This window comes from Nuphar pumila, chromosome 9 (genome assembly GCF_984573655.1).
Source record: "Nuphar pumila chromosome 9, dmNupPumi1.hap1.1, whole genome shotgun sequence".
NCBI lineage: Eukaryota > Viridiplantae > Streptophyta > Magnoliopsida > Nymphaeales > Nymphaeaceae > Nuphar > Nuphar pumila.
The window spans coordinates 16,636,754-16,708,842 of record NC_143257.1 but is presented as its reverse complement, the minus strand read 5'-3'; the positions used below and the strand labels follow the sequence as shown (position 1 = coordinate 16,708,842).

General features: G+C 36.0%; 1 protein-coding gene across 2 annotated transcripts; it reads right to left on the bottom strand.

The window, feature by feature from the left end:
* Nucleotides 1-18,105: 18,105 nt before the first annotated feature.
* On the bottom strand, nucleotides 18,106-46,984 carry LOC149828466 (E3 ubiquitin-protein ligase At4g11680-like). Of its 2 annotated transcripts, none has more exons than XM_090017602.1 (6): nucleotides 46,915-46,984; nucleotides 43,258-44,128; nucleotides 19,943-20,068; nucleotides 19,558-19,858; nucleotides 18,569-18,811; nucleotides 18,106-18,484 (listed from the first exon to the last, which is right to left on the bottom strand). In XM_090017602.1, exons 2-5 carry the CDS (start codon nucleotides 43,905-43,907, stop codon nucleotides 18,569-18,571), a joined length of 1,320 nt encoding a protein of 439 aa, XP_089873728.1. In that variant the 5' UTR covers nucleotides 43,908-44,128; nucleotides 46,915-46,984; the 3' UTR covers nucleotides 18,106-18,484. The 2 variants fall into 2 exon arrangements, with proteins under 2 accessions (XP_089873728.1, XP_089873727.1); XM_090017601.1 differs by having other exon boundaries at nucleotides 18,573-18,811.
* Nucleotides 46,985-72,089: the final 25,105 nt, after the last annotated feature.

Here is a 72,089-nt window from a genome sequence, read left to right as displayed (position 1 = left end):
GACAGAGGGAGCATAGAGGAGGGGGCTGAACCCCTCCTCTGTCGTAGCAGGAGGCAGGGAGGAGGGAATCGGCCCCTCCCCTGCCGTGGTAGGAGGAACAGAGAGAAGGGGGGCGAGCCGCTCCTCTACCAGAAGAACCACGAAAAGGCAGGGGCTCCGCCCCTGCCGAGAAATCCACAAAAGGTAGGGGGCAGAAGCCCCTGCCGAAAAGGTGGGCCGACACAGGGAGCTCCGCTCCCTGCCGACGAAACAAGAGGGACAGGGGGAGTGGAGCCCCCTGTCGACTCGACAAGTGATAGGGGGCGGAGCCCCCTGCCGATGTATGGCGACGACAGGGGGCTTTGCTCCCCTGTCAGTCGACCCAACGAGAGAGACAGGGGGGAGTCCCCCTGCCGACGACAGGGGACTCAGCCCCTTGTCGGCCGATCTTGAGAAAGGTAGGGGGTAACCCCCTGCCGATGAGAGGCGACGGCAGGGGGCTCCGCCCCCCTATCAGTCGATCTCTCACGGAGAAGAAGAAGAAGAAGAGGCGGCGGAAGGAAGGGAAAAGAGGGGAAGCGTACCTGAAGAGTCTCCGGAGCGGAAGGCAGTGGTCGTGGGTCGCTGGCACCTTCGCAACAAAGAGGGAAGGAGATGGCCGACACCTGAGGTTTTCGGCTCCCTGCAGCATGCGGGATGAGGGCGGTTGCTGCAGGGACGAACGAGGGGGAAAGAGTCGGTCGGGGGAGAGAGACCGAGAGAGGAAGAAGGAGGGCGGGGGTTATCTTTGAAACCCTTGCCTCCCTGTGTTAAAAACACGGGAGGCGGTGCCTCCATTCGGGTCCAGGTCTGGATCTGACCCGAATCCAAACTTAAATTTTTTTTTCCAATTTATTACATCCTACCCTCCTTAAAAGAATTTCGTCCGCGAAATTTCTATTGCATTCATTGGTCAAAATACAAGTCAGGGCATTTTTCCCTAATATTTGACCATTCGTAAGCCGAATCTTCGTTCGAGTTCCTTACCATCCTTGAAGTAAACAAGGGATACCAAGGATCAAAATCTCAGGAAACTCGAAAAAGAAGTCAAAAACATTTGTACCATTCATGCGTAACATGAGTAGTTTACAAAAACCCAGCAATGTTGGTATATAAGCGAAACACGTCGAGCCACTTAGCTTAACAACTCTAAAAGACACCCATAAAGCAAGAAGAAAAGTATACTCACAGCGCGATACGGATGCTCAATGGTCAAGAATCCTTACTTCCCTTAGCTCTGATACCAAGTTGTAACGCCCCAAATTTCAAACTTGCGAACCTTTTCAGAAAAACAGGCAAGAGACTAGAAATATCTCTTTCCTTCAGAGTTTGATTATGAAATCAGCGAAAGATTCTTCTTTTAATAAATCATAAGGCAAGTTGACAACTTTGGGCACGTTAGCTAAAAGAACCAAAACTCGCAAGATTCGGATATCCCAAGGAAAATCCGATACAAACCCATAGCGTCCAGGACGCGAGCTAAGAGCAGGAAGAAGTCTTGAAGCCATCTTGCAATCGTGCCATCTCCCGTAGAGTACCTAATCATCACTTGTACCCATAGAATGGGTTAGTTTCGCAAAAAACTAGTAGGTGCACAAGAGAGACTAACAAGAAACTGAATTAAGTACATTTAATTCAGTAGGCTACGCAGTTTAAAGCAGATATGCAGTTAAACAGGTAAGCAATGCAAGCAGGTGAATAGTGCAAACGCGTAAGTAGTACAAGCGAATAAGTAGTGCAAGCGAGTAAGCAGTGCAAATGCGTAAGTAGTGCAAACAGTAAGCAGTTCAAGCAAGTAAGCAGTTCAAAGCAAGTAAGCAGTGCAACTGACAAACGCAGTATACGATTCAATTGATCATAGGTTGTGAACCACCATGCAACTAGCTTGTTCTCGTTCCTAGAATGAGGTCACAACATCTAATCACCATCAGGACATCGTTTGTCGCTCACTACTTCTAACAAACGCGTTGTCCTGAACAACCTTAATCTATTCTCATCTCTCAAAACCTTACGCGGTCAACTGCCACCTGTTATGACTCACTAAGGCGTCATACTTTCTCAGAAAAGCTCACCCTTCCGTAGAAGGTCCAAAACATAAACACTAAGTCAAATCGCTAATGAATAGACTCTCACATCTGAGTCCTGCATGTAATCATGCTAAAATAGAAAGCCGAAACTATGAATTCATAGTTGGCTATCACAAACAATCTCAGAAGATCGTCACAGCTCACCATAACTTTTTATGGTAAGCGAAAACACAAGATCCACGTCGGATAGTTCGGTCCGAGAGATATATGACCGGACAAGGAATTACCGCCCTAGAGGGTATACCTGATCTTGGACCCTACACTTCCTCACAGAAGTTCACCGTCTTTGCAGCTACCCGTTAGTGGACAGTGTACATCCTCACAGAGATATCCCACTCTAGCTGGGTCACCTGATCTGGAAAATGTATAACCTCACAGCGAAACCTTTGGGAAATCGGTCCCCAACAAATGCCATATCCAATGAAAATCATTGTGATACAAGCATCAACACAAATGACCGCTCTCAGGGTCGATATCCACTAATACAAACAACAAGATCAACGTCGGATCACTTGGTCTGGGAAATGTATAACCTCACAAGGAATTCTGCCCTAGATGGTATACTTGGTTTTGGACCATACACTTCCTCACAGGAGTTCAACACCTTTGCGGCTACCCGCTCGTGGACAGTGTACATCCTCACAGAGAATCTACCACTCTAGCCGGGTACCTGATCTTGATCATACACGCCCTCGCAGATAATCCTTTAGAGATCAGGTCCTCGACAAATGCCCTACTTAGTGATACATGTGTCATTAACTGACTGCTCTGAACCATTGACCGCCTCGGGGTCAGTAGCCACAATATGGGCACAAGCATGCATATCAGCAATATGCATCGTATCACTTCACATAGAAGCACATAATCCTATGCATTGTATTGTTGCCACAAGAAATATTGTAATCCTCAAATAAGCCCTCAAAGCATGCGTAAACGACACGTGAGAACGCGCAGATGTGGCAATCTAGTTGATTCTATGGGCGAAGAGTAACTAACTCTACCCGTCAGCCAAACAAAACAACTGAATAAGACAAACACTCATAACAATGCTGATAAAACATATAATTACCATAAATGGTTCAGTCCATCAACAAGAAATTAAACTAATCGTAAGGCATAAACCATTACATCACAAGCCATTCATAAGCAATCATACGGCAACAGTTATATCACAATATGTAAGTAGCTTATAAGACAAGCGGTCACATCAATCCTAGTTGCCACCAGTTCGTAGATTATGAGTTGTATGCAATCACATCAATCATAAGAGATGCAAGCCAACAAGTGCTACGCTACAATAAGCACCAAACAGTTCGACCAAGGGATAAAGCAAGTCACATGCTAATATGTAGCAACTGGCATAATGTTATTATTATAAGCATTTAACTAGTATGATAAGCTTCTTATTACTCCGCAAAGAACTGTGTAACCAGTTTAACCAACTAGAGTAACGCCTTGACAAGCGTGCACAGCTCAACGAGAAGCATACTGAACTACCGAGCAAGCAAGTGATTCAGTAGTGTAAGCGAATCCGTAGTGCAAGCGAATCAATAGTGCAAGCGAATCTCACGACCAAACGACCAGTGTGAACAGACCTAAACTTTCAATAATTACAAACCTACGGGTACGCGCAGGCAAAACGTAGAACCAACTGAGACTAGTTTGGGCGTCTGTTATTTTATGTATTTTCAATAACCCGAATAGCTAGTTGAGTTCGCTCTAAAGAGACGGTTTTAGCCGAGAGAGGATTCCCCAAAGGAGGTTGTGCCATGGACGCAACCAACTTCTGCAGAAGTGTTGAGCTAACTAATGTAGCCCCTTTCCCCTAACTCCAATGACTGGGGAGGCCGGATCGTTGCTCGTAGGGTGGTTGTTAACAACTTGTCCATTGGAGTTTGTACCGCTTTGTCCTCTCCCTTGACAGACGCATAGGAGCGAATAGGTACGTTAGGGGTTTCTTAACTAACGACCCATTCTATGTTGTGGTCTTTAAACTACTCGAGCATCTTGCCTGTGAAGGCGAATGTGAGGCCATTTATGTGATTACAACATTTGCATTTAGCGTTGTTCGAGGTCGCACGACCGTCTTATCCGATCATCGCAGTACTAGACGTGTCGTGCACGACTACAAGTACTCTAGGATGAAGGGGGTATAGCTCATCAATAGATGCCTCAACAGGAGTGTTTCACAAAGATGTAAAGTTTATCAACTTTACTCTATCTTTTGAAACAGCAGTACCTTGTGCCAACATTATGCATGTGATTATCTCGAATCACATCCTCTATCGGAGTATCTACATGTCTCGCATGACTCGATACCAACCTCGATAGATGGGATACGGGTTTCTCAACAGAACACCCGCTAAGAAGTTCGCTCGAACCCCCAATTCGGGATCACTCGAGATAAGCCAAGAAGGCGAGCAGAACTAGCCAGTCACATCCTTCCAAATGCTTCGATTTGGAGCAGTCTTTGATGCTTTTGCGCAGCTCCCTAAAATCTCAAGTCGACTCTGCAGGACTGCGCACACGCAGAGCGAAGATCCTTACAAGGTATCCCTCTCCTTAGACGAGGATGTGTCGCTCGCTCCCGACTGAACTCTTGTCGCAAGAGAGAGAGTGGTAAATGCCTCTTGCATCCTCCACGAGGATGCCTTTAAGGCATACGCAAAGAGCAAGAACTTGCACGTCATCTGCAATAGCAAGGCAATACCAACACATATACAAAAGCAAGAGCCTAGGCGCAAAGCGCGACGGCAAAGTAAGGGCGGTAAGCAAAAGTGCAACGCAAACCCTCGGCACAACGCGCAATGGTAAGTAAAGACCGTAAATAGGAGTGCAACGCCAAACCTTTGCGCGATGCGCAACGGCAAAGTAAAGGACAAGGATCGCAAAACCGCGTCCTCGAGTCAAATGTCTACTCGTATAAATATATATATATATATATATATATATATATATATATATATATATATATATATATATATATATATTTATTTATTTATTTAATGGTCTCTTTTTTTGTTAATTGAACTTAATTCAATTGTCCAAGTCTTCTGTGCAATCTTCCCCTACCTTTGAGAGTTGCAAGCTTGCTGTCGTCCACGGATGTACGCGATTGGTGGCTCGGGTCGCGGAGCGCGAGCAGGGTCCGTCGCACGAGCTGCAAAAGTAACAATCTTAGCAAGCTAATACCAAAAATAGAAGATCAGGGGCACTGTCGTCGTCCTGACGTAAGGAAAGCAGAGCCAGAGGCATCGTGCACATGTGCACCTGCTATAAGCACAAGAAACAAGGGCAGGGGCTACGAACCCCTGCTGACTTGCTGTCGGCGAACTCCGAGGAGGCAGGGGGTTGCACCCCTGCCCTCAAAAAGCGAGGGCAGACAGGGTTGCGCCCCTGCCTGACAAAGAAGAAGAGAGGCAGGGTCAAATCCCCTACCTGTCAACAACGAACGGAGGTCCGTCTGATGCCAGAGAAAAGCGAGGCGAGGGGGCTTGCCTTGGCCTGCCGAAAAACAACGAAGGCAGGAGCGATGCTCCTGCCTAACAAGAAAAGAGGCACAGGGAGGGCTCGGCCCCTTCCTTGCCGTAACAACGAGCTGGGAGGGGGCTCGACTCCCTCCCTTGTCAAAACAAAGAGCAGGGAGGGGGCTCAGCCCCTCCCCTACCGTAACACGAAGCAGGGAGGGGACTCAGCCCCTCCCCTGCCGATCAAAAGGGCAGGGAGGGGGCTCAGCCCCTCCCTTGCCTAATAGGGAGCAGGGAGGGGAGCTCAGCCCCTCCCCTGCAAACCCCTCCTCTGTTGTAACAGGAGGCAGGGAGGAGGGGCTCGGCCCCTCCCCTGCTGTGACAGAGGGAGCAGAGAGAAGGGGGCTGAACCCCTCCTCTGTCGTAGCAGGAGGCAAGGGGGAGGGGCTCGTCCCCTCCCCTGCCATGGCAGGGGAACAGAGAGGTGGGGGGAGAGCCCCTCCTCTGCTGGAAGAACCACAAAAAGGCAGGGGCTCCGCCCCTGCCGAAAAGGTGGGCCGACACAGGGAGCTCTGCTCCCTGCCGGCGAAACAAGAGAAACAGGGGGAGCGAAGCCCCCTGTCGACACGACAAGTGACAGGGGGCGGAGCCCCCTGCTGACGTATGGCGACAACAGGGGGCTTTGCCCCCCTGTCAGTCGACCCAACGAGAGAGACAGGGGGGAGTCCCCCTGCCGACGACAGGGGACTCAGCCCCCTGTCGGCCGATCTTGAGAAAGGTAGGGGGGTAACCCCCCTGCCGATGAGAGGCGACGGCAGGGGGCTCCGCCCTCCTGTCAGTCGATCTCTCACGAAGAAGAAGAAGAGGAGGCGGAAGGAAGGGAAAAGAGGGGAAGTGTACCTGAAGAGTCGTCGGAGCGGAAGGCAGTGGTCGTGGGTCGCCGGCACCTTCGCAGCAAAGTGGGAAGGAGATGGCCGGCACCTGAGGTTTTCGGCTCCCTGCAGCACGCCGGATGAGGGCGGTTGCCGACGGCGAGTCACCGGCGTCGATGGTCGCAGGGACGAACGAGGGGGAAAGAGTCGGTCGGGGGAGAGAGACCGAGAGAGGAAGAAGGAGGGCGGGGGTTATCTTTGAAACCCCTGCCTCCCAGTCAAAAACACGGGAGGCGATGCCTCCATTCGGGTTCGGATCCGACCCGAATCCAAACTTAATTTTTTTTTTCCAATTTATTACATATATATATATATAGAGAGAGAGAGAGGGGAAATGAAAACCTAACCACTAAAAAAAATGTCAAACCTACCCAATGTAATTGTTTTTGTGTTTTTTTCATAATTTTGACTGTACAAATGTGTTCTGATTGCCTTAAAAATTTATGAAAATTGTAAACCTATCCATGCTTACGAGTCAAATGCTCCAAGAACTATTTCCTATAAAAACAAGCATATAGATCACCTCTATACGGTCAATTTTTTTAAAAAATACCAAAAATTTAATAAAAACTTGTGGTGGGTAAGTTCCACGTACTTTTTACTGGGTATGTTTTCATTCCTCTCTCTCTCTCTCTCTCTCTCTCTCTCTCTCTCTCTCTCTCTCTATATATATATATATATATATATATATATATATATATTCACTAGAATATAAGATATAATGTGAACCATAATTTTCATAATTTTTTGTTTTTTTGTTTTGAATATAACTGTCCATATGTAATCGACATCCTTGGTTTTATAAAACCTACCCTTAAATCATTCAATTTTGATCCATAAACTAGGTTTGTAAGGCTTTAAAATGAATGGCTCATAGTCTTCATAAATATTAAAGCATTCAAAAATCATAAATTTTTTTATAAAAAAATACACGATCCAACGGATGATCCACATGATTGGATTTGCAAAATAAAAAATCATATTTTTAATTCTTATATTTTAGTATATATATAGAGAGAGAGAGAGAGACCCTATAACTATAATATTATAATATGAGAACTGAGAAACATGAGAACCAGTTAAACGGCGAAGCAGGTTATATGTTCCCCCCCGAACAAGGCAGTTAGCTACATCTCATGATCGGGGGTCCCAAAGACCACCATGTATGTAAGCATGTGCGTCTCGTATCTCCATGTTTGTCAGCATTAATTAGCGTTGGAGTTTGATAAGATTGCAAAGACTTAAGTACCCTCTCCTCCATTAGTGCAAAAAAAAATGACGGTTCTTGAAAAGGAGTGGTTGTAAAGACTTAAGTGCCCCGAAGATGATTATTTAAGACCCAGTCTCTGCACTGCAGGATTGTCCGAAAAAGAAATCTCCCCTGGAGGAGGCCATGAACATCAACCCTCTCACTCTCTCTCTCCCTTCTATTTTTGCTTTTATGCACATCCATTAGAAGATCATACATTGCTCCATCAAGCACCGACTGACCTATACATTATCTCTTGTGAAGCCTGATTCAGAGTTTTTACCCTTACAGGAGGAGGGTTTGGGGGCTCCTCCCAGCGTGGGTATCATCATTCAACTAAATGAGTTGTAGATCCTGATTCAGAGTTTTTACCCTTACAAGAGAGGGGTAAAACCTCATCTCACTCTCTCTCCCTTCTCTATCTACTTCTGTGCACATCCAACAAACGATCCAACATTTCTCCATCAAACACCGACTGACCTGCACACTAACTGTAGCATCGTTCAACTTGATGAGTTGTGGAACCTGATTTAGAGTTTTTGCCCTTACAGGAGGGGGGTTTGGGGGCTCCTCCCAACGTGGGTAGCATCATTCAACTTGAAGAGTTGTGGAGTCTGATTCAAAGTTTTTATCCATTCATATTTTAAGGCATTAGATCTCATTTTTTAACATCCACGCATGTGCAGTTTGCTTTCATCATGTTCAGTTGCTTTCTAGATTATACTTTGAATTCTTATGCATTTTAGATCTATCAATTTGTATGTACCCAGAGCTCATTTTAACTTGAATTTTTTACTGCAACTTCATGCATATGTCTTCATGCTCTCCACCAAAAATCAGATCATTCTGAGATTGTTTGACCCACTTTAAAAATCGAGATTCAAAACCTATTATTTTGCACCGTCAGGATTTTAGCAGAATCAGGACCAACTTGCGGAAGTGATTTCTCCCTAACCAGAGATGATCTTTCCGATCCGTAAAAAGGGTTGTTTTCTAAATTGAATCTAGTTTGTTCACACCAAATTTCAGCGATTTCTATGGTGTTTTTGTACCCGTTTCGGGTCAAAAACCATAACCCTGTCACCCTGTGTCATTTTAATGGCTCAAATTTTGATCCATTTTGTTTGAATTTTATTTTCCTAATGAAAGATCATTTTTCAAATCTGTAAAACGGGTTCTCTTCGTTTATGTGTCTAGTTCATCCCTGTAAATTTTCAAAATTTTTCATGGTTAATTACTATTTTATTTTGATTAAATACCAGAACCTTGTATCCAGATTTTATAAATGTTCTGATTTTGGCCCCCATATCATAACTGTTGTAGCACTTCTTCAACAAATCGTTATTTGATTGGCAATATTATTCAGCAAATTATTGTTATGATTTTTTTGAGTCTCTAATGAGTCTCTACTATGATTTGTAGTATTTTTGGGTCTCCAACGAGCCTCACAATGATTTATAGTGTTGTTCGATCTTTTAACAAAGATTTATAGTGCTTTGGGGTCTCCAACGAGCCCCACAATGATTTGTAGTGTTTTTTGGTCTTTTAATTATGATTTATAGTGTTTTCGGATCTCTAACGAGACCCACAGCGATTTATAGTGTTGTTGGACCTCGCTATAGCGATTTGTAATGTTTCTCGCTAAACACTACAGCGATTTGTGATACAAATCGCTATCCGAATTAGGACCAACTTGTCAGGGTCATATCTCCCTAACCAAAGATCGGATTTCAAATCCGTAAAAAATGGTGTCTTTGTTATGAATTCTAGTTTATTCCTGTAAATTTTCAGATTTCTATGGTCATTTGATACCCCATTTAGATCTAAAACCAGACCCCTATCAGTCTGTCTTATTTGAGTGACATAGGTTTTTATTTCATTTTGTAAGTCATATCTCCCCAACGGAAGATCATTTTTCAAATCCGTAAAAAGGGTTTTATTCCTCTATGTGTCTAGTTTATATTTGGAAAGTTTTATAACTTTTTATGCTCATTTGATATTTCGAACCTGTTAAAAACCGAGACATGTTATAAAATGTTATAAAACTTAAAAAGTTTGAAACTTCCTCTATGTGTCTCGATTTTTAACATGTTTGAAATATCAAATGAGCATAAAAAGTTATAAAACTTTCCAAATATAAACTAGACACATAGAGGAAGAAAACCCTTTTTACGGATTTGGAAAATGATCTTTCGTTGGGGAGATATGACTCTTACAAAATGAAATAAAAACCTGTCACTCAAATAAGACAGACTGATAGGGGTCTGGTTTTAGATCCAAATGGGGTATCAAATGACCATAGAAATCGCTTAAAATTTACAGGAATAAACTAGACTTCATAATGAAGACACCACTTTTTACGGATTTGAAATCCGATCTCTGGTTAGGGAGATATGACCCGGACAAGTTGGTCCTGATTTGGATAGCGATTTGTATCACAAATCGCTGTAGTGTTTAGCGAGAAACACTACTAATCGCTAAACACTACAGCGATTTGTGATACAAATCGCTATCCGAATTAGGACCAACTTATCAGGGTCATATCTCCCTAACCAGAGATCGGATTTCAAATCCGTAAAAAGTGGTGTCTTCGTTATGAAGTTTAGTTTATTCCTGTAAATTTTTAGCGATTTCTATGGTCATTTGATACCCCATTTGGATATAAAACCAGACCCCTATCAGTCTGCCTTATTTGAGTGACATAGGTTTTTATTTCATTTTGTAAGAGTCATATCTCCCCAACGGAAGATCATTTTCCAAATCCGTAAAAAGGGTTTTCTTCCTCTATGTGTCTAGTTTAAATATAGAAAGTTTTATAACTTTTTATGCTCATTTGATATTTCAAACCTGTTAAAAATCGAAACACATAGAGGAAGTTTCAAACTTTTTAAGTTTTATAACATTTTATAACATATCTCGGTTTTTAATAGGTTTGAAATATCAAATAAGCATAAAAAGTTATAAAACTTTCTAGATTTAAACTAGACACATATAGGAAGAAAACCCTTTTTACGGATTGGGAAAGTGATCTTCCGTTGGAGATATATGACTCTTACAAAATGAAATAAAAACCTATGTCACTCAAATAAGACAGACTGATAGGGGTCTGGTTTTATATCCAAATGGGGTATCAAATGATCATAGAAATCACTAAAAATTTATAGGAATAAACTAGACTTCATAACGAAGACACCACTTTTTACGGATTTCAAATCCGATATATGGTTAGGGAGATATGGCTCTGACAAGATGGTCCTGATTCGGATAGCGATTTGTATCACAAATCGCTGTAGTGTTTAGCGATTTGTAGTGTTTCTCGCTAAACACTACAGCGATTTGTGATACAAATCGCTATCCGAATCACGACCAACTTGTCAGGATCATATCTCCCTAACCAGAGATCGGATTTCAAATCCGTAAAAAGTGGTGTCTTCGTTATGAAGTCTTGTTTATTTCTGTAAATTTTCAGCGATTTCTATGGTCATTTGATACCCCATTTGGATCTAAAACCAGACCCCTATCAGTCTGTCTTATTTGAGTGACATAGGTTTTTATTTCATTTTATAAGAGTCATATCTCCCCAACGGAAGATCATTTTTCAAATCCGTAAAAAGGGTTTTCTTCCTCTATGTGTCTAGTTTATATCTGGAAAGTTTTATAACTTTTTATGCTCATTTGATATTTCAAACCTATTAAAAACCGAGACATGTTATAAAATGTTATAAAACTTAAAAAGTTTGAAACTTCCTCTATGTGTCTCGATTTTTAACAGGTTTGAAATATCAAATGAGCATAAAAAGTTATAAAACTTTCGATATTTAAACTAGACACATAGAGGAAGAAAACTTTTTTTACGGATTTGGAAAATGATCTTCCGTTGGGGAGATATGACTCTTACAAAATGAAATAAAAACCTATGTCACTCAAATAAGGCAGACTGATAGGGGTCTGGTTTTATATCCAAATGGGGTATCAAATGACCATCGAAATCGCTAAAAATTTACAGGAATAAACTAAACTTCATAACGAAGACACCACTTTTTACGGATTTGAAATCCGATCTCTGGTTAGGGAGGTATGACCCTGGCAAGTTGCTCCTGATTCGGATAGCGATTTGTATCACAAATCGTTCCTCTATGTGTCTCGATTTTTAACAGGTTTGAAATATCAAATGAGCATAAAAAGTTATAAAACTTTCTAGATATAAACTAGACATATAGAGGAAGAAAACCCTTTTTACGGATTTGAAAAATGATCTTCCGTTGGGGAGATATGACTCTTACAAAATAAAATAAAAACCTATGTCACTCAAATAAGGCAGACTGATAGAGGTCTGGTTTTATATCCAAATGGGGTATCAAATGACCATAGAAATCGCTGAAAAATTATAGGAATAAACTAGACTTCATAAGGAAGACACCATTTTTTACGGATTTGAAATCCGATCTCTGGTTAGGGAGATATGGCCCTGACAAGATGGTCCTGATTCAGATAGCGATTTGTATCACAAATCGCTGTAGTGTTTAGCGATTTGTAGTGTTTCTCGCTAAACACTACAGCGATTTGTGATACAAATCGCTATCCGAATTAGGACCAACTTATCAGGGTCATATCTCCCTAACCGGAGATCGGATTTCAAATCCGTAAAAAGTGGTGTCTTCGTTACGAAATCTAGTTTATTCCTGTAAATTTTCAGCAATTTCTATAGTCATTTGATACCCCATTTGGATCTAAAACCAGACCCCTATCAGGCTGTCTTATTTGAGTGACAGGTTTTTATTTCATTTTGTAAGAGTCATATCTCTCCAACGGAAGATCATTTTCTAAATCCGTAAAAAGGGTTTTCTTCCTCTATGTGTCTAGTTTATATCTGGAAAGTTTTATAACTTTTTATGCTTATTTGATATTTCAAACCTGTTAAAAATCGAGACACATAGAGGAAGTTTCAAACTTTTTAAGTTTTATAACATTTTATAACATGTCTCGGTTTTTAACAGGTTCGAAATATCAAATGAGCATAAAAAGTTAAAAAACTTTCCAGATATAAACTAGACACATAGAGGAAGAAAACCCTTTTTACGGATTTGGAAAATGATCTTCCGTTGGGGAGATATGACTCTTACAAAATGAAATAAAAACCTATGTCACTCAAATAAGGCAGACTGATAGGGGTCTGGTTTTATATCCAAATGGGGTATCAAATGACCATAGAAATCGCTGAAAATTTACAGGAATAAACTAGACTTCATAACGAAGACACCACTTTTTACAGATTTGAAATCCGATCTCTGGTTAGGGAGATATGGCCCTGACAAGTTGGTCCTGATTCGGATAGCGATTTGTATCACAAATCGCTATAGTGTTTAGCGATTTGTAGTGTTTCTCGCTAAACACTACAGCGATTTGTGATATAAATCGCTATCTGAATCAGGACCAACTTGTCAGGCTTATATCTCCCTAACCAGATATCGGATTTCAAATCCGTAAAAAGTGGTGTCTTTGTTATGAAGTCTAGTTTATTCTTGTAAATTTTCAGTGATTTCTATGGTCATTTGATACCCCATTTGGATCTAAAACCAGACCCCTATCAGTCTGCCTTATTTGAGTGACATAGGTTTTTATTTCATTTTGTAAGAGTCATATCTACCCAACGGAAGATCATTTTCCAAATCCGTAAAAAGGGTTTTCTTCCTCTATGTGTCTAGTTTATATCTGGAAGGTTTTATAACTTTTTATGCTCATTTGATATTTCAAACCTGTTAAAAATCGAGACACATAAAAGAAGTTTCAAACTTTTTAAGTTTTATAACATTTTATAACATGTCTCGGTTTTTAACAGGTTCGAAATATCAAATGAGCATCAAAAGTTATAAAACTTTCCAGATATAAACTAGACACATAGACAAAGAAAACCCTTTTTACGGATTTGAAAAATGATCTTTCGTTGGGGAGATATGACTCTTACAAAATGAAATAAAAACCTTTGTCACTCAAATAAGGCAGACTGATAGGGTCTGGTTTTAGATCCAAATGGGGTATCAAATGATCATAGAAATCGCTGAAACTTTATAAGAATAAATTAGACTTCATAATAAAGATACCACTTTTTACGGATTTGAAATCCGATCTCTGGTTAGGGAGATATGACCCTGACAAGTTGGTCCTAATTCGGATAGCGATTTGTATCACAAATCGCTGTAGTGTTTAGCGAGAAACACTACAAATCGCTATAGCGAGGTCTAACAACACTATAAATCGCTGTGGGTCTCGTTAGAGATCCAAAAACACTATAAATCATAGTTAAAAGACCAAAAAACACTACAAATCGTTGTGGGGCTCGTTGGAGACCCCAAAGCACTATAAATCATAGTTAAAAGATCGAACAACACTATAAATCATTGTGAGGCTTGTTGGAGACCCAAAAATACTACAAATCATAGTAGAGACTCAAAAAAATCATAACAATAATTTGCTGAAGAATATTGCCAATCAAATAACGATTTGTTGAAGAAGTGTTACAACAGTCATGATATGGGGGCCAAAATCAGAACATTTATAAAATCTGGATAAAAGGTTCTGGTATTTAATCAAAATAAAATAGTAATTGACCATGAAAAATTCTGAAAATTTACAAGGATGAACTAGACACATAAACGAAGAGAACCCATTTTACAGAATTGAAAAATGATCTTGCATTAGGAAAATAAAATTCAAACAAAATGGATCAAAATCTGAGCCGTTAAAATGACACAGGGTGATAGGGTTATGGTTTTTTACCCGAAACTGGTACGAAAACACCATAGAAATCGCTTAAATTTGGTATGAACAAACTAGATTCAATTTAGAAAATAACCTATTTTACGGATCGGAAAGATCATCTTTGGTTAGGGAGAAATCACTTCCGCAAGTTGGTCCTGATTCTGCTAAAATCCTGACGGTGCAAAATAACAGGTTTTGAATCTCGATTTTTAAAGTGGGTCAAACAAACTTAGAATGATCTGATTTTTGGTGGCGAGCATGAAGACATATGCATGAAGTTGCAGTAAAAAATTCAAGTTAAAATGAGCTCTGGTTACATACAAATCGATAGATCTAAAATGCACAAGAATTCAAAGTATAATCTAGAAAGCAACTGAACATGATGAAAGCAAACTGCACATGCGTGGATGTTCAAAAATGAGATCTAATGCCTTAAAATATGAATGGATAAAAACTTTGAATCAGACTCCACAACTCTTCAAGTTGAATGATGCTACCTACGCTGGGAGGAGCCCCCAAACCCCCCTCCTGTAAGGGCAAAAACTCTAAATCAGGATCTACAACTCATTTAGTTGAATGATGCTACCCACGCTGGGATGAACCCCCGGACCCCCCTCCTGTAAGGGCAAAAACTCTAAATCAGGCACATAAGTAGAGAGAGAAGGGAGAGAGTGTGAGAGGGTTGGTGTTCATGACCTTCTTCAGGAGGAACCCTTTACCTCCCTTGATTTCTTCTCTAGAGAGAGAGAGGGTTTTACAGTGTTTTACGAAGAAGGAAGAAGAAGAAGATGACGATGTAGCAATGTAGGATCGTCTGTTGGATGTGCACAGAAGTAGAGAGAGAAGAGAGAGAGAGAGAGGGTTGATGTTCATGGCCTTCTCCAGGAAAAACTTTTGTTTCCCTTGATTTCTTCTCTAGAGAGAAAGAGGGTTTTACAGTGTTTTACGGAGAAAGAAGAAGAAGACATGTTTGTCCTTTTTTTGAACAGAAAAAGAAGAAGACTTTGAAGAGTCAACATCATCCTCGACTTTCTGGATGGAGGACATGTTTGTCCTTTTTTTGAACTGTTTGTTTTTTCTTTTTTGAATGAAAGGCATTTTTGTCATTTTCTCAAACCATCACTTTATGAGAAGAATAGCAAAAAAGGGTACTTAAGTCTTTGCAACAACACCAGAGTCCGATGCAAAGTTATGTCAACATACACGAGAATACGAGCCCCATGTGCTTGTATACGTGGTGCTCATTCAAAGCCCCGAACACAGACGTGGGATTCAGTGAATCATCGGGGGCGAACATACACAACCCTCTCGTTAACGGTGAAGACCAGTTCTTCTAGTATTTCAAAAAATGAGAATTAATGTTTGAGACAGGAATGTCTTATGACATTAATTTTTTTACTTCACCCTCTCTCTCTCTCTCTCTCTCTCTCTCTCTCTCTCTCTCTCTCTCTTACGAAATGCAGTCCTATATGTTCGATAAAGCAGATCCGTGGGTGGGCATTCAAACCGACCGCAGATCTCTCTCTCGCTCCTCCCTCGGGCGCCGTAGGCAGCCCTCTCTCTTTCGCTGCTCCCTCCCTCCCTCAGGCGCCGTAGGCATTCCTCTCTCTCGCTCCTCGCTCCCTCAGGCGACGGCGACGACTGAAGCTCTCTCTTGCTCAGGCGAAGACGGTGCAGTCTCACAGGCGACGATTCAGGTCAGTTTTCTCTTCTCTTTCTCTCTTTTTACGTCTCTCCGCTCGATTTCTCCTTTTGAAATGGGTGTTTAACGAGTTTATAGCGTTGGTGTGTTGGTTTTATTAAAATAAGGAGATGATAGCATGATCCAAATTTGGACAAGGCATTTGGAGGAAATCTCCATCCAAGGCAGATGGGCGGTGTTTAAATTTTTAAACTCTAAGACACTAACCATGAGAAGCAAAGTTTGCTAATGAGAATGAAGTAACACCACCATACAGAAATAACAAAATCCTAACAAAGAAATCAGATCAAGCAAAAAACAATTCAATACATAACATAAGAATAGATTAAAACAAAATTAAAAAGACCAATCTTGATAAAAAAAATGAGAACAAGGGGAAAGCAAATGTCCACCAAGAAATGCTAATCAGATCATCATGAACCCAAAAACAGCAGAAGAGCAACACACCGACATCTAAAAATGAGAAAAAAGGGGAAGCAAATGTCCACCAAGAAATGCCTTCACTTTTTCTAGCTTCTACCAGCCGTAGTTCCCAACACCATCATCTCCTTATTTTTATCTGGCCAGCGGTAATAAAACCAACACACCGACGCAAGAATCTGGTTAAACACCCATTTTCAGTTGGCTAAATTCGGCAGAGGGACATAAAGAGAGAGGGAGAGAGAGAGAGGAGAAAACTGATCTTAATGGTCGCCTGAGAGACTGCACCGTCGTCGCCTGAGCGAGAGAGGGCTTCAGTCGTCGCCCCTTTCCTGAGGGAGGGAGGTGCAAAAGAAAGAGGGCTGCCTACGGCGCCTGAGGGAGGAGCGAGAGAAGGCTGCCTACGGCGCCTGAAGAGAGATCTGCATTTCGTAAGAGAGAGAAAGAGAGAGGTTGAAGTAAAAAAATTAATGTCAGAATGGTCAGACATTAATTCTGATATTTTGAAATTAAAGAGCCTGTGTCTGACATTAATTTTGATTTTTTGAAATATGAAAGCCAGTTCTGACTGTTTCTCGTATCCTCGTCTTATAAGGATTATATATAAATATGTGCGAAATGGATTTTTGGAGGGTTTTTTTATTTTATTTTAAAATTCTGACCATAAAGATGTGATCTATGTAGTACTTGATTTTATAAGGATCAGTCCTTGAAGCATTTGATTTCAACACGACTAAGTTTTTATAAAGTTCAAAAAATCAACGGTTCAAAATCTCTGTAAATTTGAGGCTTCAAACTTCGTTTTTTCATAGAAAACACACCGTCTAAGTATGGATTCTTAGTAAATCGATCATGCTCAACACATTTATAGGGCTGAAATCCTATAAAAAATTCTGAAGAAGCTGAAAAAACCATTTATCATGCTGTTTAGCACTATATATATATATATAGAGAGAGAGAGAGGGAGGAAGTGATAGCTGCTTAATCCATAACTGCCTAGACTGTCACCACGAAAAAGCATTTTAAAATGCAAAAAGAATGTATTCGCAGCGCTTCAAAACAACTGCTAAAAGCACCTGCGTAGACACCCATCACTTTTCAATTGTTTTTTAGCAACGAGAGGCCGATTTTTGAGTTTTTTGCAAACAAAAAAATACTGACTGTCCACTAGTGCAATAAACGCTCAGCGTGAGTGGATTTAGAGCATGTATGGATTAAGCAAGCACACACACACACACACACACACATATATATATATATATATATATATATATATATATATATAATCAATTCATGTAAACTTAAAGGCTTCTTTCATTTATTTTTTTAAAGGCAAGCTTGGGGTTAGGCGGACCCCAACCAGTTAATGATAACACTGGGTGTAGAACTTTGCAACGTCCAAACACAAGATGACGTGCACTAGCTGGTCGACAAGCGAAACCTTTGCGGTGCCATAATAGGTCAAGCCGTATGAAGTTGACAATCACGATATATTTAAAAATGTTGAGAGAGAAGGCTCAATTCAGCTAAACCAGACAATCAAGAAATATTTTTACAAGGCAAAATAGCCCCTCGGTTTATTGCTTTTACCACCAAAAGGCTATAACATGCTCATGCACGTGTTCCCACAACGTGGTCATGAAAATGACAGGCCATCACAAGCTCCACAAAGAGGCGGAAGGATAAGGAAAGGTCAGAGGGCCCAGCCACGTATCAGGTTCACAAGGGAGCATGGTTTTAATAGTGCAAGCGTGCCCCCGCCTACAAATCAACTGCCATTCTCTGATCGACCACCTTCACGGCAGAAGAAGCATCAAGAACGCCCTCGGTCATGGAGTCTCAGCAATGCTCTGAAAAATTTCAGATATTTTTCTATTAATATGGTCCTCGATGACAGTATTTGATTTCACTGACTCATCAGACCCAACTGAGACCTACACCATTGTGAATCCAGGCGCCCCAGCAACCTCAGCTCCCACCCTATGCTCCCCATGACGCGAACCAGAACTTGGTTCAGGTCCAGACCTGGAATTCTCACCAACTTCATGTTTGCAGAGTGGACACAGTGCATTGATCTTCAGCCACTTGTCGATGCAGTCAGTATGAAAGAAATGTGCACATGGTAGCACCCGCAGTTCGTCATTGTCGACGTATCTCCCCAAGCAAATACAGCAGACCTATCCAAGACAACAACGATTGGAATCAACTATAAACGGACCAAGACCACTTTCACCAGAAAGGATAGGTCACAGAGAGAGAGAGAAAGACTGAACATGTCATTGAGAAGTCACAAGGACCATGATTAGGGCAAGCTGAATAAACCACTGCATCCAGCATGTGCTCCATTTTGATTTATTCATGGTTTAACATGACTTGAACAGTCACATAGCCGACCTAGCAAGATCAACTCAATGCAGCTGGTTGGGACAACCATTCTTGGCTGTGATGTACCTTAGACATTATTAAGTGTAAAGCCCTACTTTAACTCCCCTATATGTCATAATGTTCCCCAATTTATGTGGGAAAAGGTAATGATCTGACTGACTCCTAGAGGTCAGTCATGCACCAACAGATCCAATCAACCCAACCAGGTTCACAAATCACCAAAGAAAACAAGGGACTGAGACCACTAGTAGAGTCATTATGGATGTGAGTCGGTCTTAGCACATGGAGGCGAACATAAATGACTTGGAGTGAAAAAGGACTTTGAGAGACCACTGGAGATAAACAAAGGCCATAAAAAACATCTGGTCTGCAATCTCGTATCTTTTTCTCTGGAGATGCATGAAACAGACTTCCTATTTCTGAATATTATTGTCAACAAAACTCTTTTTAAGTATGGTTTGTTAAATTATAATTTCTAAGGTCAGGTCCAGTTGAAAAAGTGCACTAATCTCGGAAGAATTGAAAAAAATGGACTTACGGCATCCTCTGCAGACACTAATCTCTCCCTTTCCGTACCAGCTCCTATAATACCACCATCGGCTACACTATCAGTGTTGGTTTCATTCTCATCCTTGTTTCTTTCACGACCTCTACTTGCCTTGAATTTGTACTTTGGAAGAGCACTAATAGCTTCTGGAGTAGCTCCTCTGTTATGGGACTGATCCTCCCGGAAACCAAAAATAGTGATTATACAAGGAAAGCAGCAACAGATGGTTGTGCAGAGAATAAATGGCATAGCATATCCAATGCAGCTGAAGGTCAAAAATACTATACATAACCTGAGAACATGAATCACAACAGAATCAACCAACGTATTAGTGTGTGAGAGAGAGAGAGAGTAGCCACAAAAAATGCATCCATACCTGTACAAGTTTGGGGCTTCAGAAGAAGAGGAATGGCCACCAAAGATCAACACATTGCCAACAACAAACCAAATAGCAAAGAAGCAATCCAATGCCATTTTAAAGTAGTTCACGAGAACAGAAACCCTGTCAATGCATCAGACTTCCCATAAATACTTGAAGAAATAGAGATAATGGCCAATGATGAACACATTACAAATAAGCAGAAAACTATTAAGAGAATCTGGCATTGTGGAAAGCAGTACCCATTGTTCCAGACACAACTAAAAAAAGAAAGATACTAAACTCCATGGTTCTCTTTCCATATAAAAGCAGAAGGGGTAATCAGGGTATTAATTTCCCTACATAGGCAGGTAAAGAAATGAACCTAATCAGGGTATTAATTTCTTATAAAGGGGGGGGGGGGGGGCACGGTTAGGGTTGACCCGGGTCGGATCCGGATCCGACCCGGGTCTGAATTTTTTTTCCTCGTAAAAATGTGGATTTTACATTGGCTCGGCTCGGATCTATCACGAACAACCCATGTTTGTGCTCGTCGCATGAGCAATTCGAACAGCAAAACAAGCCGAGCTTTTGCTCCGCTCGATCTCGAACTCACATGATCATGAGTGCTGATCAGCTCCTGAGATTATATGAGTTTGAGGTGAAATCACAAGTAACTTTCAATTCGTAGGAGTGCATGAGTTTATCTTAACAAGATCATGAATCACGAGTCCTGTGATGGTGAAGAAACAATTTTGTAAGACCCAAACTCTCAAAACCATTTTGTTTGTTTGTTATTAAAATAATTATTAAGTTTTCTAAATCAAAACAATTTCTTTTCAAATATTCATAATGATATTTAGTTTTTTGCTCATCATAGCGTTTTTTATTTAAAAGGAAGAAATGTAAAAAAAAGTAATTGAAGTTACAATTTTTCTTATAAAATGTGTGATGTAATTTATGAAGAAAATCATAATAAAATATTGACCATTAATTGATGAAAATTCTGTAAACTTTTTTCATCTTTGTCATGTGATTTCTGTGATTTATCTATATTTGACAATTACATGATTGTGTTAATGCTTAAATCATAGTCAATTTGTAGCTATATTAAACTTTTCTGCATTTTTTTCTGCTATAAGGCTTTTCATTAAGAGATGTATGGCAGTCGTGACTCCCGACTCGTGAATGCATCTAAATGGTCTTTTTCTCTTGTGCTTGGTGTAACGTAGCAAATCCTAAGATTTTGTCCTTTTGTTCAATATGCTGACCTTTCTTTTAAGTGCCAAATTAGATCAGCATGCAGTGGCCAAATTTACGATGTTGCATCCCTTGCCCTTATTAATGCAAAAGGTTTGTCATATTTTTATTATTGCTAAAACACAATTTTGAGTACTACTACAATATTTTTTAGAAGAAAGGTCAAACAAGCTTTGGAAGTGTATTATTGTGAATGCATCCAAATGTATAACTTATTGTTATTGACCTTGCACTCAATATTATTAATCTTGATTGTGTGCATAATTGATTTTAATATAATAATTTTTTGTTTTCGAGACAAAAATAACGGATAAAGAAAAAGAACTTGCGTCAGCCTCATCCCCACATGAGTTTTGTTGCTAGTGTTGTTGATAGTGGTAGTAAGAGTGTCAATTCAAGTTCGTTAGATGCAACATGTGATAATGGGAGGCACTATGGGTACACGTGGATAAGCTTGCAAAAACTGGAAGAGGTGATGGAAACAAGAGATTTCGATGCACACTTTATGAAAGAGATTTCGTTGGGTCTTATACAAAAGTTAAGGCTCATTTGTTGAAGATACTAGGACATGGTATTTCAGGATGCAAAAGAGTTGAGGCAATGCGAAGTCAATACAAGAAAATATAAGATGAATATAAGAAAATGAAGACAATGAGTGATTCTTGTGCAAATAGTGTACCCTTTTTAAGCCACCAAAAATATGTTAAAAAAATGAAAAGTAGATGTAGGAGGTAGAGAAAGAGAAATGATGCACGCATCATTCAATACATATGGAAGAGAGGAGATGGATAGAAAAGTAAGGAGGTATTTTTATTTTAGTTCACTTTCATTTAATGCAGCTAGAAATCCTTATTGAAAGGATTTAGTTACTTCACTGGTAAATTGTAACTTGAGTGGATATGTACCTCAAAGCTTAGAAAAACTACGACCGACAATTCTTGCAGAAAAGAAGGCAAATGTTGAGAGATTGCTAGAGATTAAAAAATATTCATGAAAACAAAATGGAGTTTCTATTGTTTCTGATGAGTGGATAGATATTCAAAGACGTCCACTGATTAATTTTATTACTTCTTCGCTTAATAGTCCAGTATTCTTTAGAGCAGTTAATGCATCTGGGCAATATAAAAATGTTGAGTATTTGAAGGGGTTGTTTACAGAAGTAATAAAAAAAATGGGTGATAAAAAAGTAGTGACAATCATCACAGATAACACACCAGTTTGTAAATGTGCAACATTGAGTTTAGAGAGTGAGTATCCTCATATGTTTTGGAATCCCTAAGTAGCACACAGCTTGAATCTAGCCCTCAAGAGTATCTGCAACCTCAAAAAAAAAAAAAATCACCATCATATGCCCTATGTTCATGGATTGAGGAATTAGAAAAAAATGTCAAAAGCATTAAGAATTTTGTTGTCAACCACCATCTTCTTAATGTTATATTTAATAGGCATTCTGACTTAAAATTGTTGAAGATTGCCGAAACACATTTTGCGTCTATCATTGTGATGGTGAAAAGGATTAAGTGAAAAATGTTTTGGTTAACATGGTGACAGATGAGAATTGGACATTCTATCGTGCTGATGATGTTGTCAAAGCTCAAGAAATTAAGAAATTCATTATTGATGATGAGTTTTCAGATAGAATCGTATACTTCCTTCAGTTTACGCAACCTATTTGGAAAATGTTGAGAGAAGTTGATAAGGATGAGCTCATGTTTCACAGTTTATGAGATGTGAGATAATATGATTGAAAAATACAAGTTGTAGTTTTCAAGCATGAGGAAAAAAATCTTGCATTGAATGATTCATAATTTTTAATCATATTCATTCAATTTTATTCAGAAGATAGAATAAGAGCAACACTCTTTTGCATTGCATGGCACATTCTCTCAATCCAAAATATTATGAAAAAAAATAGCAGAAAGGTGGTGTTGGTCGTGTCCATCCAAATTTAGACCAATAGCTATCAAGGCATAGAAATATGTGTATGGCAAGGCTATCGAGAATCATATATTCTAAATCAAGTCACACAAGAGTTTGAAAATTTTTTATCTTCGAGGTTATATGGACAGGCATTAATAACGATAGAGGAGAATATAGATCCTATCACATGGTAGTCAACATATGGATCAGAAAGACCCCTTCTCCAACGTCTAGCATTGAGATTGTTATCCCAGTCGGCTAGTTTATCCTATTGTGAAAGAAATTAAAAGGCATATTCTTGAATCCACATGAAGATAAACAAACTTACCAGCAAGCAGGATTTAGTATATGTTCATTTGAATCTTCGACTACTTTCGTGAACCAATGATGAATATAGGTACTAATTACTCTCTTAGTTATTTAACTATTTCTTAGTTTCTTCATTTAAATATACTTGTATTTAACATTTTCAAATTCGGTTTGTAATGCAGACAAGGATCATCCAAATTTTGGAATGTAAACCCAGAAGAGTGTGACTTAGAGGAAAAATATGATTTCAACATTACAAACATGGACTTATCTAAGTTTAGTCCTCCTTATGATGCATTTGATGATGAAGCAAAAAATTATTAGGATTTATTACCTCATCGTGATATACATTGTGTAGGATATACTTCTGGTATATAATTATGCATTGTTTGGTTCTTTTATTAGTATATTGTATAATTCACTTATTTTCTGCTTTACTTATTTGATTGTTTCTATAATATATTTAAGTTGATTTAATTGTGGTGTTAGTTTTAAACTTTTTATGACGAAGAATAGAATTGTAGATTGTTAATGATGATGAATTGATTTGATGATATTATGATAATTGTTTTTTATTTCATTAGTGTTACTGTTAACTGTTAAAACTTATATGCATAATTATATATATACCCTCCCCCACCCCCGCAAGTTTTTTTTAAAGTGCCGCATCGCCGCACCTGCACCTATGTGACATAGGTGTAGGTCATGCGTGAAATGGCTTGGCTACCAAAAAATAAGGTAAGATCTTCTGTTTCCAACATAGTGGTGATGCAAGATTTGGCAATAAGGACCTAATGTTTGGATCAAATGTAATCCATGTGCATTTTTTAGCACAACAAGCTTGTTTTTAGCCTTTTTTTACTACCAGATCTGATATTATTATATATGTTGCCACAGAGATTTAGATAGAGATTGGATTGGGATAAATTGCATGTATTTCATATTCATGTCCTATGTCACATGAATACGACTCAGGATACAGGGATCCAACCATTGTTATGAAGTTTTCCAATATGATTAGTTAAAAGTATGGGAGTAAATATAAAATACCCATTCAACACAACTCATATCTGACATGATCCAGCACAGAGTTACCGGAACCGTCTATGGACTAGGGGAAGCGCACTTCCCTGAGACCCGCTTCGGAAGCGCGAAACGCGGTGCTTACGAAACGCGTGGGGAAGCGCATGTGCAATTTAGGAAGCGCATCCCCCTTTAAAGGGGTACGTATTTCCCTTTAAAGGGGGACGCATTTCGCTTTATAGGGGATATGTGTACCCCTTTAAAGGGGTAAAGGGGTACGAGTATCTCTTTAAAGGAGTATGTGTATCCCTTTAAAGCGAAACGTGTTTTCCTTTAAAGAGAGATGCATACCGCTTTAAAGGGGGACACGTTCCGCTTTAAAGGGGGATGCGTACTCCTGGGAGACGCGTTTCGGACGCGTAACACGTGAAAGACAAGTTTTCCCTTTTTAAAAAAATAATTAACACGTGAAAAACAAAAAATTTAAAGGAAACGTTTTCTTAATAAGGGCAAAATGGACACTGTACAAAACTCGTGAAAACACAAAACCGAAAGGGGCTTAGGGATTTGTTTTTCGCCTACCATCTGTGACTCCTCCCTCTCTCTCTCTCTCTCATTTTTGGCCACTGACTTCCGAGTTCCAGCGACCTCCAGAAATTCCGACGACCTCCTCCACCGACGTCCGGTGATGAATCTATTCAGGTACGCTCTCTCTATCTTGATTCTCTCCATCTCTTCTCTCACGCTCTCTCGCACGACTGCAACCCCTTCACAAGCCAAGCATGGCGACTCTCGTTCAGAGTTTTTTTTTTCTTTCATTTTTGTTAAGGCAAGCTGGGGTTAGGCAGACCCTAACCATCTCTTAAGCCCCACGAGGCAGAGGGATTCCAGCTTTCAGCTTGGCACACGACCCGCTTACCACATGGGATACCACCTCGGTGGTAAGCCCCCAGAGTTTATGCGGATATATGTGTGTCTGTGTGTGCAGGTTCCATTACCTGCAGCACAGTGTAACTTTGTTGTTAATAGCATGCTTGGGCGTGCAATGTTAGGAGTGTTATTGGGTTTAAAAGGTCTGCTGTATTTAAGTTTCAAACGATAACTTGTGTTATTCTATCTGTGTCGCATTGTGGCGTTCTTACATGCATGCAGTTTCTGTCATCAGCTGGGGCGTCACCCACGCCTGAGTTTTGGCCGGCCCCGCTTACCCTGTTCAGCATCATCCAGTACCTCCTCAAACCCCCGCGAAGCTTGGCTCCCAGGCTGAGTTTTACCTCTTTGAAATTGTACCTGAACCGTGTCATTCCCGGTACAGAATCCTGCCATTTTCTGAACTGAAATCATTAAAATTTTCTGTCAACTGAAATTGCTTATACAAATAGTATGTATATATATATACCATTGTTGCCTTGGGTATTTCCTCAGTGTATTCCGTATGCATATATCTGTACATTATATATATATATATATATATATATATATATATATATGCGTATATAGTCTTAGAAAGGTTTAGCATAGTTGGTGTTTTATTTTTTTTCGATAAACAACAAAATAGTTTTCAAAATTTATTTTCTCGTTAGGTTTAATCGCTTCCGCATCGTACACTTATACTTGGCATGTACGTGCATTTGCGAGACCGACCTCCCATAGTCGGGTCGTGTCTCCATCACACAATCTCAAAAATACTTGAATATGAGTCACCCAGGCTCGGCTCATTTACTCTATCAGAAGAGTGGGGCAACTAGTATGTTGCAGCTAGTTGTTTAAAATTTTAAATAAATATCGTTATTGCTAGAAACAGTCGGCCAATATGAATTTTGTCTTTCTTCGTTGTCATGTTGTCTTTCTTTAACATTTTTTCATAAATGCAAACTTTTGAAAGAAAGAACTTTTTTTTTCTTTTTTAATTTTGTCGGTTTTATCACAGTATATTATAGAATCATAGATCTTTCACCTCCTTAAATGACGCTTATTTTTTTGTTTTAGTAATTGGTAAATTATGAGAGTAATGATTTGTGTTCTTCACTCTTCATCCTTTGTTGTTAATAATAGCTTTTTTAAAGTGTTTTAGATTGATTTTTATACTTTTATGATGCACTTTTATGATGCAGGTATATTTGTCTGTTCTTTGCTTCACTAATGACCATCACAAACTATGACCATGAAAATTATGATAACGATGATGATTATTTTTGCAATATGGAGCATAAATCGTCTAGTGGTGTTGGGAATGACAATGTAAGAAAGGGCAAGGGGTCTTCTAATTGTTCATTTCAGTTTGAGGACAGAAAAGAAAATTGTTTTGATGAGTAAGATGAAGAAGAATATGACTTAGATGACTACTATTCTAAAGATGACCCAAATGACGAACCACCTAACATGCATAAAACAACAGTGCTATGGCACAATTTTTTGAAACAAAAGAAGAGTGGGCAAGGAAAGAAAGGTGGAACTCAGGTTTTTATGTGCAGACAACAAAGTGTTGGGATTGCCTTTTGTCCTGTAATTGCAAAAAATACAGAATTGGCAAGAAAAATCAGGAGGCAAGTTCGACGAGTAGAGGTTTCATCAAGTTCTTTTGAATTGAGGAGATCAAGAATTGATAAACCGAAGCCTATTAGTATGACTACATCTTCTAGTGAATATTTTTTTGTGCAAATAGTATATCTTTCAATGTGCTTCGATCGCCGTATTGGGAATAAATGATATCTACAGTTAGTAAAGTGCCTGGATATAAACCCCCATCATATGAAAAAGCACGAACAACGTTGCTTGACAGTGAGAAAGAGTGTGTTTATAGGGAGTTAAATGAATTTCAAGAAAAGTTTGAGGAGTTTGTAGTTTCCATTATCTCAGACAGTTGGACAAATATCAAAAACAAACACGTGATAAATATACTTGCATTAAATTGTTTTGGCTCAATGTTCTTATATGCAAGCGATTTTTCTAATGTTCAACAGCTGCAAATATTGTTGAGTTTTTTAAGACGGGATTTAAACTTGTGGGGCCTTCTAATGTAGTGCAAGTGATTATAGACAATGCAGCAAATTGAAAGTTAGCAGGTGAAGAATTAAAACAAACATATAAATATATTTTTTGATCACCTTGTTTTGTGCACACACTTAATTTGATCTTCAAGGATTTGGCACGTGAGTTTCATTGGTTGGGAGAAACATATTTGTAGAGCAAAGAAATTGTGAAGTATATCACAAATCTTTCAAAAGCACTAGCAATCTTTAGAAGAAATGAAAAATTAGAGCTAATAAATATTGCAAAAACAAGGTGTGTTTCACATTATACTACTTTGAAGTGCTTGCTTGATGTGAGGGAGAACTTGAGGCTCACAGTCATTTCAGATGGATGAAGCGAGCGGAAGCAATCATGCACGGATGAAACTATGAAAAAAAATGGATGTTACAACAGAAACAACTCTTCTTGATGAAGAATATTGAGATTTTTTTCGTTTAGCATTATTGATTACAAAACCCATATATAAGATAATTAAATTTTGTGATCAAGAAGACCCTGTAATTTGTGAAGTCTATGAAGGCACGGACAACATGTTGGGGAAAATCAAAAACAATCTAAAAAGACAACTAGATTCGTATGAAAAGATTCATAAGATTGTCTCAAATAGATGGGATAGAATGAATGTACATCTCCATAGTCTAGCCGACATGCTTACTCCAAAATATTATGAATCGCAGTAGCTCAAGATCCCAGCAGCAGGAGTGGTCAAACGAGTTTCTCCTGGTAAAAATTTTATTCTATCTATTTAATAAAGTTAATTATTTTATTATTTTATTATTTTATTTGCATTTTATTGTTATAGTTAAACTTTTTTTTCTGCAGAAAATGATGATATCTTAGATGGTGCAATGCTCGTGCTTGAAGTCATATCTGCTGGAAATGAAGAGCTCTTTATACTTTATAAGTCACAACTTGTGACTTTTGCATCAAGTGAAAAATTTAGCTGAAATGCAGCAAGAATAGATGCATTGAATCCTACAATGACGGTCCTTAATTGGTGGCATTTTTATGGTAGTGATACACCTAAGTTGAGAGCATTAGTCATTAAGGTTTTATCTCAACCTATTAGCACATCTTCTGCAAAAAGAGTGTAGATTACCTATAGCTATATTCACAATGTTAAACGAAATAGGCTCAATGAAGATCGTGTTGATACCTTGGTGTATATTCATTCCAATCTTCGATTGATTAACAGGTATAATTAAAGTGTTGTACTTTTGTTTTGGTATTTTCTTTTTCTCTTTTTCTAGCATTGATTATTTATTAGCATTCATATTTTATATTCTTGTTATAAAAAGGTGCAGCAATCGCTACAAAAAAGGACCTAGTCGAAAATGGAATATCAATCCAGAACTTCTTATTGTAAAAGAAAATACGTTGAGATTAGAAGACATGCGTTGGAGAGATTTGGATAATAGTGCACAACAATCAAACACTATTTCCAAATCCAAACCTAAAGATGCACAACCAAGAGTTTTATTGCCTCCAATAATCATACGTACAAATGAAGTTGAAGAAGATACAAATCAATCCAACTGAGCTAGTAGAACTAGTGCAGATATACAAGAGCGACCATCAGTTCCTCAAGGCCGGATTGATCGTTTCTTTAGCAGGAGACCTAGGCAAGGTATGTTGATCTTGATCATGTGTTTTTTATTTTTAATTTCTTCTTTATATGTATTTTTTATATTTTAAATTAAGGTTTTTAAACATTTTAATTTTTTAGCATATTCATTATAGGAAATGAAAGAAGGAGCAGAAGGCAGGGTCGTGGTGTTAAAATGTACCCATCAATTGTTGTAATTAGACATATTTTATATATATAAAAGATGATACATATACATATATGGTATATATGTATATGTATCCTCCTATTTATATATATAAAATATATATTTTCCTTTTGTTTAGCCGTAGGGGTATTTTAGTCTTTTCCTCTGTTTTACGCACATTCACTTTATGAATGTGATTGTAATTTATTTTATTTTTATTTTTATTTTTATTTTATTTTTTATTTCTTTTTTCTCAAGTACCAAAAGGTACCTTGGGGGGCCCACTCAAATAGACGTTGGGCCCCTTCCAACGGTCACATTTGTGACCGTTGGAGGGGCTCCAACGTCTATGAGTGGAGCCCCTCCAAGGCTCCTTTTTGTTGTTATAAATAGGGGCTCTCCCCTTTGTATTTCTGACTCCTTGAGGGAGCTTATGCTCCATTGTAATGGGGTTTTTACCCCTTCTCCATTATTCTTCAATGATATGCAACTTATGACTTTATGTCATATTTTTCCCTTTTTATGGGTTTTATGTGTTAGCACATTATGTGCTTATGTTGTTTCCCTTTAATGGGTATATTTGCACTTCACGTGCATAGATATGGGTTCATTATTGAACCCAATGTATTTCAAGTCACTTTCTAACATGGTATCAGAGCGAGGTCACGATGGGGTTGTCCTTTGGTGCAACGGAAAGCGTGTCGCTCAAGAAATGGTGAAGTATTCATTGCTCTTCCTAAAGTATTATGCTTTTCAAGTTATTCGGTATGTATCCCTTTTCTTAAAAGTATTATGCATTTGACAATATGTTTCTTGCATATAGTTTGTTCGTTTAATGGTCATGATAGTTGAATTATTTCTTTTCACATTTCGTGTGCTCATATATTTTGAAAATATCTCCTTTTAAATTTGGTGAAATCGTTTGTTGTCCAAATATAAAATTCGTGTTTATTTTTCGAACTACTCATCGCATATAATAGTAATTTATGTTTTTAAAAATTACCTTCAATTATGTGAGATTTATAGTTCTTAAATAAATATTTCATGATTGACCTATAAGTTAACTTTTAAAAATTATATATATGATTTCTTGCTAAAATAATGATCTTTGCTTAAAATTTCTTAACTCTCATATGAACCCTAATTTGATTCGAGTTCCCCTCTTGATTATGGATTTTAGTGCATTTTTGAAAAATTTGATATAATCATTATATGAGAATCTCTCACATCTAAAATCTTTGTTGAATCCTAAAGTAGTTCTTGTTAATGATGACTTATAAGAACTCCTAAAAAGTTTTTCAATGTTTCTTTTTTGAAAAATTATCTATGATAAACCATTAGGAAAGATTGTTTTAAAAGGAATTTCCCACATAGAGTGCATAGTTCATCTATTACATCCTTTTTGGTATAAATGATTTCATTTTTCATCCTTATAAACTTGTTGGTTTGTATTTTTCATAAGGTTTCGAAACCTCTTAATAATATCTTTAAAGATGCCTACATTGGCCATAATATGGTTTTCTTTGTCCTCAATTGCACTTATCAAGCATGTAATTACATGATTAAAATTTGAGAATTTCAAGCATTGCTCTTTTTATAAAGTGCATACTTGCTCACTTTTGTGTATTTTTGTATTTTGTGCACATTTGCTTCTCAAATATTTTGCGCTTGTATGCATTCCCTCTTTTTTATGATATACATGCCTTAGTGCATGTTTGTTTACACCTTGGTGTGTATTTGTTCAAGTATTGTATGAGTGCCTTCGTGCACATCTTTTATAAAGCCTTGTGTGCTTACATGTGAATTGTCTCTTCGTAGACATTTTTTGCATTATGGAGCCTTTATGCACATTTCTTTTGTGAAAAGTATAATGAATTTAGATATTGAGTTCTTTTTAAATCATTGTAAGTGCTTATAGCACTTTGTATGTGTCCGCATATCTCATCACAATCAAAGAATATTTTAAAATTGTTGTATGGGATTTAATCCCAAATCTATAAATTTTCAAGTGTTTTTTGAATATTCTTTCCTTGAGTATTGTGTTAAAGCCTTCTTTGTGAACCATTACGGTTCTTATGATTTCTTTGATTAAAAGCTTGATTGTCTTGATGAATTCTTTATGTTGTTGTGTTTGTTGCTTAATAAGTCTTTTTTGGTACAAGACTTCTTTTGAAGATTAAGCATAATTCGTGTTTATGCAAAATTGTTTTGATGGATTATATTGGACCTTTGATTCAATTTGTTAATCGGTCCTCTTGGTAAAAACTTTTATTTGGAAAATGATTCCTTATGTGGTTACTGCCCTTTTGTGGCACTTATATTTGTCCATCACATGTTATTTAATGCATCATTTATTTGGCCTTATTATTGTTATATTAGAGATGTTTGTCGAGGTGAGTTATGGGCATCTCGTGTTGTATCATTTTAGATTGTCCACCTTCCATATTATAGATGGTTGTTGAGGTGAGTTATGGGCACCTTGGGACTCTAAAATGATTTGTTATTTGATCTCTAATTATGAGTGTGTCACTCATTTTTTCTCTTGTGGCCATTGATATTATGGATGCCTCTATGTAAATGTGATGGACATATGGTGTTTGAAACCTTAAATGTTTTAAGGTATATTTAAAATCAAGGTGTTTTGGGATTATAGCCCAACCTTTTATTTGTTTAAGAATCTTATGAGTGCACTTGCACATTTGTGATTCCGTATGTTGTGCTTGTTGTGCACATGTGTTCTTGTGTTTTTTCACAAGTGTTCTTGGTGTGTGTATGTTCACACATTTGTTCTCAAGAATATTATTTTATCGATTGTAGTATCTTGTTGAAGATACTTTTTACATGCATTTATTCCAAAATGTTATTGTTATGAGTATTCTTTTTTAAAAGGAATATTGTTTCATTCGAGGTTTTATTTATATGTTGTCATTACAAGCTTTATTGCCTCAAAAGTCCTTTCCTTTTATGCCCATTATCTAAGTGTCATCATATGTAGACAAGAATTTTATTACACCTTCGTGTGTTTTTAGCCCTTTGTTGGCTTTTGCTCTCTTGGTCTAGTAGCTGAACACACTTGTCTTGAGTGATCTTATATGTAGACAAGACACGTTGATTCACACCATCGTGTGTGATCTTAGTCCATGTTGGCGTTTGTGTTCTTGTTCTAGTCGCTTAGATGTATGCCCATGGTTGGCTTATTTCACTCATTTCAAGTGCCATCTTATATAGACAAGAGATGTATTATGTTTTAGCCCATGGTTGGCTTATTACTCTTGTTCTAGTAGCTGAACATACTTGGTTTTAAGTGTATTTTTACGTAGACAAGAGATACTTTTTAGTCCATGTTGGCATGTATTCTCTTGCTCTTGTCGTAGATGCACTTATTTCAAGTATTATTATATGTAGACAAGAGGTTCGTTTACACACCTTTGTGTGTGTCTTTTGCCTTTAATGGCTTTATATTCTTGATCTAGTAGCTTATACACTCGATTTATGGGTTTTGGAGGACTAATGAGGAAGTTGTTTGTAATGAATAAACTATTATTGAAATTTGCAAAATTCCATTCATGACTTGTGTTTTTCAAGTAAATCATCTTTTTGATATGCATATCAAGTTGATTTCTTAACATTTAATCTATATATTAAGTGCTTATGGTTTTTGCCACCCTTATATGTAAAATGTTTTTTTTTCTCTTTTCAATTAAGTGTGACTTTCATAAATGTTTTTAAAAAACCTTGTGAACTCTTGGGCTTATTTTGCCTAAAGTATGCTTGGAGACTTCGTTTCTCTTATTTGGAACTTCACTACATGTTTGAAGCATGTTTTAGTTCTTTGAGTATCAATTCATATAATGATTCGTATATGCATATGCTCTTTATGGCCTTTTTTGGGCTCTCATTCAATAAAGATATGTATGTTATGCCTCTTCGTAGGCTTCTTGTGGTATCCCTTAGTGGATCATTTTGTTATTCCCCATTATGGGGTTATATTTGTCCAATGGTGGACCTTATGAATGCATTATGCATTCTTGCATAATTTGCTTCCGCTCATTTTGTTTTAACATAATGTATGATTTAGAAACTTTGGTTTTCTAAATTTTTCGTTTCATACTAAAGTAACTATCATATTATGCATAAATTTTGCACCTTGTTAGGAATGTTCCTTTTTGAGTAAAGTGCAAAGATATTGTTTACTTGTTCTTTGTTGTTTTCTTTTCTCAGGATCTTGGAGATAGGACAAAGGGAAGTACCCTGGATGGTTCGGGAAATGGGTTCATCATTTGAAGACAATTGGAGGAAGGCTATTTCAAGTTTCATTGCATCCTTGCCGAAGCCTCTTGGAGTCGCCGAAGCCTCGTGGAGTTTTGCCCTTTTTTCAATCTTTTTGTTTCCCTGCAAAGCTTGAGGGGGGGTGTTAAAATGTACCCATCAATTGTTGTAATTAGACATATTTTATATATATAAAAGACGATACATATACATATATGGTATATATGTATATGTATCCTCCTATTTATATATATAAAATATATATTTTCCTTTTGTTTAGCCGTAGGGGTATTTTAGTCTTTTCCTCTGTTTTACGCACATTCACTTTATGAATGTGATTGTAATTTATTTTATTTTTATTTTTATTTTATTTTTTATTTCTTTTTTCTCAAGTACCAAAAGGTACCTTGGGGGGCCCACTCCAACGTCTATGAGTGGAGCCCCTCCAAGGCTCCTTTTTGTTGTTATAAATAGGGGCTCTCCCCTTTGTATTTCTGACTCCTTGAGGGAGCTTATGCTCCATTGTAATGGGGTTTTTACCCCTTCTCCATTATTCTTCAATGATATGCAACTTATGACTTTATGTCATATTTTTCCCTTTTTATGGGTTTTATGTGTTAGCACATTATGTGCTTATGTTGTTTCCCTTTAATGGGTATATTTGCACTTCACGTGCATAGACATGGGTTCATTATTGAACCCAATGTATTTCAAGTCACTTTCTAACACGTGGATGACAAGGAGGACGTGATGATGAAGAAAGTTATCGATCTATTGCTGACCTGAAGGGAAAGAGAAAAATGATAGATTATTGATTATTGACAATGAAATGAACTCTTGAATTCTTAATTATTCTTTTGATGATATAGTTGGAGTAGTCCAACTTAGAAACTTTTATGTTACTTTTTTTGTCATGGCCTTATAATATTTTTTTGGTTTGATATGTACTTTTTATTTTGAAGCTTGCATGATGAAGTTAAGTAGTGAATTATGTTAATTTTAAGTTTACACTTTCCAGTTTCGAACTTTATAGCTTATAATTTACAGTGTAGAACTTTATAGCTTAAAAATTTAACCATATCTCTATGTAATCTTTGAGTTTATTGATTTCTCATTTTCTATGTTGCAGAGATCACAAAATTTACAACAATCAAGTCATTTGATTCTTTCGTTGAAAAAGGTATGCTTTTTAATCAAATTTATTAGTTTTCTTAATGCATTATTTAGTGCTTGCATGCATTTGTTAAATGGTTGCAACAGGAATGTCAATTATGATCTTCTTTTGATGTATTATTTTTTAAATGCTTGAAAGTTACAATATGATGCATTTGTTAGATAATTGCAACTTATATTATTTATTGTCTTAGATACATGTTTTATTTTGTCAATGATGACATAAATCTTATTTTTTGATAAAATAAAAATATATAATTCGCTTCCCACTCAAATCCTAGGTTGCCTTCCTCTTCGCTTCCTAGGTCACTTCTGGTTCGCTTATAAGTCGTCTCGCGCTTCCCGCTTCCTAAAATTTTAGAAGTGCCCCGCTTTCGCTTCCCGTATTGCTTCCCGCTTTCGCTTCCTCGACTGGCAACTCTGATCCAGCCTATATTTGACCTATTTGAGCACCTACTTTTACCTGGCTTTTCTCGCATAAACTAAAGGCAAATTTGGAACCCTAAACTGGTATAAAACCTCTCCTCATCTCTTGCCTTTATTTCTGCCCTCACCCTTCTCAATTGCGCACACACACACAGAGATTGGTCGTGTGTTCAAGGAGCAGATAAAGGGTGCAAGTTTAGTGTTCCAGTTGCACATGCACCACCAAAAGGGTCTGATGTTGTTCCTATCATTGGACTTTGGGAAGAGGAAGGGGTGCTTTAACGGGACGGTGACAAAGATCACGCACGACCTTCGGAGAAGGGTGCTGCTCACATGGTTGGCATTCTCGGAACTCGGTACTGGATCAGCCAAACCTGATTCGGTAACTAGGGCGAGTCAATGGTAACTCGAGCGAGTCATTGGTGACTCGGGTGAGCCAAGATTTTTTGTTTAATTTACCAAAAATTAATAATAAACATATATTTTGTATATACAAAAACTTTTTTCAAAGAATATATTCATTTGAAATATGAATTTTCCACATATATAAAATAATATATAAATATATATAATATATACAATAATATATAAATACACATATAAATATAAATATATATATTATATCTATTCTATATTTAAAACACTTATAGATATATATAAAAAATATATTTATATATTTTAGTATCTCATAAGATTTGTAGATATTTTTCTTTTTCTTAAATATAAGCAAAATATTTGATTATCTCCTTCAATATAAAAAATATATTTAATCACCTCAATATCTTATAATATTTTTGGGTTGATGGGTTTTTTCCTAGTTAAAAGAACTTTTTGTTGTTATATTATTCTTAATATACTATAAAAACTTAGCAACCTTGCCTAGTGAATGGTCCCTTGGTGATAGTACTCTTGTCATGTGTCGTACTGTGTATATACAGAAAAATAGCCCCATATCAATGGAAAATAGTGGAAAGCCCATCTAACATGTACTATAAATAGGCCTTCCACTCACCTAAATCCACAAGTCCTACTTTTGGTAAGGGCTTTAAATGTAGCATTTAAGGTTATACCTTCAATTTACCTTTTTACCCCCATTTAAAAGCAGATGTTTCTTTGTTTTCTTATTTGATTTTTTTTGCTTTTTATTGAGTTTTAACTATGACTCGGCTGACTCAGCAGAGTCAATGTTAAAACTCGTTGATTCAGCTGACTTTTGGTTGACTCAGCCGAGTCAATGTTAAAACTTGTTGATTCAGCCGAGTTTGGTCTAAACTGAGTTAAGCTAGTTTTTTAACTCGGTTTGGTGCCGATATGTGTCAAGTCGGCAGAGTCACAAGTTGACTCACCGAGTTTTCCAACCATGGCTGCTCGCCTGCATAACACCCCGCCCAACCTTTTGGTACAAGCAGCAGAATGAGCTCATTGTCCCCACCGAGGGCATGTCCAATGGGCAGTTTATATACTGCCACAGGACGGCTGCCCTTGTAGAGAGAGAGAGAGAGAGAGAGGGGTACAAGGTGTTGAGGGAACAGTGAGCTCATGATCCAAGTAGTCCATGTTTTATAAGACATCAATAAAGCCCATAACAAAGGAAAAGGAAACCCTGTTTGAGGAAGAAGACCATGTAAGTGGACAAGTGGTATAATCTTCAACAAACCTCACATGACAGATATGGTTGTTTACCAAACTTCACCCTTTTCTTTTTTTTCTTTTCTTTTCTTTGGAGAGGAAATAAAGATTGTATTCAATAAACATTATGGGTGACAAGAAGTTGCCACCAATTACAGCAAAATAAAAGCAGTGATAACAGCGAAACTTAAGTAATTACAACACTAAATGTTATTGTCACCCTTTTCAAGGGTAAGGAGACGGTTGAGTTTCCATGTGGTTGAATTTCCCTTGTCCCAAACAGAGTCGACATTGAAGCAATCTACATGGCATTCAAGGTAAACAAATTCTTGGCATATGTGATACTGAAGACAGGAAACCAAAAGACATGCCAATATTGCTCAAAATCTAAAATTGCTTTCTATGTGATATTTGAAAGGAATTTCATTCCATTATGATTTCACATCCAACCTACAACAAGCAAATGACCTCTTTGTTCTCAATTATGCAGAGTAGGGAGCTTGGCAGTTAATGTTGGCAAAGGCTACATAATATAATTAGAGATGTCACTTGGCAACTAAAACCAACAAAAATTTTAAAAAATTAAGATCTGGTTGGATAAGTATCTAGGTAAGAATTGAGTGTATATAGTTTGATATGTACATTTTGCCACCACACAAGGATAAATTTCTCCATATGAATTGAGGTTTAACATCAAAAGTTGTGCAAGCATTGATTATCAATAGATCAAGGGGTTACTAATTCTGAAGGACAAACTTCACACAGGTGAAATATTTTCACAAGAAAATTTCCAGCACAAATAATCAAAAAGCGAGAAATGAACAGAGATCAGGACTGTTGATTGGTTTAGTCTATGGGGAAACTTTGAAGGAAAAAGGAGGAAAAAGAAGACAGGTATTAGCTGTAAAATTGTCTTCAACGGGACAATACGCATACAAGCACTAAAACCTCACAAGAGATGTGCACAAAGGCACTCAACGAACACTTGAACTAATTTGCACAAAGAACTAATATGCACAAAGGCATAAAACAATACGTACATGCACAAAGGCATAAAATGCTACAATATATTAGAAAAATAGGAAAAGCTTGAGCTCACAAGCTTGAGGAAAATACAAGGGTAAGACCCCTATTTATACACCACTAGAGGGGCCACATAGGGGGCTCCCAAAGGAGTCGTAGGGAGCCCCCAACGGTCACCGTTGGGGGCTCCCCAACGACTCTTTTGGGGAGCCTCCCTAGGTGGCACAAACCACAAAAAGAATAAAAAGAAAAGAAAGAAAAAATAAAAATACAATCATATTCCAAATGGAATATGCGTAAAATAGAAAATTACTAAAATACCCTTTTTGGGTTATAATGCGTATATATATATATAAAGAGAGAGAGAGATATGTATACATATATACATAGTATATATGTATATGTATCTCCATATATATATATATATATATATATATATATATATATATATATATATATATATGTACATGCAACGAGATTGAGGATTACATTTTTAACACCCCCCTCAAACTTACGGTGTGATAACTGCAAGTTTACCAAGAAGAAAATTAAATCTTGGCGAACAAAGAGCCTTAGTGAAGAAATCAGTCAGTTGATACTCGGACGTCACATACGGGAGATCAATGACCTTCTTCAAGTATTCTTCCCTGACATAGTGACAATCCATCTCTATATGTTTCGTGTATTCATGAAAAGTACGATTCTTGGCAATGTATATTGTACTTTTGTTGTCGCAGCATAACTTTGTTGGTTCTTTAATATAGACCCCCATGTCTTCTGGAAGACGCCGAATCCATACAATTTTCATAGTTGTGGATGTCATGGCTCGATATTCGGGTTCGGTGGAGGACAAAGAGGCCTTTTGTTGCTTCTTGCACCTCTAAGAGACCAACGATTCTCCTAAGAAAACACAGAAACTAGTGGTGGAGTGACGATTATTGGGGTCACCTCTCCAATCAGAGTCAGTATAAGCAATTAAATTTAATTCTGAGGATGAGGACAAAAATACTCTTTTATTTGCAGTTCCCTTTAAGTATCTGATGATGCGAAGAACTGCACTTATGTGAACCGATGTAAGAGCATGTTGGAACTAACTGGCAATGTGGATCGCATTGATATATCAGGCCTGGTGATGCTAAGATACATTAGTGAGCCTACCTGTTGCCTGTAAGGAGTAGGATCTGCCAGAAGAATTCTGTCATCTGAAATTCCTGATTTGTCAATAATCTCACAAGCAAGTTTAGTTTGAGATAAAAAATAACCACGTTGAGAGTAAGCAACCTCAATTCCCAAGAAATATGTCAGAAAACCTAAGTCTGACATTTCAAATTTCGATGTCAAGACGGATTTAATGTTCTTAACTCCTTTAACATCATCACATGTTATTAACATATCATCAACATATAATAATAATATGACATCGAATTTTCTGGTAAATAATGCAGTATCTGTATAACATGAAGAAAAAATAATTTCTAATATTACATTGTTAAATATGTCATACCAGGCTTTGGGAGCTTGTTTTAATCCATAAAGAGCTTTCCGAAGGCGAAGAATTTTATCTTTAAGAATTTTCATACCTGGTGGAGCATCCATATAAACTTTTTCATTAAGGTCACGATTTAAAAAAGCATTTTTAACATCTATTTGAAAAATATTCTATTTTTTAATAGACGCAATAGTGATAAGACATCTGATTGTAACCATCCGTGCTACAGGTGCAAATGTCTCTTCATAGTCAATTTCATATTCTTGACCATAGTCTTTTGCGACTAAGCGAGCTTTATATCTCTCAAGAGATCCATCGCTCTTAGTCTTAACTTTAAAGACCCAACGACAACCTATAGTTTTCTTTTCAAATGGTAGAGTTTGAAATTCCCATGTGTTAGCTTTTCTAAGAGCTTTGAGTTCATTTTTCATAGCTTCTTGTCATTCTACGCATTTTTTAGCTTCCTCAAAATTTCTTGGTTCAAAGTAAGAATGAATGGCACTAAGACAAGCTCTATACTTAGGTGAAAAAAAAACAAATCTTGTTGGAGGCTTCCTATTTCTTTCAGATCGACTAGGATCACATGTGAGAATAGAATCACTATATTGCTCAGTTGCACTCCTAAAAGTACTTTTACCTCTACGTGAGTAGGTTATAGAATCATTTGATGCCCTATCTTCATGACCACTAGGTGAGTTGAAGTCATTAATGGCTACTTCATTGTCACTATCGTGGTTTGATGTTATTTCATCATCACTAGACATATCATCCTTACTAGATAATAGGTCAAATAAAAAGGAGTAGTCCATATTTTAGGTATTTTTTTCACAATTACTTTCATTTTCCAAAAACGTCACATTTCTTGAAACACAGCTTATCATTTTTGGAATCATAACAACGAAATGCTTTTTGAGTCTCGGAATAGCCATGAAAGGCACAAGGAATAGCTTTAGGTAAAAGTTTATCATTCTTATCTGTAAGGACAAAGCATTTGCAACAAAAAATCTGCAGTATGTTATAATCAGGTTCCTTTTTATATAATATTTCGAAGGGAGAGATTTTATCCAAATTTATAGATGGTAGACGATTGATAAGATAAACAGATGCAAGAGCCGCCTCGGCCCAAAAAAATTTAGAATATTTTAAGATATGAGAAGAGTTCGAGTGGTTTCAATGATATGCCTATGTTTTATTTCGGTCAACCCATTTTGTTAGGGGGTTTTAGGACATGACCTTTGATGAGCAATATCATTATCTTCAAGATACTTCTTGAATTCATTAAAGAGATACTCTCCTCCGGAATCAGTTCTAAATATCTTTATATTACTATTAAATTGATTCTTACTCATCACATGATATGATTTAAAATATGAAAAAACTTCATACTTATGTCTAAGAAAATATATCCAAGAGTACCTAGAAAAGTCATATACAAATATCACATAATAGGCAAATCCTCCCTTTGAAACAGCAGGTGCCGGTCCTCAAACATCCGAATGAATAATTTCAAAAGGTTTAGAAGTAAACATAGATCTTTGCTCAAAAGGCATACTTATCATTTTTTCAAGAATACAGTCATTACAAAAGAAAGTATTTTTACAAAGTTTTTTAGCAAAATATAAATAAGATAACTTGGTGATATTGGAATGACCAAGTCTTTTGTGTCAAACATTTATATCCTTGTATTTGGCAATATTACAAAAAGAGTTTTGGGGAATTTGAAGAGAGTCCATATAGTATAAGTCTCCCTTTCTAGAGTCTTCCCCAATCAACTTCCCGAACAGACGATCCTGTATTAAACATTTATCAGAGAAAAATTTAATATCACATCCATGGTCCGAGAGTTGAGAAACGGAGAGAAGATTCAAATTTAATTTTGGTATAAATCTAATTTTGGGAATGAAAAAATCTTGAGTTTCAAAATTCTCAATGCCTTTAATTTCAAGAAAAGTGTCATCCGCAGTAGAAACATAAGATGGAAGGATATTTTTTGAATATTCGGAAAGAGAAAACATATTTGAAGACATATGAAATGAAGCACCTGAGTCCAAAAGCCAAGAAGTTTTAGGAAAAAAGTAGACACGGCGGCTCCCGAGATGGCTCTTTGAGAAGAGGTTGAAGCGCCTCCACAATTTGATCTAGAGAAAGAGATCCATTTGAAGAAATCTTCTCCTTTTGCGGTTGAGAAGTGGTGGCCATGGCTAACAACTTCTTCCACTTGGGACATACGGGTTTGATATGCCCCGGTTCTTTACAAAAATGGCAAATAATTTTGCTATAATCTTTTTTTCCACCCTGTCCACCATTATTTCCTTGATTTTGATTTTTAAAATGAAGGGGGCGATAAGCTCTTACATTATTTTCGAGCTTTGACACCTCATTGACCCCATCATTCTCTTCGAAATTTGATGAAACTGCAAGCACATTTGACCCTTCCTTACTTATACCCATACGGGTCTCTTCTCCACTTAGTTTGGTGAGAACATCCTCAAGAGAAGGAGTAAAAGAGGACAAGAGATAAGATCTTATTTGCTCAAATTCGGGCCTTAGCCCATTCAAAAAATTGAAGAAACGATCTTCTTCCAATTGTTTATGACGAAGTTCAATTGCCTCTCCACTCCATTTTGGTTCGAGCATAGCAAGCTCGTCCCAAATGGAAGAAAGTTCGACAAAATATTCTCTAATAGTCATTTCACCTTGAAGAAGGGTTAGGGCTTTCTTTTGAAGATAATATTTATGAGACAAGTCCCTTGAGGTATACATTTTCTCAAGATACTCCCATGCCTGAGAGACCTTTTTGAATTTGATAGTATTCGCGTTGATTTTCGTCTCAACGAATGAAAAAATCCAAGATAAAATTTTGAAATTCTTCATTTTCCATTTATCATGCTTCTTAGAATATTCTTCAAGAGCTTTGGTTCTTTCCTCCCCTTCAAGGATCTTAATTTCACATTTCTCCATCAAAGTGATTTTAGGTTCCGGTTCCGGGATTGTGCCTTGCACATAACCCGAAAGACCTTTCTCTTTTATGTGAACCTCCATGTTTCCGGCCCAAACATGATAGTTGGAGCCATTGAGTTTAAATCCAAGAGAGAAATGAGACTCTTTTTCACCCATTAGAGAGGAAAGATGAAAGAAAAAATACATACCTCAATTAGACTTTTAAGTCTTACTTGTCGTAAGGCCCTTCTAAAATATTGAAGGAAGAGAAGCCCCCACTCCGATCTTCAAGAAGCTAAAGGCACGTTTTTTGAAGCACCCAAAAAACAAAGAATCGCACGATCTTCAATCTTTAACCAAGCTTTGATACCATGTAAAATTGTCTTCAATGAAACAATACGCATACAAGCACTAAAACCCCACAAGAGATGTGCACAAAGGCACTCAACGAACACTTGAACTAATATGCACAAAGGCATAAAACAATACGAACATGCACAAAGGCATGAAATGCCACAATATATTAGAAAAATAGGAAAAGCTTGAGCTCGCAAGCTTGAGGAAAATATAAGGGGAAGACCCCTATTTATACACCACTAGAGGGGCCACATAGGGGGCTCCCAAAGGAGTCGTAGGGAGCCCCCAACGGTCACATTTGTGACCGTTGGGGTCTCCCCAACGACTCTTTTGGGGAGCCTCCCTAGGTGGCACAAACCACAAAAAAGAATAAAAATAAAAGAAAGAAAAAATAAAGATACAATCATATTCCAAATGGAATATGTGTAAAATAGGAAATTACAGAAATACCCTTTTCAGGTTATAATGCGTAAAAAGATTTTATATATATATATATATATATATATATATATATATATATATATATATATATATATATATATATATATATATATATATATATATATATATATATATATATACAAGGAGGTTGAGGATTGCACTTTTAACAGCATGGTAAACCCACCAGTTCCTAACAAGCCTGATTACATAACAACAGAATTACTACAGAAACATGCAGCTAAATGCACATAACACATATTACTTTGTACCTTGTGTTTTGTGAGGTTATGTTTTGATCACTCTGTGAGTTTTCACTGGTTCGATGACCTTCTCCTTCAGGAGCCTGAGGGGTTGACATTGCAGTGTAAGAAGCTGATTCTAAAGAAGAGTTGTCTCCACCAGAACCAACATGTGGCTGAGCTGATTCCTGCTCTGGAATACGGTTGCTTGTGATGTAACGCCAATAAAGGAGGGGGAGGGTAGCAAGACAACCAGAAGCATAACCTACAACCCAGGCAAATAGTGGAGCCTTTGGTTTCTCATGTCCTGACAGTGCCAAAACGTTTATAGATGCAATTATCTGGCTAACTGCAATTGCAAGCTCAACCGAAATCCACAAGCCTGAATTGAGTGGACTCCTACGTCGATGACCATAATTATCACCTCTTCTTATGAGTGAACTCGTTCTTGAAGATAAAGCAGATGATGGAGGGTTTTGGGCATGTGTACTGTCTTCAGGTGCCCTTTCCTGTGACATACCTAAACTGTTTATAAGATGATGAGAACTTGACGGAGCTGTATTTCCCGGTGTTATATTTATGACATGCTGATCATCTAATGGACTTACTGGTCTCTCCATTAACAAAGGATGCCTGTCAGTCTGGTCTTCACAATCTACTTCAGGAGAGGGTATGTCCATGGAAGTGCCAACACAGTACTAGAGGAACGACACATAGAAAAGGAATATGATATCAATTTCCCAAGGTCTCTATGCTGCTTCGAAGAGATAAGAATCCAAACATTGCTTCTGGACTATAATGTCAACTTCTAATACATGAGTTGCTACTCCCAATCAAGAAGTTGGAAGAAAAAAACAGAGGGATATACTGCTTGAAGATAAACTGATTGGAGATATATACTCTGTTGAGAAACCAGAAGTAGAAAAAAAACATAATGTAAGTAAATGGTTATAATACTAAAAGGCATAAAAATAAAGGTAAAGAAAAGGAAAAACAATCAGAGTAATAACAAAGAGTTACGAAACATTTATAAGATATTCTAGGCTACCAAAATGAGAATAAAGACTGTTACAAAACATGCATGACAGGTGGATCTTGGGAAAAATCAATGGGTTTTTTAGATTGTATAATCTATAATATTATCAAATTAGCATGAAAACTGGTTCCAGGAGTTGCATGACAAGTATAATATTTAGATGCATGCAGTAATAATCTTCGAGTTTCAACATATAAACCAAGTTAAATTCAAGTCCTTCAAGTTAAACCGGATCTTGATTCCAGCTACAACATATAAACCAAGTTAAATTCAAGACCTTCAAGTTAAACCAGATCTCGATTCCAGCTATATATTACCACGGCGATGGCAAAACAAAATGGTTACGCAAAGAAGATGACAGATGCAACATTAATGCACCACATAGTCAAATCTCTGGCGACCAAAACAAGTTATGGGGGCTGTTAGGATGCACACACTTATCCAGGAAAATGGGTTAAGCGTGGAATCTTTTACTATGCTCTATCATGCATACCAGCTTATCCCATTTTATCTGGACAATTACATGCGTTAACACCAACAAGGTCAATTGAGGATGTTGTTGCTCTTGATGACGCTTCCCCATCCTAGGAAACAACATGTTTCTTTTGATGTTCAGATTGATGGTTGCCTTGTTCCGGAGAAAGAAGTTGATGCTTGCCTCTCTGCCCAAGACATCGATAGCCCAATTTCTCTTCTCTCTACGTTTGTGCATCAACCTTTTTTTATTCTGGCCATGCTTCTCCTCCAGGCTTTTGTCATCTTAAGAAGCAAGAGGTTCAAATAGTGGCTAAGGTTTGCAGCATGGATCCTTTGCTTGATCTTGCTCCATTACCTTCCAACATGGTTTTGAAATCATCGATTAAGGGGACTCACCGTACATTTGCATAGATGCTTAGCGATTCCAAAACTAGTTGCATAAGCATTTCTTCCATGCCCTCTATCAAGCTAGTGCTCAAGAGCGCTAAAAAAGTATGCAGGCCAAAAAGGACTGAAATTGAGATGCTAAATGTGAGCTCCAAGTAATAGGCTTAAGGTGTGATAAGAGAAGGACCTCAAGATGTACTTAGTCTACAATTATAATCTCTATCTTGTTGGCTCTTTACCAATGAGATGAGTGAGCATAGGGATGGCAATGGACCTGGGCAGGGGCGGGGGACAAGGTCTCCACCCCCGTCCTGTCTCAAAATTTTGCCTTTCATTTCCGCACGGGTTTTGATTTTAACCTTCATTCCTCGTTTCATGTCCTTCATCCCCGGTCCAAACAGGGCGAGGCGGGGCGGGACCCCATTTCCCGAGTCCTTCCGCCGCTGCAGCCTTTCGCCTTCAGTCATTAGATGAAGGAGAGGAGAGAAACAGGAGCTCGCACAGCTCGTTAGGGGAAGGAGAGAGAGAAGAGATTCGAGAAAGGGTTTTATATTAGGGTTAGGAATATATATAGGATTTTATAATATGTATAAGGATATAATAGTAATTTCCTTAATGGGGATCGGGTATCGGGGACGGGACGGGGACAAGAATAAGTCCATCCCCGCACGGGTTTGATTTTAACCTCCATCCCCGGTTCATTCCCCATTTCATGTCCTCCATCCCCGGTCCAAATGGGGCGAGGTGGGGCAGGGCCCCGTTTTCCCCCGGTCCACTGCCATCCCTAAGTGAGGGTCATCTAATGTAATCACCATCTCATCCTCACATAGAATCTTCGATGTGATTCTTTCCATCTTCAGAGTTAATTCATAATTTTATTTTTCTTTCAAAAAAAAACACAAACAAGGTCAATCCCCAAATCCGAAAAAAAAAAAAGAACCAATGCGAGCATCATAGTTCCAACATAGTTCGCACTCGCACACCCACACGCACACAGGTACCAATAAGACGATGAACCACACACACACACAGGTACCAACAAAATGATGAACCACACACACACTGAAGTACCAACAAGATGATGAACGTAACTAGCTCAAGGACCGATCCGAAACAGAATATTAATCAAATTTTGCCGCTGCAATGCTACATAGAAACACACATCCACACACACACACAACCCACAATCATTATTCATCACAACAGAAATTCCTCGACAACCAAAATAGAAACAAGCGAGAGGTTAAAAATAAGAAGTAAATAAACACAAATTCTCTTGACAGAAACCACAAAAAGATTGAAAAAAAACAAAAAAATCTCTACCCAATTCAATCTCTTAAAAAACGAGAACTAAATTCACCACAAGATTGAAAATAAAATAAATTCACAGCTAAAATCTTCATAATCCCCAATCGTCAAAAGATTTAGGGAAAAACAGAATCACGACCAACCAAGACACAGACGATCGCTTCACTTCCGTCGCAAAAGAAACCCTAATTCACTGAAAACTTTTACCTCGTTATTAGGTCATAAAAAAAGCACGATTCGATGCCCAAAAAACAGAAAAAAAAATTTGAAATTTCGATGAAGTGCTGCCGACACAATCCAAGATACACCAAACGAGGAATAAAAACTAAAAGCTGGGGCAAAAAAGAACTGAAGAAAAGCACGAAAGGCGACGAAAAATAGCTCGTTTTGCCGAGGAATCGAACGAGAACGACATCGTATAGACCAATATAAAAAAAAATTAAACATTTAATTCTCAGAAGAGAGAGAGAGAGAGAGACCTGAAGGATGCTCCATCAGAAGGAATTAAAAGATTTCCTCTTATTTTGTTTTTCTCCTTCACTCTTCCTCGCTCTTATACGATTTATTCGCAATTTAAAGAAAGAGAAATTGCTCTCTTTTTGGAGTTTTTTCTCTGTTTTTTAGTAGGAAAGGTCCGTTTTGTCCCTCGATATTTAATAATTGTTAAGAACTGGACCCACAGTCGCATCTCACAGTTCTCCTTATCGAGATTTTTACGGCAGAAGTTCTCGCGACATGTCTAAACTTTTTTTTCAGAAAAAATAGAAAAAATATTGGTAAATAAATTTTGTAAGTTTATGAAAAACATAAAAAATAAAAATTAATGTTAATAACATGATATTACGGTGCTAAAACGTGTAATAAATTGTGTTAGGATTGACTAATTTAGCTCAAGCTTTCTTTTCTTTTTGTTAAGCTTTTTTTTGTCCCTCTTTACCATGTTCATTACTTTTGTCACGAACTCTCTCTTATAGAGTAATGGGTCCGTGATAAACCCGTTTGGTGCTAAACTGCGTGCTCAATGGGCTTTTCAGCTTTTTTGATGCTTTTTATGCAGGTTCGGCCTTATAAATGTGTTGGGCATGGTCGATTTACTAAGAATTTACACCAGGATCAAATGTTTTTGATGAAAAAAATAATGTTTGGATCTTCCAAAATTTATAAAGATTTTGGACAGTTGATTTTTCAAGCTTTATACAAACACACCCATGTATTGGAATCAAACTCTTCAAGAGTTTATCCCTATAAAATCAAGTATATAGATCACATCTATACAGTCAGAATTTAAAAATAAAATGAAAAAAACCCAAAAAACCTATTTAGCACACATTTTGGCACCAAATGGGTTTAGCATACTCATATAGCTAAATTTCTTTAATTAGAAGCCACACATCACAATTAGCAGTTTCATTCATTCAGCAAGGTCTCATTTTGATAATGCAATAAAAATGAACAAACTTGAAGGTCGAAGGGTTAAGCAACAATCATGTTGGTTACTTTTGTTAGTATCAATTATGAGTAATCATTAATAATGCGGATGATCGTTTTGTTGGTGACTTTATCCAAACCATTACCTTGGAGGTAAAAAAGTGTCGAGAAATGCTGGATAATGCCAACAAATAGATGAGGCAAGACTAGCAAGGACTATCCTTCCTCGTAAGGTTGTTGTCTTCTCAAAATCTTGCACATATAGATATGAATACATGTGTGATATTGTAAAACTTATAAATTTTGGATATTATACATGAATAAAGTAATCAACTTTATCTTCGAGTTAGAAATGTGTTTTCATCTTTTAAATTTTATTTATTAGTATTGTGCATGCTTAACTACTCATTTCTGGCTAACAAGGGTAAAATTGGTATTTTTAAAATTATTTCAGATATTTAATAATCAATTATATTACTTCTAATAAAAAACATGTTTTTAGAAGGTTTGTAAAATATTAGTGTGATATCATCAAATTTTAGAATTTACTAGATGCATTTAACCAGTTAAAAATCTTAATTTTTAACCAAGGGATATTTTGATTATTTTAATCAAAAGTACTATTTAAAATATTTAATCTATCATTAGAACTATTTATTTTAGTGAATTGATGCTCATCAAGGTGTTATCAAAGTGTTTTGAACTTAACTAGATGTATTTTGGTGGTTTTCAAAAAAAAAATCTAATGAAGGATATTTTGGTTATAAAATAATTTACGTGAAATATTTTAGTAAAATATAAATAGTATTTTAGAAAGTATCAAAACCATGAACTATTTGAAATTAGTATAGTTAATTTGTATTAGTAGTTAAAAATATATATTAAAAAAAGAAATTAAGGTTTTTAAAATGGACCCGAAGTTCATACAGGTTAGACCCAAATGGATGAAACCAAACTTGAAGTTTAAAGGTTTTAAATAGTAAATAAAATTATATTTAATTATAATATTTAGCTTTAGACAATATTTTGGATAAATATAACCTTAATTAACTTTAGTTTTTTTATTTAGTATGCTTTAGAATCGGTTTTTAGGGTTTTTTGGCATTTGGACTCAAAACATATCCAAATAAAAACCCGTTGGGATTAGGCAAGAGAGGTCAGGTGGGGCCCAGTAAGGCACCCGACTTCCTTTTTTTTCTTTTCTTTTCCCAACCCACCCAACACCCCTTTATATTTTAAAGCAGGTTATATGTCTCTCTCCCCCCCCCCCCCCTGAAGATGCACTGCAGCAAATGTTCCATGTTCAGGGGTCCAAATGAGTGCCACGTATATAAGCACATGATGCTTGTATCCATGTGTGTGTCGGTTTCACTTAGTGTGGGAGTCTGGTGCAGTTGCAAAGACTTAAGTACCCTTTCCCGCCATTCCCATCATGAAATGAAGGTTCGAGAAAAGGACAAAAATGTATTTCATCTAGAAAAGTGAAATGACGGTTTGAGATCCTCCATCTAGAAAAGTGAAATGTCGGTTCTAGAAAAGGACAAAAATGTCCTCCACGCAGAAAAAGGAGGATGATGTTAACTCTTTAAAGTCAAAACGTTCCATTTTTGCCCTAAACAGTAAACATTTGAACCATCTGTTGTTACAGGAGCGCCCTCTAACGATGCACCCTTTGCCATCGTTTGCTGCCACCAGAGCACCCTTTGTCATCATTTGCTGTCGTCAGAGCACCCTTTGTCGTCGTTTGCTGCCGTCGGAGCACCCTTTGCCATCTTCTGCGCAGTAAAAGCATTGTTGCCACCATCGACTGCATCTACTTTCTGGGTGTTTCTCCTCCACTGTCGGATTACCAAAACTCATGGCATTTCGATGAGTTTCATTTAAGGTTTCGTTATGTAAACAAATCGATTTATAAATCTGAATGTTAAATCTTACAACTAGTTATACTATTCATGCTAAATAACACCTATTTTCATATTGAAATAAATCCATTTGTACTTATCCACCTTCTAGGCGTCGAAAAACAGTTAGCACAATTTGTTCTTATGAAGGCCAAACATTACAACGATATGTACTTTATGAAGGCTAAATTTTTACAATGATTTGTACGTTGAAATGCAACAATGATTTATATATTTAATGCAGTAGTGGTTTGTACATTCGATGCAACAACGATTTATACATTTGAAGCAGTAGCGATATGTATTTATGATTTATGAAGTTACCATGATTTGTACTTAAGTTTGCTAAATCATACAACAATATTTACTTATGAAGCCCAAACATTACAACGATATATACTTATTAAGGTTGTGATTTCTACAATGATTTATAAGTTTGAAGCAGCAGTGATTTATACATTTAAAGCAGTAACAATATGTATTTATAAAGTCATCTCGATTTGTACTTAAGTTTGCTAAATCTTACAATGATGTTTACTTATGAAGTCAAATATTGCGGCGATTTGTAATGTTGGTGATTATTTAACGAATGGGATAATTTGTAATATTATATACTTGGGGAGGTGATTGTAACATATAATGATGCAGTTAAATTTATGTGTTGTGCAGGTTAGCAATGACTAAAGCTCATAAGACAAGAAAGCCTCGTCGTTCGATGGGATGAATATTGAAGAAATTATCCATCAATCTCTTATATATGAGAGTTATGAAAGGTACAAAAATATAATGAAGATTGAGAATTATAAAGACAAGGACAAAGCGTTGGAATTGTATAATGTGGAGCATTATCCATCAGATATTGAGGCTAAAGAGCAAAGGAAGAAGGATAAAGAAGAAAAGAAAAAGCAAAGGAAGAAGGAGGAGGAGAATGAAAAGCAAAGAAAGAAAAGGCAAATGACGGAGGAGGAGGAGGAGGAGAGAGAAAGGCAAAGAAAGAATAAGGAGAAGGAGGAAGAGAAGTTAAGTCAATTGAAGAAGAAGGAGAAGGAGGAGGAGAAGAGGGAAATGAAAAGGAAGAATAAGGAGGAGGAAGAGAAGAAAAAGCAATTGAAGAAGAAGGAGGAGGAGAAGGCGTAAGAGAAGAAAAGGCAAATAATGAAGATGAAAGAGGAAAGGCAAAGGAAAAAGCATCAGGATGAGAAAGAGAAAGAAAAATAAAGGAAGGAGAAGGAGGATGAGGAGGAGAAGGAAAGGCAAAGGAAGAAGCAGGAGGAGGAAGAGAAGGAAAAGAAGAAGCAGGAGGAGGAAGACAAGGAAAGGGAAAGGAAGGAAGAAGTAAAAAAACATAGAAGGGAGGCAAATGAGCGAAGGAAGGAAGAAGTAGAAAAGCTGAGGAGGAAGGCGGCGGAGCGAAGGAGCAACAAGAAAGGTAGAGGAGGAGGCGAGAATGAATGAGGGACCAAATAGGCAGAGGAGGGAGGAGGACGAGATGGAGCAACAGGAAAGGCAGAGGAGGGAGGGAGGGGATGAAGAAGAAAAAAGTGTGACCAAGGAATGTAAATTGATCATGTCTATCATGATTTACTGTGATAGATATTATTATGTATAGCGATTACTGTGATAGCGATTACTATATATAGTGATAGTGATTACTGTGATAGCGATTACTATGTATAGCGATTACTGTGACCTGTGTATAGTGATTTTCATAATAGCGATTAGTACGTATAGCGATTACGTAATGATTTACTGTAATATGTATTATTATGTATAGCGATTATTGTGATAGCAATTACTATGTATAGCGATTATTGTGATAGCAATTACTATGTATAGCGATTATTATGACATATGTATAGAGATTAATACGTATAATGATTACTTTGATATCGATTATTGTGTATATGATTACAGTGATAGTGAGTGTGCAACGATTATTATATATAACAATTATTGTATACAGCGACGTGTAGAAGTATATATGAGATCAATTTTGATTTGATACGAATAATATGTTATTTTTTGTTACAGAGAGTTCAGAAGAGAAATAGAGCACCATGTGAAAAGCTTAGAGGGCAGTGTCAGTGGTTTGTAGTTCTGTCGTGGTATGGACAACTGAGTGAATATCAGAAAGGATCGATTATGAAATATGCACTTCGATGGCCTTCTGGACCAGTATTAATTTAAAACATGCTGGAACACCATAACCCACCTAGTCAATAAGTGGAATAATGAGACAAACGCATTCCACTTTGATCGTTTTGAGATCACCATGACCCTAAAAGATGGGTCTTAAGTGTCATAGAAGTATTGTCCTAACACGAGATTCAAACTATAACGCAAGGGACAAGTGTACTTCCCTTATAGGAATATTGATGAAAGACTGGGGTCAATGTATTTCTGATGAAAGCAATTCCATATCGATGAAAGTTTCATTTTTTCATAATAAATGGGAGGGTCGGTCCGCTACATTTGTATCTGAAAGAGCTTACCATGAGTTGTGTGGCTTCCTTCTTTATTTTTTTGGACTTACTTTATTTTTTAATTTGTCTGGTTCGAGGATAAGTGATCTATGGTTACAGTTCTTTGAAGACTTAGATGAAGTCTAGAACTATGCATAGGGTGCTGCTATGTTCGCACACTTGTACAATCAACTTTATTGTGCAAGTAATGGTATAAAAATCGTCGTAGGGTTTTGGCCATTTGTTCAGGTAATTATTGTTACAACAATGAAGTTGTACACGATACTTCAAGTACAAGGTTTTGATGATGAACAAGTGAATCAACTACATTTCATCTAAGGCAATGAAGAAAGATAACAAGAATTGAAGAATTCGATGAAGAATCTTTGAAGACTAGTATGCAAATGTAAATTTCCTTAATTGTCTTAGATTATTGTAAGATCCTTACTTAGAGTGCATATCTCACTTGCATTACACCTAAAAATTCTTTTGAAACACTTTTTCTAAAAGAACCATTGACGAAAATCATTTTAGAAAACTCTTTACTCACATTTTCATGTTTATCAGTCGACCAATAAACTCATCAGTCGACCAATTTTTTTGTGCCAGTTTTTCAAAGAAAAATGTCAACTTTCTGATTAGTCGACTAATCGACATAAGGTTTTCTTAGTCGACCAAACATAGTGTTTGATTTCTAAAAAATTTAGCAGGAGTCGACTGAAAGCTTCTTCAGTCTACTGATGATTTTCATCAGTTGACTAACTTTTTTCTTTAGCCGACTAATTTTCAAATTCCAGAATTCAAAATTGTTTTGTTAAAAAATAGTAGTCGACTGACGATAACTGTCAGTCTGCTAATGTTTGATTTTAGTCGACTAACTACTGTTTCAGTCGACAAATATAACCATTTCCTGAAAACTTTTAAAAGGTGTGTCTTTTCATTTTTCAAACAAATTGATCGTTCAAAAGTAATTGTTTTGACACCCTTTCATATTACCAATGTATAGAATCTTTCAACTATAGATAAGAGTGAATTCTACACTCAAAAACAAGAAATCTTATTGAATTACATGGTTCGAATTCTTTGCTTTTCACTCCTATTCATTTAAGTATTCATTTTCTCACTCACTTAACATTTTCACTCTAGTTTTTCACTCAAATTCTTTTGTGAAATAGTAAATTCGTGAGTTGAGTATTTCAACAACTATAGAAGCCTATTCCACTCCATTTGCATTCATAAGAAAGGCTCGCAAGTTGAATGTAAGTTGTTTTTTTCTTTTTCTCTGTAAAAGGAAAAAGATCTCATTATTTTAAAGGAGGTGTTTGCTTTCAGTAGGGTTGTTATTAAAAGTGGGAATGGATTTGATCTGTATGTTCATGTGGTGACACAAGGTTGATAGTGGAAATCTCAAGCGGGTTTTGCTTGGAGACTGGATATAGGTCAGGAAGACCGAACCAGGATAAAATCTTGTGTTCTTTGTGAGATTGCTGTATGAATTTCAAAATCCTTTAAAATTCCAAAGACGTTATTTAAAAGCATTATTCACCCCATCTCTAGTGCTCGTTGCCTCGATCTTACAACACTTTCATTTGGTATCAAAGCGAGATTTGCTATCTTTTGATCTTACCATCATCTAGCATGGCAACAACATCGTCTTCTCAGCATAAAGAAGGATGCTCTTCAGTTCGTCCTCCTCTCTTCGACGGAACGAATTATGGCTATTGAAAAGTAAGAATGACAATAGTCTTACAATCTTTGGATCTTGAAATTTGGAGAGTTGTTTAAAAAAAGTACCAAGCACCATCAACTGATTTCAGCCTATGGACCGATGAAGCAAAGAAGACCGCTTCACTCAATGTCAAAGCTATGAATGAGCTATATTGTGTCATTGACAAGGTAGAGTTCAATCGTATCTCTTAATATTCTACAGCAAATGAAATTTAGCATACTCTTTTTGTTATTCATGAAGGTACGTTAAAGGTAAAAGAATCTAAGATTGCTTCTTTAGTTCATAAATTTGAATTGTTTAAAATGAAGCAAAATGAGTCTATATCGGACATGGTAATAAGAATGACCGATATTACTAACACTCTAAAATCCCTTAGAAAAAAATATTCGCAAGTGGATTTAGTTAGAAAAATCCTAAGGTGTTTAACTCCTAAATGGAAGAGAAAAACCACAACAATAGAGGAAACAAATGATTTAAATACCCTTTCTCTTGAAGATTTCGTTGGCAACTTAATGACATATGAAGTCCAACTTCATGATAGACAAGAAGAAGAACCCAAGAAGAAATCTCTTGCTTTCAAGGTCACTTCTGACTCTGAAGATTCAGAAGAAGATGAAGATATTGTCTCATTATTAGGCAATTCAAAAGATTCATAAAAAATGGAAGATTTCATAGGAAGGTAAAGAAAATTGATTCTTCCAATCCTAATGAAGTCAAGTGCTTTAACTGCAAAAAAGATTGTCCTCTTCTCAAAATCAAGACTAAAGACCAATTCAAGAAGAAAAAGGCGTTTCAAGCAAGTTGGGATGAAAATGATTCCTCATTTGACAAAAAATCAAATGAAGAAGTCGCCAATATGTGCTTTGTAGCACAAGAACACTCGGTAAGTCAATTTGAATATGATGATTTATTAGATGCTTTTAATGATTTATATACTAGATTTAAGAGTCTAAGTTTTAAAAACAAAGAGTTAAAAACCGAAAACTTAAATTTTGACTCTAAAAATAAAGTGTTACTTCCAGAGATAGAAGATCTCAAGAAGGAAAACTTTTGTCAAGCATCTGAGATAAAAGAGATTAGAATTAAAACCAATGTCTTATAAGAAGAAATATCAAGTCTAAAAGAAAAATCAAATGATCTTTTTTCCATAGTGACTAAGTTCACTAATAGCCAAGAAAATCTAGAAAGACTTATTGGTTCTCAAAGATGCTCGGTTAATAAAACCGAATTGGGATATTGTTTCTTTGATACTCAAAATAGACCAAATTATGTGGTAAAGAATCAAAGTCAAAATTCTCAATCATTGGTTCAAAGAACTCAATTTTCTAGTCATAATAGAAATGCATCTAATCATGGTACTTATAAAGCTTATAAGCCTAGATATGGTTATTCTAGAAATGCGAAATCTTTTTATAGAAAGAATATTTATTCTCAAAGGAAACCAAAATCCAAATGGATATGGGTTCCTAAGACTAACGCTCATAGACCTGAAAATAAAAATGGGTCAAATGTTTTGTCTTCCAATTTTGTTGTAGGTACACAAAATAAAGAGCAATTGGATCTTAGACAACGATTGTTCCAAACATATGACTGAAAGGCTGGAGTTATTTTTCACCCTCCAAAGTAATGATGGAGGAACTGTCACCTTTGGTGACAATAATAAGAAAAACGTAATCGGTATTGGTAACATTGGTAATCCAAAATTTTCCTTGATAGAAAATGTTCTTTTAGTAGATGGTTTAATGCATAATTTATTATCCATTAGTCAATTATGTGATAAATATTTTCTCATTTCTTTTGAACATGATTTATGCTTAATTTCTGATTTTCGTTCTAAAAGGATCATTTTTAAAGGTAAAAGAAGGAATAATGTATATGAACTTTATCAAGATGAGTTACCCACTTTTAATAAAAAATGTCTTATCGCTTCAAATGAAATTCAATTATTATGGCACAAGAGACTTGGACATGTTAAATTTAAATTAAGTTATCCAAGAATGATCTTGTTAGAGGCCTACCTAGAATACCATATAAGAAGGATCACTTATGTGATGCATGCCAAATGGGTAAACAAATCAAGAATTCTTTCAAAGCAAAATATATAATTTCAACAAAGCATTCTCTTGAACTTTTACATTTAGATCTATTTAAATTATCTAGAATTCAAAGTTTGAATGATAGTAAATATGCTTTTGTTATAGTAGATGATTATTCACAATTTACTTGGGTGATTTTTCTAAAAAGCAAAAATGATGATTTTTCTAAATATTTTAAACTTTGTAGAAGAATTACAAATGAAAAATCTACATCTATTATTACCATTCGTAGTGATCATGGCGGTGAATTTGAAAATGAATCTTTTCTAAAGTTTTGTGATTTACATGGTATATCTCACAACTTTGCTTTTCCTAGAGCGGTTCCACAAAATAGAGTTGTTGAAAGAAAGAATAAAACTTTGTAATAATGTGCTAGAACCATGCTTCAAGATAAAAATTTACCAAAATACTTTTGGGCTGAAGCAATAAATACATCATGTTATGTTTTAAACCGTGTTCTTATTCGACCATTCTTACATAAAACATGTTTTGAATTGTATTATGATCGTATACCAAAGATCTCATATTTCAAAATTTTTCGTAGTAAATGTTTCTTGTTAAATACCAAAGATAATCTTGATAAGTTTGATTCAAAATCAGACAAAGCAATATTTCTTGGATATTCTTTTAGAAGCAAAGTTTATCATATTTTTAATAAAAAAACTTCTTGCATTGAAGAATCTTTACATGTTGCATTTGATGAGAATGGTGAGCAGGTTATACCTCTAAGTGAAGGAGAATAAGTCATACTTCAAGGAGAACCATTGATAGAAAGCATTTCTCATGAAAATATTCCTCTTCCATCAGTTTGAAAAGAAATTCCCAATCATCCACATGAGCAGATTATTGAAGAAATAAAGAGTGGTGTTCAAACTAGAAGGCAATTGGAAAAATATATTACAAATATTGCTTTTATATAAAAAATAGAACCAAAGAATATCAATGAAGCTTGTGATAATGAATTTTGGCTTTTGGCCATGTCTGAAGAACTTAACCAATTTGCTAAGAATGATGTATGAGATCTACTTGATAGACCAAAGGATCATCCAGTAATTGAAACAAGATGGGTCTTCCGAAATAAGCTGGACAAAAATGGCGAAGTCATTTGAAACAAAGCAAGGCTAGTAGCACAAGGCTATAATAAAGAAGAAGGCATAGATTTTGATGAAACCTATGCACCAATGGCTCGATTGGAATCAATTTAAATGATGCTTGCTTTTGCTAGCTATATGAATTTTAAATTATATCAAATTGATGTTAAGAGTGCATTCTTAAATGGAGACATCAATGAAGAAGTTTATGTAGAACAACCTAGGCTTTGAAAATGAGAAATATCCAGAAAAAGTCTACAAATTAAAAAGAGCCATGTATGGACTCAAACAAGCACCAAGAGCGTGGTATGAAAGACTACAAAATTTTCTAGAATAATCTAATTTTTCTATTGGTCGGGTAGACTCCACTTTATTTATTAAAAATCTAGATTCAGATATTCTTATTGTGCAAATTTATGTTGATGACATAATATTTGGTTCTACTAATGATTCTATTTGTAAAGATTTTGCTAAAGCTATGCAGGAAGAGTTTGAAATGAGTTTGATGGGCGAATTGAACTACTTCCTTGGACTTCAAATAAAACAAACCGAAGAAGGAATCTTTATTAACCAGGCTAAGTATACATAAGAACTTCTTAAGAGATTTGACATGGATTCATCTGAATCAAGAAGAAATCCTATGAGCACTACTTCTCTTGACAAAGATGAGAATGGTAAAACTGTTGATACTAAGCTCTACAGAGGTATGATCGAATCTCTATTATACTTAACTGCTAGTCGACCTGATATAATGTTTAGTGTTTGTATATGTGTTAGATTTCAAGCTAATCCGAAAGAATCTCACTTACTTGCAGTAAAACAAATTCTTCGATACTTACAAGTACTTCTAACTTTGGATTGTTTTACCCAAAATCATCTTCCTTCGATTCAGTTTCATATAGTGATGCAGATTTTGCTAGAAGCAAGTCTGATCGCAAGAGTACTAGTGGAACTTGTCACTTCTTAGGACATTCCTTAGTTTCTTGGTTTAGTAAAAAACAAAATTCAGTGTCACTCTCAACAACTGAAGCGGAATATATAGTAGCTAGTTTAGCATATTCACAAGTGTTATGGATGAAACAAACCTTAAGAGATTTTGGTTTGAATTACTCCACAACAATTATTTATTGTGATAACACTAGTGCTGTAAATCTTACAAAAAATCCTGTTCAACACTCAAGAACTAAGCATATTGAAGTGAGACATCATTTCTTACGAGATCATGTGTTAAAAGGAGATATTTCTTTAAATTTCATACTCATAAATGCACAATATACTGATATCTTTACTAAACCACTTAAATATGAAAATTTTATGAGAATTAGAAGAGAACTAGGCATTTGCTCATTATTAGATTTATAAATTTGTTTTAGAACTTTTTGTTTTTTGAAAAATCTTCAAAATCAAACTTTTTAGTTGACTGACAACTATCAATTAGCCGACTGATGGTTGTTTTTAAATTTTAAAAGGAAGGGACCTGATACCCTGTAAACACCTCAAATTTTCCTCGTTCACTTTCAGACACCCTTTTGCCATAGATGCCAAACCTGTAGGTTAGTGTAGGAGTCTAACCCTAAGTCTAGCCTCTTTTAGGTGTCATTCCACCCCCATTCTGTTAGTAAAATTTCCATTTTACCCCTAGGTCACCTTAGATCCTTGTCAGTCAGAGTTGACTGAGCTCATTTTTAAGCTCAGAATAGTTAGAATGTCAGTCATTTCTAGCTCATCTGAGCTCACGATGAGCAGATCCTGTTTATTTCTGACCATTCCTACAAAAATGGGTTCATTTCCTGAGAAATGAGCTCATTTCTAACCTGAATCTCAGTCAATTGTTCTCGGGTTCATCAAATCCAGTTGACCCTATTCCTCTGAGTCTAACCTGAGCTCACCAGAAGTTCAAGTAACATAGTTTCAGTTTAAATCCATTTCCCACAGTCTAGGAATCCATTTTAGCCCATTTCAGCTAAAATTGAGCTAAGTCTAGTCAGTTGAAGTAGTGTTTGAGCTTCAGTTTTAGTTTATCTCAGTATTACTGATCTTTGTTCCAACTGAAACCTAGTTCTTGTTCGTAACTCACTTCACTCCAGTGATCATTTCTCACAATTTCTCTAAGAAATGATATCATTTCTCGATCATTCAGTCTAGAAGTTTAGTTGAGCTAGTGTCTTGCCAGTTCATTTGAGTTCTGAAACCTTAAAACTCAGTTCATTCCAGTTAAAACTAGTTAAAACTCTAGTTTTCAGTGTCACTTCTAGCCCTACAGAGACAAAAACCATTTCTTGAATCATTTTGTTCATTTTTATCAATTTTATCACTTTTTAATTGGTACAACTGTCGGTCAGGGTCCAATACTTGAAATCCTTTATCCAGGTTTGCATTTTACATGACATTCTATGTCATATATCATTATTTCTTATCATTTCTTATCATTTCATATCATCTCATTGTATTTTATCGCATTACATACCATTCTCGAGATCCAACACTATGGTTTTTCAAAATCTTCAGATCCAGATTTGATTTTAAAACCTTTCTTTCGAAATCAATTTCAAAAACTTGAGTTTTAAATCAATGTTTACCATTTGTCAACCCCCAGGATCCTATATTTCAAAATATTTTCCTTAGAAATAATCTGGATTTATTTCATACTTAATTTTTAACTGATTTCAAATCTCAGATGAGAACCATCTAGGTTGTGTCGCTTCTGGATTCCTTCATTTGTCGAAATTCTCAAAATTTCATGGTCCTAGTCGAATTAAGACTCTGTTTTTTCATCTTGTTGAACCTTTTCAAAATTTCATTTTGATTTTAAATCAGAGGTAGTCCTATCCCTTATACATTTCCTCTATTTTTGGCCAAAATCACAGAGTCTTAGTTGAACTAGGACTCTATCCCTGAGTTTCAGTCATATTAGGACTCTATCCCGATTTCATCCTTTATTCCTGTTTTTCACTTGTTTTAGAAAACCTTCTTATCTAACTTCCAAAAGATCCAAAATTTTAGAGTTTTAGTCAAACTAGGACTCTGTCACAGAGCTTCAGTTGGACTAGGACTCTGTCCTCCATCTTCATTTTTACTTATTTTCAACAAAATTTATCAAAATCTTTCATTTTGGGTCAAAATTCTAGAATTTCAGTTGGTCTGGGACTCTACTTCAGAGTTTCAGTCGAATCAGGACTCTATCTTTTGTTGTTGTTTTTACTTGTTTTTCAATAAAATCTTTCAAAAGAAGTCAAAATTTTAGAGTTTTAGTCGAATCAGGACTCTGTCTCAGAGTCCCAGTTAGATTAGGACTCTAACCCCTACTTCAGTTTTTAGAGAATCTTTCAAAAACTTCTTTATTTATCCTTCAAACAATAAAATTTCAAATTCTAGGATTTTGAAGAAGAGTTTCATAATTTTAGGACTTTGTCCCAGAGTTTCAATCGGTCCAGAACTCTACTCTGATTTCCTCTTTTTACTTTTATCTCACTTGTTTTTCGTAAATAGATTTAGTTCTAAGAATTTCCAAATTTCAGGACTCTATCCTAGAGTCCCAGTTGATTAGAACTCTGACCCTGGTCTCATATTTTGTTCATTTTTACCAATTTATAAAAAGATCTTTCAAAACCTCTTTGTTTCCTTTCAAAAAAACTCAAATTTTAAGAGATTCAAAATTTTAGGACTCTAGTTCAGAGTTTCAGTCAGTCTAGGACTCTGTTTTTGAAATTTTGATCCTCATCCAGTGATTCCAACTCTGTTTCAAAACCCTTTCCAATTTTTATTCCAACTTTTTCAAAACCCCTGGTGTGGGGCCCACTTAGTTGGTGCCACATCTGGAAGAGTTTCAATCCATTTATGACTCTGATTGATTTAGAACCTCAGTTTTTATTTTCAAACTTTCTTTCAAAAACTTTTCTTCTTAAAACCCTTTATTTCAAAAACTTGATTTTCAGATCAGTTTTCAACTTTCTTCAAGTAGAGCCCACCCTGTAGGGTGTAAAACCCTAATTTTCAATTTCATTTCATTTTATATCTTTCATATTTCAAAAATACAAAAAAAATATTAGTTAGTTTCAGTGTCCTTTTTTGAAGTTTTGAAAAATTGTTTTTAATCCCTTTTATTTTCAGGCCTTTTAAAATAGCTCTCTAGAAAACCAAGTGGGGCCCACTCTGAGTGGCGCCACATTTGAGAGTGTTAGGGTTAGCTTAGGGTTGATCCATGTCCTATTTAGGTTAGGAGTTAGAAGAGTCAAAATTGATTTTAAAAATCCATATTTATTTTAGTTTTTTAGCCTTGCTTTATTTAAAGTTTTAAAAACCAAATGTGGGCCCGCCCAGGCGGCGCCACATTTGAGGCCATTTTTAGTTGAATTAAGTCAATTAGGTTAATTAACTAGAGTTAGACTAGGAGTCCTCATAAAAATCGCCCCCCCCCCCCTCCCTAGTGGTTTTAGATAGAGTTTAAAAAAGTCAAAGTTAGCATTAATTATGCCCTAATTAATGGGTTTTCAAGGGCTATAAAAGGGACTCTTTTGGGGGGGTCAATTGAGATCTTTTCCTCTCTCTTTTCTCTTTCAATTTTCGTGGCTTCTCTCTCCTACCAGCATCCTCTCCTTCCTCCATTGAAGCTGCAATAACCCAAGGTGAGTTTTCTTTACTTATTTTCATTATTTTATTAAATTTATTACAAATTTTTCATGGATTTCACCATTGCGCCCCTTGCTCATGAGATTCAAGCTTCTCTTCCATTCAAGAATCATAAAAATGATTCAAGAAAGTGATCTAAGGCTGTGTATGGATGTTTTTCATGATTTCAATCCATTGAAATCGTTAGAAATATCATTTTCTATATTTAAGCCAAATAAAAGATGAGATTCTCCTGTTCAATGGGTTGAATCCCTCTTTTCAAAGGGTAAATCAAATCCAACTGTGTATTTCTTGATTTTTTTTATTTTCTTATCATACTAATGTTTATTTTACTTATTCAAGCATTATATCCAATTTTGTTGTGTTATTTACATATTGTTTTCATTATTTTTCATATTTAGATTAGGGTTTTTAATGTTTTATCGATAATCCATGTGTTTCAATCTCGGGCACGCGAAAATCATGTTAGTTCATGTTTAAGTTCTCATAAAAAAAATATGATTTTTTAGGGTTGGTTCACGTGTTTATCAGTGTTTTTTTATAAAAAAATTGAATTATTTTGGCTTCTGAAACCCTGTCAAACAAATAGAAAACCGAACCATGATTTTTAAACCATGAAATCGCTATTGGGATTCAGGAACAACTTGCAGAGGCGATATCTCTCTTGCCAGAGATCCGATTGATGATCCGTAAGCTGCACTGGTTTTGTCTTAATGTCTAGTATTTACTGAATGTTTTTAATATTTGTTTGCATCTATCTTTTATTTTTTCTCTTTTATAAGGTAGAGTTAGTTTCTTAGAGTTAGTTATACCTTGTTTAAACCCTAGATCGACTTGTGTTGATCGTATCTCCTTAATCGGAGATTCGATCGACGATTTGTAAATAAGAAAACCTTTATTTGTGTGTCTTCTATTCATTGCTAAAATTTTATAATTTTTTAATGTGATTTGTTATGTTTCTTTGTACCCGAAGCTGGATGCATGTATTTCAACTGGTTATATATTCGTTATAATTGATCATATATTGCTGAAGCAATATCTCCCTAACCGGAGATGATTTTTCTGATATGTAAAAAGAGAAATCTCTATTTATTTGTCTAGTATCTTTCTGTAAATTTTGATGAATTTTTATGGTGATTTGATACCTTATTTGGGTCTGACACTGTGACAGGTATGTGCTCGCAGACAAAATTATATATTTTAGGGTTTTATTCAATTTTCATATTAAAATAATGTCAAAAACAAAATTTTTGATTCTATTTTAATTTTAGGGTTATCAAAACTATGTCAATTTTTGTTAATTTTTGAGTTCATTTGATATATTATTTGATTAAATTGCAAAATAGGATGCCCACGGATTCTCGATTCGAGTAAAATACTGTTAAAAATTACTCTTTTTGTGATATTTCAAATTTTTATGCATGTTGTTCATATTTTTAGGGTTTTGTCATGTTTATAATCATGTTAGGGTACTTCATATTCAATTTGTTTTTTATTTTAATCCTAAATCCAAAGTTTTACAAAAAATCTTTTCTGAAAACCCTGATTTCAAGGCCATAGTCTTGTTTTCAGGGGTATTTTTGTCATTTTTTTCCAAAATCTGAATGTCAAAGTTGTATTTTTTTATTATTTATTCAATTTTACATCATATTTTATTATGTTTATCTCAAGAAAACATGAAAATGACTTATATCTGGATAAATCCAGTAATTTCCAGATATTACTAGATAAATCCAGAAAAGCCAACATATTTTCACTAACAAGTTTTCTAGTTTTGCAGGTACCTTCAAGAGTGTATTATATTTCTTTTTCTTTTATTATGTAAATTGTAATTATAAATTTGGAATAAGAGTTTAAATTCCTGCTTAGATTAGGGTTTGCATGTGCATATAGTTTAATTTTTTTTTAATAAATGTTAATTGTGTGATGGATAATGATTCATGAATATTCAAATTCAGCATGGTCTATATGAATGGCACATGCACCAGCTTCTAAGGAGTTGATAAACTCAGTGGGTTTCGTATTTGTGATCATAGTCAGAATACAAACGAAACCCAGATTTATCATCTTTTTCTGAGCCACAAATGGCCTACACTCTTAGGCATTTTCAGAAATCATAGCATGTTTTCCAATCTTTTCTAAGTATTTTCTCATTTTAGAATCAAATTAGATATATTCAATATATATTTGTGGCCATAGTCAGGGATATATAATGAATCTCTTTCATCTAAGTTCTATAAGGCATAAAAAATCTCCTTTTCAAAGATTTCCCTCAAATTCTTTAGAAAATATTTTTGCAAATTGAATTCATTCATTCATCTAGGTTTAGATTACATCATGAATAATTTTTACAGGGCTACACGCCCATCCATTTGATCAATTTAAGAGTTCAAAACTCAAAAAAATTGATTTTATAAAAAATCTCCAAAGTTTCTTCATAATTTGATATCCTTTTCTTCAGAAATTGATTTTCTTTTCTTTAAAGATATTTCTCAGATGTGGTTCACGATTTTCAAAGTATCCTCTTTTCCAAGTATTTTTCAATATTTGAAGCATATATCATATTTTCAGTCAAAATATTTCTAAGTCATAGCACATGTCTGATTCTTTGTGCATTTAAGAATAGAACATTGATTTAGACAAGTTGAGTAAAGCAAAGCACATGATTGATCATAGGTTTGATTACCCCTGATTATGGTGCCAGGAACGGTTGAACCTCATACCGACAGGCAAGTCCCATTCTTCGGAATTATCTTGTATTTTAAAACGGAGGTGAGTTATTTTCAAAATCTTTTTCAAAGGCCAGTTTGACTTGTAAAAGTAAAAATTTGAAATGATAATATACCCCTTGGTTTTGTTTAAAAGGGAAGTCGTTATTCTTTAAAAAAAAACACGCCATCATGTTTACACCTCTTCTGAAGCCGAACGTATTCTTCTCTCTGTCGTTCCTTTCCCTCTTCCACAAACCCTAGGAGACTCAATCTCTTGACTGGACGGATTCCTCCTCCTCGCCAGAATTTTCTTGCCGCACCAGATTGTTTTTGCAGTAGTTCACATCTGCAATGCCAGACGATCACCTCTCTGCACCAACGTTCCTCTGCAACATCAGATAACATTTACAACATCAGACACTTGCATTCTCTCGTTAGACATCCTCACTGTAGCGTTGGAAGCCATCCTCAACAACATCTGAACCTCGCCGACAAGCCACTCCCTGCAGCACCGCTTCTCTTTGACAGGTTTAGCTTTTCTTCTGACCATGCCTCATCAGAAAGTCGCCTCCGCACAAGGTCCCCCTTCTTCATCCACACGGATAGGCAAGGGACATCACATATTCTCTCTTAGCCTACTTAGAAATCCCCTTCTATACGACACATTTGGATCTATTTCTGCCATTCCCATCTTACTCGGTAGAAGTGTTCTTTTTCACGTTTATTCATAATATGATCTTGAGACATTGTTTACAGGGATTTCACATCTTTTTTATACATCTTCTGATCATGATTATTATCCGTTTTTGATTAATTTGTTTTATATAAATTTGCAAATCGATCACGATACCAATTTTATTTCCTCTCTTGTTAGAGACATTGAAATCGAGTTTGACTCCAAATTGCTTGGATAAATCCTCGATGTTCCATCTTTGAGAACTTCATTCAATTCTATTGAACTTAATGATGAAAATATTTTTGAATAAATTCTTCTTCCCGGTACATCTCATTGTCCTCCCTTCAAGAATACCAATCTTCAACCTAACGCTCGCATTGCCGGATGAATTCTTGCCCATAATGTCCTCCCTAAAACCGGATCCTTTGAATACTTTTCAATAAATCTTTCTACTGCTCTTTATGTCTTATTTGAAAATATTTCTGCAAATTGGGCAAACATATATTTTACTACGTTGTGGAAACAAAAACCCTTTCTTCTGTATGGATGTCTTCTTACCTGCATTTTCAAATATTTCAAAGTTCCTTTGACTAATGAAAAATCTGTTTCGCAAAAAGAAATCTTTGATGAAACTATTTTTAAATGCATGAAACTTACCTATCTAGTTCCTTCATCATTTGGATCTCCTACATCTTCTGAGCCATCACCATCCCCTCTATTGCCTCCATCTTAAGGCAAAAGGAAGAGATTCTCTACTGAAAGAGATGATGATGAAATTCTCAAACACATTGAAGCTTTGAAACTTCAAAAACATGCATTTCGTGAAGATGTTACTCAGAAGCTTTCATCCATTCAGTCTGATATCACTGAACTCAAAGAGATGATCAAACAACACTTCTCTTGAACTTTGTTTACTGTTATTGCTTTGATAAAACAACATTTCTTTTCCTAAACATTGATAATTTTTGGAGTTGTAATATTTTGAACTTGAATTTGCATTTTGCTTATGCTAGGACTGCACTTACTCCTTTTGATTATGACAAGGAGAGAAGTAATAAACCAATGCATGAGGAGTAAACCATATATGTGATATATGGGGAGAAGAAAAACAATTTGCATAAGAACCATATGTTATATATGCTTTAATATTGCTAACTTCTTATGTTTTGATAGCATATTGATAGGGGGAGTAAAATCTCCATCTGTGTATCATTGTTTTATCTGTGACTAGTTTGTCATCATAAAAAAGAAAGAGATTGTTATGACAATGAAGCTGTACATGACACTTCAAGTACAAGGTTTTGATGATGAACAAGTGAATCAACTGCATTTCAGCTAAGGCAATGAAGAAAGATAACAAAAATTAAAGAATTCGATGAAGAATCTTTGAAGACTAGTATGCAAATGTAAATTTTCTTAATTGTCTTAGATTCTTGTAAGAGCCTTACTTAGAGTGCATATCTCACTTGCATTACACCTAAAAATTCTTTTGAAACACTTTTTCTAAAATAACCCTTGACGAAAATTATTTTAGAAAATTTTTTACTCACATTTTCATGTTTATCAGTCGACCAATAGACTCATCAGTCGACCAATTTTTTTGTGCCAGTTTTTCAAAACAAAACATCAACTTTCTGATTAGTCGACTAATCGACTGAAGGTTTTCTTAGTTGACCAGACCGAATGTTTGATTTCTAAAAAAATTAGCAAGAGTCAACTGAAAGTTTTTTTAATCTATTGATGATTTTCATCAGTCGACTAACTTTTTTCTTTAGCCGACTAATTTTCAAATTCCAGAATTCAAAACTATTTCGTTAAAAAATAGTAGTCAACTGACGATAACTGTCAGTCAACTAATGTTTGGTTTTGGCCGACTAACTACTGTTCCAGTCGACTAATATAACCATTTTCTGGAAACTTTTAAAAGGTGTCTTTTCATTTTTGAAACGAATTGATCGTTCAAAAGTGACTGTTTTGACACCCTTTTGTACTACCAACGTATGGAATCTTTCAACTATAAATAAGAGTGAATTCTACACTAAAAAATAAGAAATCTTATTGAATTACAAAGATCGAATTCTTTGCTTTTCACTCCTATTCATTTTCTCACTCACTTGACATTTTTACTCAAATTCTTTTGTAAAATAGTGAATTCGTGAGTTGAGTATTTCAACAACCATAGAAGCCTATACCACTCCATTTGCATTCATAAGAAAGGCTCATACGTTGAATGTAAGTTGTTTATTTCTTTTTCTTTGTAAAAGGAAAAAGATCTTCTTGTTTTAAATGAGGTGTTTGCTTTCAGTAGGGTTGTTACTGAAAGTGGGACAGGATTTGGGCTGTATATTCTTGTGGTGACACAAGATTGATAGTGAAAATCTCAAGCAAGTTTTGCTTGGGGATTGGATGTAGGTCAGAAAGACTGAACCAAGATAAAATCTTGTGTTCTTTATGAGATTGTTGTGTGAATTCCAAAGATGTTATTTAAAAGCACTATTCATCGCCCTATAGTGCTCGTTGCCTCAATCCTATAGTACTTTCAATTATTTATTACATATTTGGTAGTTGTAGACTAAGATCGTTGAAGGTTATAGTCTTACTAATATATTAATTTTGTAGGCTTGGTTGTGGGAGCATATTGTCACCTTGCATCCTCAGTGTGGCACTGCGATTTGTGGTTTTCCAAAGATCGACCGGTGGGCTAGAATAAATGTCAAGGAGGATAATGCTAAGTTCATTTTAGATGGTGTGCAATCAAATGAGATAAATGGTTTAAAATCATTTACAATTGTTTCAGTATTTATCATTCATTAGTATAAATCATTAAAATGTTTGGCATTCTTAAGTAATCATCGTTGTAGGATTTTGTCTTCGTTAGTACAAATCATTATAATGTTTAACATTCTTAAGTAGTGATTGTTGTAGGATTTTTTATTCCTTAGTACAAATCATTATCGCTTTAGCATTTAACTTTCATTAGTGTAAATCATTGTAATCGTTAGCATTATTAAGTAATGATCATTGCGGGATTTCGTATTCCTTAGTACAAATTGTTATCGCTTTAGCATTTAACTTTCATTAGTGTAAATCATTGTAATCGTTAGCATTCTTAAGTAATGTTCGTTGCAGGATTTTGTCTTTGTTAGTACACAACGTTATCGTTTTAGCATTTAACATTCATTATTGTAAATTATTGTAATATATAGCATTCATTAGTGTAAATCGTTATAATACAAAGTTCTCATTAGTAACAATCATTGTAATATATTTAGCACTCGTTATTATAAATCATTTTAATATTTAGCATTCATTTGCATGAATAATTATGTCTATACCTAAACCATAATCTCCAATGTACAAGTTATGTGGAGACCATATGGAGATGGGGAGGACGAGAACCAAGAGGTTGTTGCTGAGGATGCACGACTGTCTGGCTGCGATATTTGGCTGTTTAACAAATCTAAAGCCGAGTTGCAGCATGGTAGTCAAGTTCTCCTACAAGCTGGCTTGGGACAGTCTACCCCAAAGCAGCTTGTGGAAGTGAGAAGGAAGATGAATAATGGTGGGGCCAAGAACGTGAATTGGCACAAACGCTTCAGAGAACAATTGGATAGCTGGTACAAAGGAGATGTTTGTGCCATAGCATATGATTATAAAGAACGACAATATGACCCCAACTATTTCAAAAAATATTAAGAACCCATGCATCAAAATTTGGAGATTAAGAAGAAGCAACATAGAAATATTGAGAACCCATGCATCCCTCCTGTCCCCCATCATGTCATCTCCCAGCATAGAAAAAATGTCCATTGTGTCCCTCCTGCTACAACTACGACTCCCTTAGTTGCAGTACACGATGAGGAGCCAACACAACTCACAAAGAAGAAGGTAGGCTCCGCCACAAGGTTAGAGATATCAGAGAGGGAGAATAAAAAGTTACAGAAGCAGGTGAGAAATTTAGGAAGACAAATGAGGTCACAATATGGTACACTGGTTGAGATGATTACCAATGGTTTTAATAAGATCACGGGAACCAAAAGACCACCGAGGAAAAGAAAGAGATAATTTGTATGTCATAGTCCATCTGAGTCGTCAAGTGCCACTGAATAAACATTAATTGATTTTTTTTATCCTGATAATTATTTGTTGTAATTCTATAATTCATTGTTGTAATTCTATAATTCTTTTTTGTAATGTGACATTCTATAAATGTATAATTCTTTTTTTAATAAGTGTAAGACACAAGTACTACTGAACAAATCGTTGTAATGTTTGGCCTTCATAAAATAAAATTGAAGAAGCATTTAGCATTGTGTACTGCACAAATTATGATTTGCTTTTATGAGTTGTCTTCCTATCACGATTTACACAAAAATTAATAAAAGGTTGAAACGATTTGTACGTATAAAGACTACATGCTATCACAATTTGCTTAATACCGATTGGCTTGCAACTAGTTCTATAAGAGATCACAATTTGTTTTTTATAGAAGGTGTTCTATCACGATCTTTACAACCACAGACATAAAGCAGAAACGATTTGTCCTATCACGATTTGCATTTACGAGCTTTGTCTATATGAATGATATGTCCTATCATGATTAGGGTTTTAAGGGTTTAGGGTTTTAGAATTTAGGGTTTAGAGTTTAGGGTTTAGGGTTTTAGAATTTAGGGTTTAGGGTTTAACGTTTAGGGTTTAGGGTCTAGGGTCTAGGGTTTAGGTTTTAGGGTTTAGGGTATAGGGTATAGGGTTTTGGGTTTAGGTTTTAGGGTTTAGGGTTTTTGGTTTTAAGGGTTTAGGGTTTAGGGTTTTAGAATTTAGGGTTTAGGGTTTAGAGTTTAGGGTTTAGGGTTTTAGAATTTAGGGTTTAGGGTTTAGGGTTTAGGGTTTAGGGTTTTAGGGTTTAGGCTTTAGGGTTTAGGGTATAGGGTTTAGGGTTTCGGGTTTAGGTTTTAGGTTTTAGGTTTTAGGGTTTAGGGTTTAGGTTTTTTGGTTTTAAGGGTTTAGGGTTTAGGGTCTAGGGTTTTAGGGTTTAGGGTATAGGGTTTAGGTTTTAGGTTTTTGGGTTTGAAGGGTTTAAGGTTTGTGGTTTAGGTTTTTGGGTTTTAAGGGTTTAGGGTTTAAAGTTTTAGGGTTTTAGGTTTTTGGGTTTTAAGGGTTTATGGTTTTGGGTTTTGGGTTTTAGAATTTACAGTTTAGGGTTTAAGTTTTAAGTTTTGGATCTATCTAAATTCCAAATGGATCCTCTTAAATAAGTATATGTACAAGGATTTGTCTTATCGCGATTTTCACAATGTTTGATAAAAGGTGAAAAAGAGAAAGAAAAAATAAATCGACATGATATTTATTGGTAAATTACAAATCTAGGTAACTTGATAGATCTTATCGCGAGCTTTGTCTATGTGAACGATATGTCCTATCACGATTTACACAATGACTGATTTATAAAAGGTGGAAAAGAAAAAACTAAACAAATTGACACGATGTTTAGACTTAGTGAACTACAAATCGAGACTTAGTTGCAAATCGATTTCACTGTAATGATACATGCTATCACGATTTGCTTGATATCAATTGTCCTATCGCGATTTGCATTGAATAGCTTTGTCTATGTGAACGATATGTCTGATCGCGTTGACGAGTTTTGTAAATGATAGATGCAACGATGTTTTTTAATTTACTTAATGTGCAATGCAATTTATTTGTGGGAGATTTTAAAAAATGAGCAGTATGTGAAACAATGTTTCCTTTATAAATGAATAACACGTCGCAAAATGTCAGGAGGGTGTCACTTCGTTTTGCTTCGTGAGTAAGGAGCAGAAGAACTGACGTTTCTTTTATAAATGACATATTCGTGGGTCGAACCTATAATCTGCTTCGGTCGCAAAGGAGGTATCGATACTGAGGAAGGAGACGATGACAGCTACATGACCAACGATGGTGAATCAGGCGTATATTTGCTAAACCTCATGACGAGTTTCTTCAAAATTTGTTTCTTTTATGGTGTAGATTCGATTTGTGTTATGTATTGTAGAAAGGAATTGCAATATCGTTTATTGAATATTCTGCTAATGTCAGTGGAACATCCACAAAAAAGGTGCCCAAAAACTCAGCAAAGAGCTACAAGATAACATCAACCGGTTGCAAGATGAATTTGCAGAAGAAAACACTATCAATAATTTTATACGTATAAAACCACTATCAGTTATATATTTACGTATGCCATGGTATGTATGTTAACACATGCATATTTATTGTAAATAGACTATATACGATTTTGTCATGTATATTCAAAGTAACACAACAACCAATACTAGACACGTCGTCACCCCTTATTTCATAGTATACCAATTTTCTAATATGTTTAATTTTTTTTTTATTTACTCTTGTTACTTCGTGTTTTAACCTTACTATTATCACTATTTCGTTCAACAGAGTTTCATCCGCCAACTGTCATACGCCATTGGATTTCAAGATGGACTACAAAGCTGGGGTAACGGTGATCACTGCAGAGACTTTTAGTCACGTGAAAAGGTAAGTGAAGAAACCTCTTGTCCAAGGTTTAGGCATAACAGTCCTAACACGATTTGTACTATTGATTTGTAAGATATTATATCAATTTAAGACATTGTTTTTATTCTTAATATCGATTTGTATGCTGATTCTAAACTATCAATATAAATTTTCATATCGATTTATAAGATATTTTATGCTCAATTTGCAGATATTGATTCCTACATCGTGGCATTCTTGTGAGCATTGGGTCTTATACGTGATGGATTTATGGAAAAAACAACTATGGTACTACAACTCATTGAACTTTTACACTGGTATACAACGTGACATTATGCATTTGGTAAGTTTCTATCTATAAGTGTATCATATCTTGTACGATGGTCTGAAATTTACTGGCTTCTGCATTAACCACAGG

Excerpts from the sequence above, each read along its gene's own strand:
- LOC149828466 (XM_090017601.1), bottom strand. The coding sequence starts at position 43,907 with ATGGACATACCCTCTCCTGAAGTAGATTGTGAAGACCAGACTGACAGG. Across the intron at positions 19,859-19,942 it reads GAAGCCCCAAACTTGTACAG|GTTATGTATAGTATTTTTGA; the intron begins GTATGGATGCAT and ends TCATGTTCTCAG. Across the intron at positions 18,485-18,572 it reads GCGCCTGGATTCACAATGGT|AGCATTGCTGAGACTCCATG; the intron begins GTAGGTCTCAGT and ends GAAATTTTTCAG.